Source organism: Bubalus kerabau, chromosome 17 (genome assembly GCF_029407905.1).
Source record: "Bubalus kerabau isolate K-KA32 ecotype Philippines breed swamp buffalo chromosome 17, PCC_UOA_SB_1v2, whole genome shotgun sequence".
Taxonomy (NCBI): Eukaryota; Metazoa; Chordata; class Mammalia; order Artiodactyla; family Bovidae; genus Bubalus; species Bubalus kerabau.
The window spans coordinates 66,787,704-66,854,520 of NC_073640.1; the positions used below are offsets into that span (position 1 = coordinate 66,787,704).

The 66,817-nt window shown below is 59.0% G+C and overlaps 5 protein-coding genes and 1 non-coding gene across 10 annotated transcripts; 2 read left to right on the forward strand and 4 right to left on the reverse strand.

Moving 5' to 3' along the window:
- Window positions 1-4,893: 4,893 nt before the first annotated feature.
- On the reverse strand, window positions 4,894-27,579 carry SSC5D (scavenger receptor cysteine rich family member with 5 domains). 2 transcript variants are annotated; one of them, XM_055552878.1, is made up of 14 exons: window positions 27,419-27,579; window positions 26,926-26,952; window positions 26,351-26,659; window positions 25,677-25,796; window positions 25,377-25,490; window positions 24,727-25,035; window positions 22,756-23,073; window positions 22,331-22,507; window positions 21,796-22,113; window positions 19,217-19,789; window positions 18,823-19,137; window positions 18,497-18,664; window positions 13,277-13,432; window positions 4,894-7,030 (listed from the first exon to the last, which is right to left on the reverse strand). In XM_055552878.1, the coding sequence occupies exons 1-14, from the start codon at window positions 27,441-27,443 to the stop codon at window positions 4,947-4,949; spliced, it is 5,013 nt and encodes a 1,670-aa protein (XP_055408853.1). In that variant the 5' UTR covers window positions 27,444-27,579; the 3' UTR covers window positions 4,894-4,946. The 2 variants fall into 2 exon arrangements, with proteins under 2 accessions (XP_055408853.1, XP_055408852.1); XM_055552877.1 differs by having other exon boundaries at window positions 18,823-19,140.
- LOC129632648 (U6 spliceosomal RNA) lies at window positions 8,699-8,805 on the reverse strand. Its single transcript, XR_008704636.1, has one exon. It is a non-coding gene; the product is annotated as a U6 spliceosomal RNA (small nuclear RNA).
- Window positions 27,580-28,348: 769 nt separating the features above from the next.
- On the reverse strand, window positions 28,349-30,851 carry NAT14 (N-acetyltransferase 14 (putative)). The gene is made up of 3 exons (XM_055552761.1): window positions 30,795-30,851; window positions 30,282-30,397; window positions 28,349-29,499 (listed from the first exon to the last, which is right to left on the reverse strand). The coding sequence occupies exons 2-3, from the start codon at window positions 30,351-30,353 to the stop codon at window positions 28,951-28,953; spliced, it is 621 nt and encodes a 206-aa protein (XP_055408736.1). The 5' UTR covers window positions 30,354-30,397; window positions 30,795-30,851; the 3' UTR covers window positions 28,349-28,950.
- A 91-nt stretch (window positions 30,852-30,942) lies between these two features.
- ZNF628 (zinc finger protein 628) lies at window positions 30,943-38,286 on the reverse strand. The gene is made up of 2 exons (XM_055552760.1): window positions 38,102-38,286; window positions 30,943-34,744 (listed from the first exon to the last, which is right to left on the reverse strand). The coding sequence occupies exon 2, from the start codon at window positions 34,737-34,739 to the stop codon at window positions 31,665-31,667; it is 3,075 nt and encodes a 1,024-aa protein (XP_055408735.1). The 5' UTR covers window positions 34,740-34,744; window positions 38,102-38,286; the 3' UTR covers window positions 30,943-31,664.
- Window positions 38,287-48,949: 10,663 nt separating this feature from the next.
- On the forward strand, window positions 48,950-55,462 carry C17H19orf85 (chromosome 17 C19orf85 homolog). The gene is made up of 2 exons (XM_055551237.1): window positions 48,950-49,122; window positions 55,006-55,462. The coding sequence occupies exons 1-2, from the start codon at window positions 48,950-48,952 to the stop codon at window positions 55,460-55,462; spliced, it is 630 nt and encodes a 209-aa protein (XP_055407212.1).
- Window positions 55,463-57,981: 2,519 nt separating this feature from the next.
- On the forward strand, window positions 57,982-64,371 carry ISOC2 (isochorismatase domain containing 2). Of its 4 annotated transcripts, XM_055551838.1 has the most exons (6): window positions 57,982-58,104; window positions 61,385-61,522; window positions 61,639-61,848; window positions 62,110-62,180; window positions 62,321-62,438; window positions 63,971-64,193. In XM_055551838.1, exons 2-6 carry the CDS (start codon window positions 61,388-61,390, stop codon window positions 64,049-64,051), a joined length of 615 nt encoding a protein of 204 aa, XP_055407813.1. In that variant the 5' UTR covers window positions 57,982-58,104; window positions 61,385-61,387; the 3' UTR covers window positions 64,052-64,193. The 4 variants fall into 4 exon arrangements, with proteins under 4 accessions (XP_055407813.1, XP_055407810.1, XP_055407811.1 ...); XM_055551835.1 differs by lacking the exon at window positions 62,321-62,438 and having other exon boundaries at window positions 63,971-64,371; XM_055551836.1 differs by lacking the exon at window positions 62,321-62,438 and having other exon boundaries at window positions 58,033-58,164; window positions 63,971-64,371.
- The last annotated feature ends 2,446 nt before the right edge of the window (window positions 64,372-66,817 follow it).

The window sequence follows — 66,817 nt, forward strand, 5'->3', positions numbered from 1 at the left end:
CTCAGCACAGCCAAACAAATAAGCAGAGACCTACTGTACAGCCCAGGGAACTGTACACACCATCTTGTGACAACCTGTAATGGAAAAGAATCTTAGAATGCATATATGCATAAGTGAATCATTTCACTGGACACTTGAAACTAACACAACATTGTAAATCAACTATATTTCAATACAAAATTTTAAAGGATTAATTTGGCATGTAAATTTCATCTCAATGAGACTGCTCCAAAAAACAAAAACAAAGGCAATTCCAGGTTCTCACGCTGTGACCTTGATCAGGTTCTCTGAGCCTGAGTTCCCATTAAAAACAAAAGGGAAAGCCCTGCCCTTTTTCTAAAAGTGCCAAATTCAGAACCTATTGTCACACAAGACCTGCTCACATCTCTCTCCTCTTTACAGACGAGACTGTCGAGGCCGTACTTTCCAAAGACCCTAAAGTCAAAAGGTGGCAGAGTCTGATTCCAAAGTCTTTGGTCTTACTCCCCAGTCACCGGCCCAGTGTCTACAGGCCTGTGATCACCAAGGAAGTTCTGGCTACACCCCAGCTGGGGAACCCCAAGCATGCAAGCAGGGCCAGTTACAAAAACTTGTGGGTGTCCAGTATAAAATTAAAATGTGGGATTTCTCGTTTTAAAAAAAAGTTTTTTTCTGGGACTTCCCTTGTGGTTTAGGGTTTCCCTGGTGGCTCAAATGGTAAAGAATCTGCCTGCAATGCAGGAAACCTAGGTTTGATCCCTGGGTAGAGAAGATCCCCTGGAGGAGGGCATGGCAACCCACTCCAGTAGTCTTGCCTGGAGAACCCCATGGACAGAGGAGCATGGTGGGCTATAGTCCATGGGGTCGCAAAGAGTCAGACACGACTGAGTGACTAACTCAGTGGTGATCCAGTGGTTAAGAATCTGTGCTTCCACTACAGGGGCCATGGGTTCAATCCCTGGTCAGGGAACTAAGATTCTGCATGCTGCATGGTACAGCCAAGGAATAGACAAATAAAAGAATTTTTTTTAAGAAAAGCTTTCCCCCTCCCTCCCCATCCTCCATTTGCAACTGAATGTCACGCTCCCTGGGCACCAGGATAATCACTGGCAGACCCTCAAGAGGGTAGGGGGTTGTGGAGCCTGCCTGAGGGCGGACAGCCAGGAATTGGTCACCAGAACCCATCAGGGAAGTGAGACGTTGCACGAGCACGCAGAGCCTGCTTCCTTGTCCCATCAGCTTCAAAACGCAGGATCACCGGTCACAAAACAGAGGATCAAAGTCCACGACCTGCGTCAGGCGGGTCAAGGGCTGCAGAGCATTAAACCAGTGGGGTTTGCACCCAACTCACTCCCTTCTCTGCCTGGGCCGGCTGTGCGAGGCCTCAGAGACACTGCCCGTGGCCCGCAGTTTGTGTTTAGTTCAGACATGCAAATGGCTGGGCTGCACCCACACATCACCACCACCCCCGCCCCGCCCTGCCCGCACCCCGACCCCGACCTGGTTAAAACGCAGATGCTTATCCAGGGGGGTCTGGATGGCGCCTGGAATTCTGCTTTTCTAACCAGCTCCTGGAGGCAAGGCCGACGCTTCTGACCCATGGGTCACACACACTTGGAGGTGCAGGGAATGGTGAGAACACGATTTTAGAGTACTGACCCCTCATCCCAGCTGAACCGTCATTAATGCTAAACGTTCGCCTGCTCGATTCCGGGCGGTTTTCAATGTGGCCGGTCACATCGTCTGTGGGGAAATGACAGAGCTGTGGCTCCCTTTCCACCCTTTATCTGAGTAAGGGGGCTCCCCTTGCTCCTACTCTGCAAACAGTGTGTGCGTGTGTGTGCGTACGCGCACGTTTGTAAACCATGAATGGGTGTTAATTTTGTCAAATGTTTTCTCTGCGTCAAGCTTGCTAGGCCTCTGCGGCTACTGTTTTGGGCTTATTGCAAGCTGGCAGGCAGAGGAGAGGGCTCAGATGTCCTGGGGGAGGTGTCCAGGGTCAGGGCCAGCAGTAGGTGGGGGCTGGCCGCCCATCCTGGCCGTAGGCCCCGGGGCCAGATGTTTGGGCTTAGCTGCCTGGCCAAGCCGGGATAAAGTGACCGGATAATTAAGCACCCGCTTCTTCGGGGCTGGCAGAAGGTGGCAGAGGGTGGAGGGACCTTGGGCCCGGGTGCCTGGGAGACCCCGCCACCCTGGCTTGCAGACGATGGAGCCAGGATTCTGAACCCCCGGGGGGACCCTCTCAGCGGGGGCCTGGAGCAAGGGAGCACCTGCTCCCATCTGGGGATGAAAGAGGGCGCCTCTGGCTTCCGAGTTGGGGTGCTACCCTTGGAGCCCCGACGAGCCGGGACAGCAAGGGGAATGCAGGCAGACGCCCTCCTCAGGGTACCAGTCAGCAGTTATTTAAGTCGTAGGGCTTAATGGGACCCGGGGGGAACAGAGGATTCTTGGCGTGCTCCTTGGTCTGTTGGCAGGGGCAGACAGCTCATCTACCAAGACCCCCAGACAATATCCCTCCCCACCCCCAGCAAGTAACTGGACCCCGCTGGCCTTTGCCTGACCGCGGGGGCGCCAGCTCCATGACCTTCCAGGACCTCAGAGCCAGGCTCTGGTCTGGGGAGAGGGGGGAGGAGGGGAGCTGAGGGACACCGTGTTATTCTGAGGCAGCTCTGCAGCTCTGCTGTGTGGCCCTGGGCAAGGAACTTGCCCTCTCTGAGCCTCCAAGCCCTTTCCGAAACAGGGGTCAAATTGCTCCCTCTGAGGGCTGTAGGGAGGGCGGGAGGTAGTGTATTGAGAGTCCACAATGGGTTTCCCTGGTGGCTCAGTGGTAAAGAATCCACCTGTCAACGCAGGAGATGCCAGTTCGATCCCTGGTCTGGGAAGATCCCACATGCCCTGGGGCAAGTAAACCGGGGAGCCCCAACTACTGAGCCTGTGCTCCAGAGCCCAGGAGTTGCAGCCACTGAGCCCACGTGCCTCAGCTATGGAGCCCACACACCCTCAAGCCCGAGCTCTGCAACGAGAGAGGTCACCACAGTGAGAAGCCCTGCACCACAGCCAGAGAGGAGACCCCACCCTCTGGAACTAGAGAAGGCCCACACAGCAGTGAAGACCCAGCACAGCCAAAAACACATTAAAAAAAAAGAGAGAGAGCGAGGCCCCACTGTGTGGGGCACCGACAAGCACCATGAGGAGTGGTCGCGACCACTCTTGTTAACTCGTACCAAGCTCTGCTGTCACCTGCAGTAACTCCTCTAATCCTCACGACCACCTCAGGAAGCAGGAGGCACAACCACTACTCCCCCCTTGTACAGATGGGAAAACTGAGACTCAAGAAAGGAAATTAACTTCCGGAGTCCCCACAGCCAGCATATGGCCTCGAAGCCAGAGTGATCTGACTGGGGGCATGTAATACCTTATGAGCAAAGGCCCTGGGTCAGACAGGCCTGGGTTCCAGTCAGCCTACTGCATACTCCCTGAGTGACCTGGGGCACAGGACCAAATGTCTCTGTGCCTCAGTGCCCTGACCTATAAAGTGGGGATAATACAGTGATAACTACCACATAGAGAGCAGGTATCAAGAGCCAGGCCCTGTGCTAAGCACCCTCATATGGGCATTAATCTATGTTAATCAGCACAGCAGCCCACAGGGTGTATATTATTACTGTCTCCCTTTAAGAGATGGGGAAACTCAGACCAAGCGGTAACTGACTCAGGGTCAGGCCCACAAGGGCTCAAACTCAGGCATTTAGGCTCCAAAGCTCACCCACTCCCTGCCGAGCTGTAGAAACAGTACCCTCCTCAGCGGCTGTTCATGAAGATACAATGACATCATGCGTGCAAAGCCCTCTACACAGAGCCTTACCCGTAGGAACTGCCCGGAGAACATTAGTCATTATTGCTATGACGACGCGCTCAGTCATTCAGAAGGTATTAATGAAGGGGGCGTGTTGTGTCAGCCTCCATTCTAAGAGCTGGACATACGTCTGTGAACAAAGATTTCTGCCCTCGTGGGCCTTCATCATCGCCATCGTCACTGCCATTGTGATGACCACCATCCCCTCCACTATCCTCACCATCACGACCATCGTCACTTCCATCATTGGTCACCATAATAGTCATCACTGTGACCTTCGAGACCGTCACCGCCATCATGATCACCTTTAGCACCCTCATTATCACCGTAATAACCACCACCACCGTCACCACCAGGATCGTTTTCAGCCTCACCAGCATCATCACCATGGCCACTTCCATCGTCATCACAACACCATCACAAGAGCTATCGCCGTGATCCTCGTGACCGTCACTGCCACCATAAATATCACCATGATGATCATTACCGTCAGGATAGCTGTCACCACCACCTTCATGCCCATCACCACCATCACGGTCACCTTCATCATCCCCACCACCACCACCACCATCATGGCATGATCATCAGCAGGATCATCTCCATGCTCGCCATCACTATCACTTCTCTCATCTTCGCCATCATGACCATCATCACCATCACAGTCACCTTCATCGCCTCGTGTGGTGCCTCTGGCAGTCACAAACAGATCGGTCTTGTGATTCCTCCTCCCCTGCTGCTGCTGCTGCTGCTAAGTCACTTCAGTCGTGTCCGACTCTGTGCAACCCCACAGACAGCAGCCCACCAGGCTCCCCCGTCCCTGAGATTCTCCAGGCAAGAACACTGGAGTGGGTTGCCATTTCCTTCTCCAATGCATGAAAGTGAAAAGTGAAAGTGAAGTTGATCAGTCGTTTCTGACTCATAGCGACCCCATGGGCCACAGCCTACCAGGCTCCTCCGTCCATGGGATTTTCCAGGCAAGAGTACTGGAGTGGGGTGCCATTCCTCCTCCCCTAGTCCCCCAGAAACATCATTCACACTTTGTTTTTAAGTAGATACTTTGGTTTTCCTTTGTTATTGTTGTTGGGGAGTGGCTTAAGTCCCTGCGATAAGGTCACACATCTCCCCGCAGAGGCCTCTCTTCCCACTCAGGGGTGGTAGTGGTTGGTACAGGTGTGGTGGGGGGCCAGGCCACCTCTGCCAGTCTCTTCACAACCTCACCCAGCTGCCCCAGACCCTGGGCAGCCTCCACCAGCTGGGTCAAGCCCAGTCCCAGGGCTCGGCGCTCCTGTTGATCTCGCTCCAGGGCCTGGGTCAGCCTCTGCAGTTGGCTTCCTACATCCCTCACAGCGGCCACCAGCTCTACCAGGGCAGGCGGCTCACAAGCCATGACCCTCACAGGCGGCACTGGGGCCTCACATGGGCCCAGAGGGCCTGAGCTCGGACTGAGAGCTGGCCCGAAGGAGAGGTGGTCAGGGGGTGGTTGATCCAAGGGGTGGGCCATAGGAGCCAGATGGTCCCCAGATGACCCCACAGGGGTCACAGTGGAGTCAGGGGCTGAGTGTGGAGTCTGGGTAGGTGGAGAGGTTACTTGGGGGCTCTGGCTTGTGGCTGCTTTGAAGTTCTCAGTGGACGGTATGTCCGTGCTTGGGGCAGGAGACAGGCTGGACTCTGAGGCTGGAGATGTGGAGGGGCGAGGGGCCCCCGTGAAGGTCAACTGGGGGTGCAGGCTGGGCTTCACTGGAGAGGGAGAGGGAGGTTCTGTTCCCAAGGGAGTTAGAACAGACTTGGCAGTGACCATAGAGGCTGACGTGAGGTCAGGAGTCATGGTGTGGTAAATAGTGGTAGTGAGGTGAGGGGTCGTGGTGGGGTGAGGAGCTGTAGTGGGGTAAGGGGTGGTGATGGGGTGAGGAGTTGTGGTAGGGTAAGAGGTCGTGGCTGGGTGAGGGGTAGTGATGGACTGAGGGGTCGTGGCAGGGTAAGGGGTGGTGATGGGGTGAGGGGTCGTGGTGGGGTGAGGGGTCGTAGTGGGGTGAGGGGCTGTGGTGGACTGAGCAGTAGTGATGGGAGGGGGGGTCGTGGTGGGGTGAGGGGTTGAGGTAGAGTGAGGGGTGGTGGTGGGATAAGGGGTCGTGGTGGTGTGAGGGGTCGAGGTGGGGTAAAGGGCAGTAGTGGGGTGAGAGGTCACTGTAGGGTGAGAGGTCGTGGTGGGATAAGGGGTAGTGGTGGGATAAGGGGTCGTGGTGGCGTAAGGGGTCGAGGTGGGGTAAAGGGTAGTAGTGGGGTGAGAGGTTGCTGTGGCGTGAGAGGTCATGGTGGAGTACGGGGCCGTGGTGGGGTGAGAGGTCGATGTGGGGTGAGAGATCATGGTGGAGTACGGGGCCGTGGTGGGGTGAGAGGTCGGTGCGGGGTGAGAGGTCATGGTGGAGTACGGGGCCGTGGTGGGATGAGAGGTCGGTGCGGGGTGAGAGGTCATGGTCGAGTACGTGGCCGTGGTGGGGTGAGAGGTCGGTGCGGGGTGAGAGGTCATGGTCGAGTACGTGGCCGTGGTGGGGTGAGAAGTCATGGTGGAGTACGGGGCCGTGGTGGGGTGAGAGGTCGCTGCGGGGTGAGAGGTCATGGAGGAGTACGGGGCCGTGGTGGGGTGAGAGGTCGGTGCAGGGTGAGAGGTCATGGTGGAGTACGGGGCCGTGGTGGGGTGAGGCCCTGTGGAGCGGTCTGGGGAACTGGAAGGTTCTGGAACTGCGCTAGGCTGTGGAGACGTGCCCCGGCCTGGGGCTCTGTCCGGCTCCGGGGTCAGCCCTGAGGTAGGGGAGAGGCGGGTCGCCGCCGCCGGCGCAGAGGGGTCTGAGGTGACCTCCTTGGGCGCGGTGGGCGGTGGGGTGGGCGAAAGCCCAGAGGTCGGCGCGGGGGCCGCGGCGGCATCAGGGGAGGGCCCGGTAAGGCCGGGGCTCGTCGAGGTGCGGTGGGCGCTCTCCGGAGAGGCCGCGGCCGGGCTGGGCGGCACCGCGGAGGTCGCGTCAGGGGTCGCCTCCGGCGTTGAGGCCGCCGTGCGGATGAGCGGCGGTGCGGAGGCGGAGGTCAGTGGAGGGTCGGCTGGCCCGGGCGCGGCGGAGGTGGGTGGGGAAGGGGCGGCGGACGTGGTCCTGGCCGTCGTGGGCCGCAGTCGGCGTTCGGGCCACCGTCTCCTCGGGAAGCCTGGCGGAGGAAAGACAGATGGACGAGGTCAGGCCGCTCCGCCCACCCCGCGGCGCGCCCCGCCCTCCAGACGGTGCGACCAATGGGGAGGCACGGGGCCTCGCGTCGTCACGGGTCGCCGGCAGACTTCACCCGGCCCTAGTGCCCCACCTCCTCGCATGCTCCGATGTCTCCAAGCGCCACCTGGCGTCCTCCCCTCTGGAGGATGCGGGGATGGGTGCGCGGGGAGAGGCGGACGCGGAGGGGTACCCCGGGATGCAGGATGGTGGAGGGGGAAGGTGTGTGCAGGTGGTGTGGGAGGATGCGGAGGGAGCCAGGGGAATGCGGGACGGGGATTTGTGATGCAAGAGGGGGCGGAAGGGCAGAGATGGGGTGAAGAGATAAAGAGGCGGAGGGCGTGGAAGCTGCTCGGATAGGAGGGGTCGGAATCAAGTAATCATGACCAGTATCTTCTTGCCCTATTTTTAAACAATCAAAATTAATGCGAAAGATCCACAATGAACAAAAAGTCAAAATTTTAATTCAAGTCAGGATCTGGCCTACCTCACTGGAATCCCCTCTAAAATTGGCTGCCAGATCCTGGTGAGGTAGGTCGAATCCGACTTAAGTTAAAATTTTATTTACTTCATCGTGGATTGTTTTTGCATTCGTTTCTATTTTTTTAACCTATGGTATTAAGATTTTATCTTCATTACAAAATGCTTGTAATGCCCCCAAATTTTAGGCCTGAATAAGGCAGAAACCGTCCCCTCTTCCAGGCTCTGCTGCTGCTGCTGCTAAGTCGCTTCAGTCGTGTCCGACTCTGTGCGACCCCATAGACGGCAGACCACCAGGCTCCCCCATCCCTGGGATTCTCCAGGCAAGAACACTGGAGTGGGTTGCCATTTCCTTCTCCAATGCATGAAAGTGAAAAGTGAAAGTGAAGTCGCTCAGTCGTGTCCGACTCCCAGCGACCCCATGGACTGCAGCATACCAGGCTCCTCCGTCCATGGGATTTTCCAGGCAAGAGTACTGGAGTGGGTTGCCATTGCCTTCTCCACTTCCAGGCCCTGCTTCCAGATAAATATGATTTTTAACCTCTTTTGACAGGTGAGGGAAATCAGGCCAAGAGGGCAAGTAATTTGCCCGAGGTCACACACTGACACAGTTTGAAGGTTACAAGGACAAGGTCTGAGCCCAAGTCCTTTGCATCCAGAGTCTGGGCCAGTAAGTATCACTTTCTCAGCGGTGGGAATGTTCTGTGCTGGCCAGTATGGTAGCTGTTGGTCACCTGTGGCTTCTGAGCACTTGAAATGTGGTTCAACTAAGGAACCAAATGTTTCCTTTTTCAATTTTTAACATTTTTATTTTGGCTGCGCTGGGTGTTCGTTGCTTTGTGCGGGCTTCTCTTGTTGGGGAGCACAGGCTCCAGGGCACTGGGGCTTCAGTACATGTGGCTCTCGGGATCTAGAGTGCTGACTTCCATAGTTGTTGAGCACAGGCTTACTTGCTCTGCGACGTGTGGAATCTTTCCAGACCAGGGATCAAACCCATATCCCCTGCATTGGCAGGTGAATTCTCATCCACTACGTCATCAGGGAAGTTCTCTACTTGTTTTTTTTTTGTTTGTTTGTTTGTTTGTTTTTTACTTTGAATGGATTTCTTTTTGTAAATTTTTTTAAAGAACAAAAAAGTATGGAATATTTCACAAATTTGCATGTCATCCTTGCACAAGGGCCATGCTAATCTTCTCTGTATGGTTCCAACTTTAGTGTATGTGCTGCGGAAGCAAGCACTGTAAGTTTTTTTATTAAAGTATAGTTGATTCACAATGTTGCATTAGTTTCGGGTGTACAGCAAAGTGATTCAGTCATTCATAAATATATATATATATTCTTTTTTGGATTATTTTCTTGTATAGTGTTTGTCGCTCAGTCATGTCCAACTCTGCGACCTCATGGACTATACCCTGCAAGCCTCCTCTGTCCATAGAATTCTCCAGGCAAGAATATTGGAGTGGGGAGCCATTCACTTCTCCAGGGGATCTTCCCGACCCAGGGATCAAACCTGGGTCTCCTGCATTGCAGGCAAATTCTTTACAGACTGAGCCACCAGGGAAGCCCTGATTTTCTTGTGTAGATTATTACAAAATAGTGAGTATAGTTTCATGTGCTAAACAGTAAGTCCTTCCTTTTTCAAGTTTTTGATTAACTTAAATTTAAACAGCCGCCTGTGTTGGTAGCTACCATATTGAACAGCACAGCTTGACTGAATTCCACTTTTCTGCAGGGTCCCTGAGGTGCATCATGTCCCCCTGCAGGGTCAGAGGAACTGTTAAGTAAAAGGCTTGGCCTCCAGCCAGGCCACCTGGATTTAAACCCCAGATCCTCTGCTTCCTGCTGCTGCTGCGTCGCTTCAGTCATGTCCGACTCTGTGCAACCCCATAGATGGCAGACCACCAGGCTCCCACGTCCCTGGGATTCTCCAGGCAAGAACACTGGAGTGGGTTGCCATTTCCTTCTCCAGTGCATGAAAGTGAAAAGTGAAAGTGAAGTTGCTCATTCGTGTCCAACTCTTAGTGACCCCATGGACTGTAGCCCACCAGGCTCCTCCATCCATGGGATTTTCCAGGCAAGAGTACTGGAGTAGGGTGCCATTGCCTTCTCCGCCTCTGCTTCCTAGCTGGGTTCAATTCAGTTCAGTTCAGTTCAGTTGCTCAATCGTGTCTGACTCTTTGCGACCCCATGAATCGCAGCACGCCAGGCCTCCCTGTCCATAACCAACTCCTGGAGTTTACCCAAACTCATGTCCATCGAGTCGCTGATGCCATCCAGCCATTTCATCCTCTGTCGTCCCCTTCTCCTCCTGCCCCCAATCCCTTCCAGCATCAGAGTCTTTTCCAAGGAGTCAACTCTTCACACGAGGTGGCCAAAGTACTGGAGTTTCAGCTTCAACATCAGTCCTTCCAATGAACACCCAGGAATAATCTCCTTTAGGATGGACTGGTTGGATCTCCTTGCAGTCCAAGGGACTCTCAAGAGTCTTCTCCAACACCACAGTTCAAAAGCAGCAATTCTTCGGCGCTCAGCTTTCTTCACAGCCCAACTTTCACATCCATACCTGACCACTGGAAAAACCATAGCCTTGACTAGACGGACCTTTGTTGGCAAAGTACTGTCTCTGCTTTTGAATATGCTATCTAGGTTGGTCATAACTTTCCTTCCAAGGAGTAAGCATCTTTTAATTTCATGGCTGCAATCACCATCTACAGTGATTTTGGAGCCCCCCCAAAAAAAGTCTGTCACTTTCCACTGTTTCCCCATCTATTTCCCATGAAGTGATGGGACCAGATGCCACGATCTTAGTTTTCTGAATGTTGACCTTTAGGCCAACTTTTTCATTCTCCTCTTTCACTTTCATCAAGAGGCTCTTTAGTTCTTCTTCACTTTCTGCCATAAGGGTGGTGTCATCTGCATATCTGAGGTTATTGATATTTCTCCCAGCAATCTTGATTCCAGCTTGTGCTTCTTCCAGCCCAGCGTTTCTCATGATGTACTCTGCATATAAGTTAAATAAGCAGGGTGACAATATACAGCCTTGACGTACTCCTTTTCCTATTTGGAACCAGTCTGTTGTTCCGTGTCCAGTTCTAACTGTTGCTTCCTGACCTGCATACAGGTTTCTCAAGAGGCAGGTCAGGTGGTCTGGTGTTCCCATCTCTTTCAGAATTTTCCACAGTTTATTGTGATCCACACAGTCAAAGGCTTTGGCATAGTCAATAAAGCAGAAATAGATGTTTTTCTGGAACTCTCTTGCTTTTTCAATGATCCAGCGGATGTTGGCAATTTGATCTCTGGTTCCTCTGCCTTTTCTAAAACCAGCTTGAACATCTGGAAGTTCATGGTTCACGTATTGCTGAAGCCTGGCTTGGAGAATTTTGAGCATTACTTTACTAGCGTGTGAGATGAGTGCAATTGTGTGGTACTGGGTAACCATGGGCAAATGACTTAACTGCCTCGAATCTCAGTTTCTTCCCCTTCTGTAAACCACGGATGATCCATGTATCTCCCCTATAATCATGAGGGTTCAGAGAGACTGTGCATACACAGAGGACTTACACAATGCCAAGCAGGTAATAAGCATTCTCATAATTACTTATATTGCCACAGGCATTAATATCTGTGCCTCAGTTTCTCTCATCTGTGAAACGGGCACAATTACAGCACCTACATCACTCATTAGGCCTCGTGTGGCTGCTACAAGGATTAACATATATAAATGTTAAAGACTAACACACATAACGTGCACAGAATAGTGCCTGACACATGGTATATTGCTCCATAAATGGTGACTGTTCCTAGTTATCATTTCAAGAATCTCAGCTTGGTTTGTGTGCACAGGGGCTCAGATACCTAGAGTGGTACTGGCTTTTAATTTTTTAGACCCAAGCAACAGAGAGTTAAGCTAATCATACTGCCCTGTACATTGTCATCAATAGTTCCTGCAGTGTCTCCTCTTGTTTTACTCTTTCTCCTCTTTAACCCCCATCTACATTCCCCTCATCCTCTTCCATAGGCATCTCCAGTCTACTGTGTTTCATGTGTGCTCTGAAACAATACAGAGTGCACAGATGTTTCATGTTAATACAAAAGTCTATGTATATTTGGGGGTTTGTGCTTTTAATTCCTGCAAATAACATTCTGCTGGAAATCTCATTCTGTTTCTGAACTTCTCAGTGTTATGTTGTTAGTACCTATGCATGTTGCTGTGTATACAGCCTGCCATTGCTTTAGCTACTGCATAGAATTCTATCAGGTGTAACCCTTTCTCTTCTTCCTTACCTTTCTCCTGGACACTTAACTTGCCTCCCATTCCCTAATACATCCTCACATATATTCCTTTGTAAGCCTGTGAAAGAGTTTCTCTGGATGCGAAGAGCTGACCCATTGGAAAAGACCCTGATGCTAGGAAAGATTGAAGGCAAGAGGAGAAGGGGGTGACAGAGAATGAGACAGTTGGATGGCATCACTGACTCAATGAACATCAGTTTGAGCAAATTCTGGGAGATAGTGAAAGACAGGGAGGCCTGGCATGCTGCAGTCCCTGGGGTCACAAAGAGTCAGAAACGACTTAGTGACCGAACAACAACAAACAGATCTAGGAGCAGGGTTGCTAGGTGGTAATGTATAATCATATTTAATTTCACTAAACATCACTGCTGCTGCTGCTGCTAAGTCGCTTCAGTCGTGTCCGACTCTGTGTGACCCCATAGACGGCAGCCCGCCAGGCTCCCCCATCCCTGGGATTCTCCAGGCAAGAACACTGGAGTGGGTTGCCGTTTCCTTCTCCAATGCATGAAAGTGAAAAGTGAAAGTGAAGTCGCTCAGTCGTGTCCGACTCTTAACGACCTCATGGACTGCAGCCTACCAGGCTCCTCCATCCATGGGATTTTCCAGGCAAGAGTACTGGAGTGGGGTGCCATTGCCTTCTCCGTAAACATCACTAGGTCGCTTTTATTTAATTGCTCTATCCAGTGGGGAAGCCTGTCTCCCCATGCCCACACCTACAATGGGTATTATCGACCTTTCCACGTTTTTTCCACGCTTGTCACTGTTTTCATTTGAATTTTCTGACTCATTATAAGTGTGAGCATTTCCAGACATACTCGTTGGGCATTGGGGCTTCCTAGTCCACAAATCTCCTGTTTGCACCTTTCCCCCCATTCTCTTACAGGATTTCCTCTCATGCTTTTGTTGACGTGTCAGAGTGACTAACACAGTACAGGTCAGGGTTTCTCCACCTCAGCACTGTCGACATAAGGGGCTGGCTGGTTCTTTGTGGTGGGGGCCCTTGTGCACTGGAGGGTGTGTAACAGCAGCCTGGGCTTGACCCACCAGGGACCACTAGCCTCCCCCCTCCCAGCTATGACAACCTGAAATGTCTTCACGTGTTGCCAGTTATCCCAGTTGAAGACCACTGGTCAATAACAACCCTTTGTTTCAGGATATATTTCTGCCTGGTCTTTCTGGGGCGAGACCTGGGTCACCACTGGGAAATCTGCAGTCCACCTCTCCATTCTGTTGTTGTTGTCTAGCTGCTGAGTCGTGTCCGACTCTTTTTGACCCTGTGGACTCCCCACCAGGCTCCTCTGTCCATGGGATTTCCCAGGCAAGAATACTGGAGTGGGTTGCCATTTCCTTCTCCACCACCTCTCAACCCCACCCACAAACACCTTGGACCCCGCCCCCGCCCAGCCACATGCCTCACCTGTGTCCCCACGGAGCCTGGGAGCTAGAGACGGGTGGCCTGAGCTCCTGGTGGTGCCAGGGGGGCCAGGCGTGGCTGCAGTGGGGGTCTCCTTGGCCGGGACTCCTCCTGAAGGTGTGTCCCCTGTCCGGGAAGGCTCACGACAATCCTTGTCACCTTGAGAGATAATAGAGAGAACCGAGTAATCCTGTCTCTGTGTTCTGAGGCTTTCTTCCTAGGATGCCAGGTTTTAGGAGGACTCTATCAAGAAGAACACAAATAGGAACTGCTTTTCCTGTTAAAATGTCAGCCCACCAAGGGCAGGCATGCTCTCTGGGCCTGTGTGTTCTCGAAATGTGTTCTAAGAAATGGCCACATGCTTGTTCATGGTTCATTAGTGTGTGCTCGATTTGATTTTTTTCATTAAAACATACACCGAGAAAAGGGGACCTGCAGGGCTTCCCTGGTAAGAGTCAGCCCTGCAGCACAGAGGACACGGCGGCACAGGCAGCACTGGCTGGCAGATTCTTCACCACTGAGCCTCCAGAGGAGCACCCATCTCTCTAGGCATTGTCCAGCTGCCCTCACAAGTGGGTGCAGATCCTCAGGCCCACCTTTATCCCAAATCCTTGCTGCTGAAAGACACATTAATTTTTGGCAAGCTCATGGGGAGCTGGTGGGCAAAGAAGCTGCAGGTTTGCTACGGATGACCAACCTAAAGCCCAAAGAGGGCAAGGAATTTTCCTAAGGTCACACAGCTAAGGAGCAACACTGGGCTTCAGATCCAGCAGGCCTACCTGGTTCTGAGTGGAGACCTCTTTCCCTGTGGAAGCAGATAGACATAAAGCCCGAGGCTGGTCTCACCCCCGGTCACTCCCCCTGCCTGGCTCACTCCACTCCAGCCAGGCTGTGGGCTCTTCTCTCAAGACCCCACCACAGGGCCTTTACACATGCTGACCCCTCTGCCCAGAAAGCGCCTTTAGCTCCTCTCCAGGCTCCGCATCACAGCTGACATCTTTACAATGGACCACAGCCTTCAGCCCCTGCCGCCACCCCCACCAAGCACTCCACTCCCACCCCACCAGCCTCACTGCTGTGTCTCGAACCAGCTGAGCACACTCCCACCTCATGGCCTTTGCAGGTGCATGTGACTGCACTTACGGAACACTCTCCAACCAGGTATTTGCATGGCTTTCCCCTTCTTTTTTTCCTTTTCATTTTATTTAGAGTGCCCTGCATGGCAGGTGGGATTTAAGTTGCCTAACCAGGGACTGAACCCTCACCCCCTGCATTGGCAGGGCAGAGTCTTAACCGCTGGACCAGCAGGGGAGTGCCCCTGACCTCTTGAGGCTGTCACTTAACTGGCATTTCCTTAGTAAGTCATCTCTTGACCATCCCATTTTAAATGACAATTCTTTGCTCCCCTCCTTTCCCCTCCCTTTCTCTGTCCATCATGTTCCCAGGGTTGGGACTCATGCCTGCCACTCAGCAAACACCTGAGGCATGAACTAATGACTCTGTCTTCAAACTCCATCATCCAGGAAGCCTCAAGAAATGTTGCTTCAAATAAAATGGAAAGACAATTCAACCTTCATAAGCTTCCATCTTCATCTCCTGTGCACTCTCTCTAGACCTACATGGCGATCTCACAATTGTTTGTTCATTCATTCATTCAACACAGATCCCGTGGAATACAGATTAACACTCCCCAAAAATGTCCAAGCTCTAACCCTCAGAACCTGTGAATATGTTACCTTTCATGGCAAAGACTTTGCAAACTGACTAAGGGCCCAGTCCGTGAAATGACAGGTTTATCCCATATTAACCCAAGGGAACCTGATCTAATCACATAAATCCTTATTCTTAGAGAATCTATCCCAGCCATGGGCTTCCCTGGTGGCTCAGTGGTAAAGAATCTGCCTGCCAGTGCAGGAGACGTGGGTTCAGTCTCTAGGTCGGGAAGATCCCCTGGAGAAGGGAATGGCAACCCACTCCAGTATTCTTGCCTGGAGAATTCCAGGCAGGAGGAGCTTAGTGGGCTATAGTCCATGAGGTCACAAAGAGTTGGACACGACTGAGTAACTAACACACACACAAATCCTCACTGTAGTGACAAAGATGTTAAGATAAAAAAGACCACAGAGATGCAACATTGCTGACTTTGAAGATGGAAGAGGGGGCCGTGCACCAAAGAATATAGGAGCCTCTAGAAGCTAGAAAAGGCACAGGAACAATCTTTCCCTTCAGCCCCAGAAGGAATACAGCCCTGCCATCTTTGATTTCAACTAGTGAGAGACCTCAGCGGGGCTTCTGACCTCTAGAACTGCAAAATAATAAGCTTGTGTTGTCTTAAGCCCCAGATGCGTGGTGGTCTTATGGCAACAATAGAAACTGACCTAGCTAAACCTGAGACACTAAAACTCTAGCAGAGATGATGTGTCATCCATGGGCAATGCAATTTTCTCAACTCGTCTTCGCTGCTTAGAGAAGCCCCTTCCTTGTGGGGTCTCCTGGTGGAAATGATGCCATCTCCTCTGCGAGCTTTTCTCCACTGCTCTACTAGTAATAACCACTGTGTCCCTGGGATTCTACAGCTGTTGTTCATTTATGGTAAATAACTCTAACAAGCAGTGCATTGCGGTTTTAAGTGATTTCACACACATTTTGTTCATTGAATTGGGACCTGAGGTCACCCAGCCCCTTGTTCTAATTCCAGTGGAGTCACAGCTGGAACCCTGGCAGCCAGACTCCAGAATTCACACTTGCAATGACTTCAGTAATTCCCCAGTCCAACGAGCAAACTGTGTGCGAAATAGTTTAAAATGGATCTCAGCCACAGCTCCTGAGTTCAACTTCCCCGAGCCTCATTCCCCTCCCTCCCACCTGAAACTCAGGGGCAACACCAGGACCTATGAAAGTGTGAAAGTGTTAGTCGCTCAGTTGCGTTCGACTCTTTGTGACCCATGGACTGTCGCCCGCCAGGCTTCTCTACCCATGGGATTCAGGATTTATGTCATGCAGTTAATGGCATGTGTTCCTGGCACTGTCCTTGGCTCTTTCCAGGGAACCTGGAGCTGCGGCCTTTTTACTTGCTTTTTTCGAAGTAAGGAATTGCAGCTCAATGAAGCCGAGTCATTTTTTTCAAGGCCACCTTGCTAATAAGGACAGAATTTCTGTCGTTTCCATCTCTCCCCACCCAACCCTGCCCCTCTTCCCAGTACTAAGGTTGCGCAGTGCCCAGTTCCGTACTTATCTGTGCTCACGCACCCCCTCTCCCCGACCAGGAACAGGTGGGGTCTCAGAGGCCCGGACACTGCCGCCCTCAGAGCTGCGGACGCGCAGCATCCGACCGCCTCCGCCGCGAGGGGGCGCGACGAGAAAGGGAGGCGGCGCCCGGCTGCAGAGACCGAAAGCTCTGGCCACACGGCACAGCACCTCTGGAAACTGAGCCCTAAGTCACGACTCGGGTGCCCCCCCCCCAAATCTCGGCGGCTCCAAGGCCTGCTACGTGCCCCCGCCCCGTCCCTCCGGCGGAAGAACGACACCCAAGCAGAAGACAGACCCGGGGTGGGGGTGGGGTGGGGAACTACAGCGCGCTTCACGCTTTTATAGCTGCGGGCATGGGCCAGCTGGCCAATTAGGAGGCGTACCGCGCCTGTGTCGTCACACTGCGCTGGGCCATAGACGTCCCCCCGCCCGCCCTTCCAGCCGAGGCTTCTGTGTCTCTCTCTCCCCCCTCTCTCTCTCCTCTCTCTCTCCAAGGCCTGCGGGCTGCGCATGCTTGCTGAGCGCGCGGAAAAGGCGGGATCCCGAGCGGAGCGAGCAAAGCACGACACCTGGGGGAGCAGAGGGGCCGGGAGAGCCGGGCGAGGCAGCCGGCCCGTGGGAAGCGGAGGGACGGAGGGTCGGCGAGAAGGACGAGGACACAGGGGAGGGAAGAGGGGAGAAGCGGCCCCGGACCGCGGGGTCGGATGGGAAACAGCGAGGAGTCTGGGCGTGGAGTGAAAGAGAAAGGAAGGCGGGGGTGGGGGGGAGAGAGAGAAACTGGGAGAAACAGGAGTGATGGAGCGTGGCCTTGACAAAGTGAGAAAAACGGTGAGAGGCCGATGAGCGATAGAGACAGGAAGGGGAGTCAGGGGAGAGGAGGAAGACAGACACGGAGCTGAGAAGATAAAACTGACCGCAGAAAGCAGGATAAGGAACAGAGAAGCTGAGCGTGAGACGCTGAAAATGACAGGAAGAGGGGGAGGACACAGGACACGTGAGGAGAGACAGAGACGGGAGGGTAGGCAGTGAGAAATGGAAGGAAAGAGCCAGACGCCGGGGCGGGGATGAAAAGAAGTTGACCGAGGTGGGGGAGGGTGGAGAGAAACAGTAATGGTGGGACATGAACTTGATAAGGAAAGAAAATGAGGAAGGTGACGAGAAAGAGACATGGTCGGTGAAAAAGAAAAAAGAGTGATCGAGATGCGGAGGGTGAGAAGTTGAAAAGAGAAGGTGAGAAAGAGGAGCAGAGAAGGATCAAGAGAGACTGAGCAGGATGGAACAGAGATCTCACACACATACACACAGCAATGGGAACCATCTGAGCGGGTCAAGGCCCGAGTGTACACACACACACACACAAACACACAGAAATGGGAACCATCTGAGCGGGTCAAGGCCCGAGTGTGACCAGGCCTCAGGGAGACAGAGGCCATGGGGCAGCGGGGCTGGAGCTGTGGGGCTGGAGGCTGCCCCCACTGGCCAGAGGAAGGGGTCAGGCTGGGGACAGCGTTTCATGTGAAGGCCCCCAGCCCGCCTCGGAGCCTCAGCCCCACCCAGACGAGAGCATGGGCTGGGAGAATAGGCTTGAGGGGCTAGAGTGGGGCAGCGGTGTGGTGACGGCATGTGCCTCCGTGTGGGGACTGGGGAACTTCGGCGGAGGCTCTGGCTCCAGGGACACGGGCTTTGACATCAAGGCTGATTCCCGGAGGCCCCAGAAGATCTGCAGGACTGGGGGCCAGGCTCTGCTGAGCCTGGCTTGATTCTGAGACTCAGGGCGGGGAGGAGGAAGGGATCTCCTCTTCTAGGCTCTTGTAGGACAGTTACAGACGAGCCCATGGAGGGGAAGTTCTTAGCGTCTTTGGAGCCGAGGAAAACCTGCCTGCGGTCTCGGAGACCCGGGCCAGCTCATTCAGGAGGGTCTTTCAGGAAGCCCGGCAGGGAGATGCTCCTCCCCACCCCACGCCTGCCCCTCACCTGTGCTCGGAAGGCGCCTCGTTGCTGGGGCGGGGGCCCCTGGGCTCCCCGTGGTTTCCCGGGAAAGGGTGTGTCCGGGCACCCCTGCAGCGGTGGTCCCCTTGGCCAGGTCCTCCCCCGAGGTGGGGTCCCAGGTCCAGGGTGGATAGTCCTCCTCGTCTGCATAGCCTGGGGAGGAAAAGGGGGAGGGGAGAGCCCCGACCCGTCTCAGGAGTCCTTGCCACTGCTGCTCCGGAGGCCCCTGCCAGGATCTCCAGGTGCGAGTCGGGGCCCCGCGCCGCTCCGCCCCGTGTCCCGTCCCCCGCTCCGCACCCCACCCCCTGTACCGGTGCAGGTGAGCCCCACGTCCTCCTCGTGGTCGCAGTTGTGCTGTCCCCACGCCCGGGCAGGGCAGTCGCTCAGCGAGGATTCGCTGCCCTTGCAGCCCACGTCATCCAGCCAGATGGGCCCGGTGCCGGGGCCATAGTGGGTTTTGCCCACTCGAGGCCGGACCCTCCCGCAGCCCAGCTCCCAGCAGGTCACCATGCCGTCCCGCAGGTCCCAGCCGTCGTCGCAGACCGTCCCCCATTGTCCGGCGTGCCACACCTCCAGCCGCCCGGCACACCGGTTGGGCCCGTCCGCCAGACGAACCCGGAACGGGCCTGCTGGTGGGAGGCACGGATCAGGAGGGGTCAGCGGGGTCCAGAGGGGCCAGCCTCAGCCTTCCTGTTCTCTGCTCACCTGCTGCGCTGGTGGGGGAGGGGGCCAGGTCCGTGGATGACTCTGGAGAACCTTGTCCTGGGAGCTCAACGGATGGCTCCACGGTGGCCTCGGAGGTCACTAATCGGGGGCCCTGGGTGGCGAGCATCGTCACAGTCTTATAGGTCTGTTCCCTGGGGGCTCGACTAGTCCGAGTTACAGTGGTGTGCGAGGTCAGCCTGCGGGGGGCCTGTGTGGTCAGCCTGGTGGTAAACTCGGAGGTGGGTCTTCGGGAGGCCCCTGTGGCCAGGGTGCTGGTGGTCCGTGAGGTCAGTTCGGGGGGACTCTGGGTGCCCGAGACCCTGGAGTGCTTAGTGGTTGGCATTGCTGGGGGCTGAGTGGTCGGTCTCTTTGCGTTCTTGGTCACCCACTTCTTGGTGCTTTTGGGCATCTTCCCTGGGGCCTTGGTGGTGGTTTTCTCGGGGATGCTGGGGGTCCGCCTCACAGAGGGCTTGGTGGCCAGCTCCCCCGGGAGCCAGGCGTCAGGGTCTCTGCCCAGGCCGGGGATCCAGCTCCAACTGAAGGGGTCTGAGATGGAGTCCAGGCCGGGGGTTCCTGGAGACGGGGGTGGGGGGGCGGCAGGGAAGATGGCAGACACCGTGAGGTCCCCAGCCAGGCCCCGCCTTCTCCTGTCTCCCGCTGCAGACAGCCACCGAGTTCCCGAGCACTCAGCCTCATCACAGGTGGCATCTGAGCATCTCCTATGAGCCAGGCCCTGTGCCAGGCCCAGGGCACTCGGTGGCCACCCCGGCCCCATCCTGCCTCAGCATTTGCAGTCCTGAGCTGCCTGCCTCCTTTTGCCCCCTCACTCTGACCTGTCCTGTCTGCCCAGCCGGTGCCCTTCCCCCTGTACCCACTGACTGGTCACTGCCCCACCAGGGTGGCACCAGGCCACTGCCCAGCTCAGAACCCTGCTGTGGCTCCCAGGGCCTTAGGGAGGAGAGGGAAAGAGGGAACGCGCCCCAGCTTTGGGCTCCCAGCCTCCACGGCTCACCCGACATCTTTCTGGGCAGCACAGGGAAGGTGGCGGACACTGCGGGTGATGCTGAGGGTGAGTGGTGCAGAACGAGGATCAATCTGGCTCACAGAGGGGTCTGGCCCTTCGTCCCTGGCTGCTGGAGGCAGGGGGACCCTCCCAGCCCTGGCAGCGTCCTGCCTGGTTGGAGCGTGTTGCTTGCCTGGGGGCCTGGGACCAGCCAGGTCATCTCTGCTAACAGCATGGCTCGCAAGCGCCAGCCCCATGGGGGGACCCAGCTCCTGAAAACGCTCTGCCGCTGGCTAGGAAAGCGTCACGTGCGTGGGGGTGGGGTAGCGGATTAAGTGCTGTCTGCACCCCTCCCCTTGGAGAGGAGGGTTCACAAGGGTCTCTCCTGACCCTGCCCCAGCTGCCTCCTCCCTCGCAATGTGAATCTGGGCCCTTCTGCTGCGGGAAACCCTGCTCCTGAGTCTGAGAGCTTCTCTGACCATTGTGAGTCTTTCTAGAAAACTGTGGAACCTGAGGGTGGTCTTGGGGAAGCTCCCAAGTGACGTGTCAGACAGGCTCGCATCTCTGTCCCTCAGTGAGCCCTGGGCTTCTCGGAGGCCAGAGCCCTCATGTTCTGAGCCTCCTGTATCAAGCACCGAGTCTGCCGCTGGATGAAACAATGGCGCGGGAGAGAACACAGGCCAAGGCTGACCTCGCTTTGGCAGGCCCTCCGTCACACTGGCTTCTCACCATCTCTCGGTGCCCCTGTGCCTGCTTCCTTTCATCTCAGGGAGGACAGAGCTCCCCTCCAGGAGGGAGACCCCGTGATTCTTGGTAGGAAGAAAAGGAGGAAGGACCCCAGCTGTGCCGCTTAGTTGCTGTGTGACCTTGGGCAAGTTATTCAGCCTCTCTGTGCTGCAGTATTATCACCAGGCTTCCCTGCTGATGGTGGAGAGTCTGCCTGCAGTACGGGAGACCTGGGTTCCATCCCTGGGTCGGGAAGATCCCCTGGAGGAGGGCATGGCAACCCGCTCCAGTTTCTTGCATGGAGAATCCCATGGACAGAGGAGCCTGGTGGGCTACAGTCCATGGGGTCGCAAAGACTTGACACAATCAAGCAACTAACACTAACATCTCTATCAGTAAAACTGGTGTGTGTGCGTGCATGCATGCATGTATGTGTCTGTGTGTGTGCGTGCACACACCCAGTCATTCAGCTGTCTGAATGTTTGCAGCCCCATGGACTGCAGCCTGCCAGGCTCCTCTGTCCATGCGATTTCCCTGGCAAGTATACTGGATTGGGTTGCCAATTCCTTCTCCAGGGGATCTTCCCGACCTAGGGATGGAACGGCAGGCATCTCCTGCATTGGTAGGCGGATTCTTTACCACCGCACCACCTGGGAAGCCCTTCACATGGGCATAATGTCCATCAGTTTGGACTTATCCTGAGGTGTGAATGGAGTCACATGTGTGAAAACAGCCCTCCTGGGGCAGCGGTTAGGAGGCAGGTGCTCAGTCAACGTTAGTGCCAATGTCAGTTCCCATTCCCTCCTCCAGGAAGCCCTCCGGAAGCCAGCAGATGGCGAGGCCTCCTCACCCGCGCAGGTGACTCCAACGTCCTCATTGTGGGCACAGTTGTGCTTCCCCCAGGGAGCGGCGGGGCAGTCAGCCAGGGCAGCCTCGGTCCCCATGCACCTCACATCGTCCAGCCAGATGGGGCCGGCGCCCCAGCCAAAGCGGCCGGCGGTGGGGTCAGACTGCCGCGGCCCCCCGCAGCCCAGCTCCCGGCAGACCACGGCTGCGTCCCGCAGGTCCCAGCCATCGTCACACACAGTCCCCCAGCGTCCCGCATGCCACACCTCCAGCCGGCCCGAGCACCTGCTGGGCCCCGCCACCAGGCGCAGCTGGGGGGATCCTGGAGGGGGGAGACACAGAGAATTCGAGGCAGGCCCTCCACCATCTTCCCTCTGTGCATTCACCCAGGAGGAGACCCCAGCTGGCCCAGATGCTCTGTGCTCTCTTCCCCTCTGTCCTCTGAGTGGGTGGGGCGCCCAGGGGGCTGTGGGAGGGGCAGGGCAGGAAACCTATGCTCAGCCCCACACTTGTGGTTCAGGGGAGGACAGGGGGCTCACCGGCATCCGGCCCAGGCTCCTGAAGGAAGGTCGGAGGGGCAGGCGGAGCTGAGACACCGGGCGTCCGCGGGGCCTGGCTCACTGTGGGGGGCAGGGGCCTGGATGTGGCCCCCCTGGGCCCCGAGCTGTTGCTGCCTGCCGCGGGGGCCGTGGGAGGGACATACCCGAGAGGCATACCTGGGGCGTGGGAGGGGAGAGGTGACCACCTGCCCCTGCTGTGTGGCGGGTGGCTCCCCGACCACCAGCCCAGGACCACCATGGTGGGGATTCACAGGTGAGCATGAACGGGGTGGCAGGCCACCTGGATGGAAGGAGTGGGGACACCGGGGGGAACCCTCGGAAAACACACAGCACCCCAGCTCTCACCCCTCCGGGCGAAGCCCCCCAGGCCTCCCTCCCTGGCCTCTCCCCAGGGCCACCCTCACCATCACACACGGCCCCGGCGTCCTCCCGGTGGTGACAGTCGTGCTGGCCCCAGGGCCGCGCCGGACAGAACCGCAAGGCCGTCTCGTTCCCCCGACAGCGGAGGTCGTCCAGAAGGATGGGCCCCGCGCCCTCCCCAAAGAAGGCGCCCCCGGGGGCGGCCAGCGCGCCCCCGCAGCCCAGCTCCCGGCAGGCCACGGCGGCGTCCCTCAGGTCCCAGCCGTCGTCGCACACGGTGCCCCAGCGCCCGCCGTGCCACACCTCCAGGCGGCCAGCACACCCGTGGGGGCCGTCGGCCAGACGCAGCCGGGGGGCCGGGCCTGGACGTGGAGGCAGGGGAGGAGAGCAGAGAGGAGGGAGACTGCAGTGGACAGGCAGGAACTGTGGCGGCAAGGATGGGGGAGCAGGCCTAGGCCGTGTGTGGGTCCTGCTTCACACCCAGGACGGGGCTGCAGAGAGGACCCTCCATCCTCACAAGTGAGGAAGAGGCTTTGACACAGACCATCTGGATGGACGGAGTATGGGCACTTGGGGGGGTACCCCAGGAAAATACACAAAGCCCCCAGTTCTCATCCCCCCACTCCAGGCCCAAGTCACGCTGCAAGAGTCCAGCTCTGCTCTGTCCACCGACCCCTGCACGTCCCTGCTTCCCCAGGGAGAGCCCAGGGCACACCCGCCGACGCCCACCCCCACCTCCCCAAGCAGGTCCCCACGCCCCAGCTGCCTTCCCCAGGCCTGCACAGCAGGGCTGCTCAGCCTCAGCTCCCCTGACACGGGCGCTGTCCTGAGCACCATACGCTGTCCAGCTGCATCTCCCGGCTCCACACCAGATGACCCCCCAAAGGCCTGTAGACCCCGTGCCTGTCACCCTAGCAGTGGTGCTGAGAGCTGGGCTAGAGGTTTGGGGGCATTTCTGTTAGGTGTTTGTGCGTGAGAGCGGGGCCAGCTCTGGGCAGTGTGGAATCCATCTCCAACCCCCAGTCGGTGTGTAAAGGGGACAGGCCAGAGAGGGTGCCACACCCCTGGCCTGCATGACCCAGCTGCATGTGCCAAGCTCCTGCAAGGCCCACCCCGAGGAGCAGAGATGGAGGTAAGACACCAAGCTCCCGGCCCCTCGATGGGGTTCGCAACTTCTCCCCGGAGCTTAACCGCCCTGGGGAGCCTGGGCTGACCTTCCAGGCTTCAGAGGCCACAGCTCAGCCCCCACGGTATGGCCCTCAGAGGGGACAACCTCACGGCTCCAGGTCCCCCGACCTGTGTCGCCCTGAGCTCCACCCCCACCACACCCCACACTCCAGACCCCCACATCATCCCTCTGTGCGGCCGGCCGGCGGAAGTCATGCTCTGGGGGAGCCTTGGCTCCATCTGTGGGTGGGGGTGCGGCTCGGAGCTGCTTTCAGCTCCCTCTCCCAGTTCCCACCCACTCTCTGAAGCGTTTACTGGCCCCTGCCCGGGTGGGTGGGCGGATGTCTGCCTCCAGTGTGTCCTTGAACTTGCCCACCCGACACCTGTGCGCGGCCCCGCCCTTTGCCGGCTGCATCCTTGTCCTGCAGCGCGAAGACACCCAGGTCAGGAAAGAGAGGTCTGTCTGGGTCAGTACCGCGTGCATGAGGCTGAATGAGTGTGGGTGTTGGGAGGAGGGAGGGGGAGAGGGCCAGGGGGAAAGACGGGGAGAGAGGGGAGGAAGGGGGAGAGGAAGGGAGCGAAGAAGGAAGAAGAGAGGGAAGAAGGAAGACAAGAAGGAGGGAAGGGGACTGGAGAAATCTTTTTGAAAGTCGTAACATCGTTAGGTTAGTGGTATGGGGGCGTGGCCCGCGGGAGGGGCGTGGCCCGCGGGAGGGGCGTGGCCCGCGGGAGGGGCGTGGCCCGCGGGAGGGGCGTGGCCCGCGGGAGGGGCGTGGCCCGCGGGAGGGGCGTGGCCCGCGGGAGGGCGTGGCCCGCGGGAGGGCGTGGCCCGCGGGAGGGGCACGTACCTGTGCAGACCAGTCCTGCGTCCTCGCTGTGGTCGCAGTTGCTCCGGCCCCAGGGGCTTCGGGGACAGTCTCTCAGGGCCTGCTCTCCGCCTCCGCAGCCCACGTCGTCCATCCACACGGGCCCCGCTCCCGGGCCGAACCGGGCTCCCCCAGGAGCGGCCAGGGCGCCCCCGCAGCCCAGCTCCCGACAGGCCACGGCAGCGTCCCTCAGGTCCCAGCCGTCGTCGCACACGGTGCCCCAGCGCCCGCCATGCCACACCTCCAGGCGCCCGGCGCACCCGTGGGGGCCGGAGACCAGGCGCAGCCGCTCTGCGGGGCGGGCGGGAGGGGGCGCTGTGAGGGGCCTCGTGGAGGCGGCTGCTAACACTCTCGTTTTCCGTCTGGGAAAACGGAGGTCCCGCGGGGTCAGGGGTCTGAGATCAGCCTGTCAGCCAGCCAGTGGCAGAAAGTCAGGGTCTGGACAGGGCAGGGGGCCTGGGGGCCTGCCGCGAGTGGACACCCGGGTCTACTGACCAGGCGGGGAGCCTGGGCCTGGCTGAATCCCCGGGGACGTGGTGCCCCCCTACCCTGGGTCCCCAGTTTGGTCTGGGGGGCCTAGGGCCTGACCCCTTCTGGAGTTGTTGCAGACGGAAGGTCTGCCTCGGACTTACCCTGGCGGGGGGCTCCGGCAGTCAGCACTGGGGCCCTGGTGGACTTGGCCGGCTTGGGCAGCCGGGGACCCTTCTTCCGGGAGCCACTCTGGGGGGTCCCGGCTGGGCGGGGGGCTGGTCGAGGAGGGGGACAGTGGGGAGTGAGGTTGGCAGCTGAATCTGGGGCTTTAAGTCAGTCCTGAGAGTCCCCAAGGGTCTGAAGGGGGTGTCACGGGGGCCCCGGGGAGGGTGGAGGAGTTGGGCCTCTGTCCCTTCTCCCTCACTGCTAAAGCAGGAGCCAGAGCATGGGTGGGGGCTCACCAGGCGTCACCGGGGCCTCCTCAGAGCCGGGGCTCAGCTCCCCTGCCAGCCCTGGCCAGGGGTCCCCATCCAGGACTGAAGGTGGGTCGTCATGGTCCCTGGGGTCTGTCCCACGCTGGCCTTGGGGACAGCAGCATGTTGCTGGAGGGCACACTCCCTCCTGTGGGCCCGTCTCAGGCCCGGGCCACCCCCACCCCACCCGGCGTGGCTGAGTTTCACCCAAGCCAAGTAGGCTCCCTATCAGTTTTTACCCTTGCCTTCCTCTCTCTGAAAACAGATGCTTTTTGCTGACACAGTTGATAAGTGGCCCATGAGGAATAATAGTCATGAGGCCCCCTGAGGGGAGGGACAATCCCCAGTTCCAATCTGTGCAGACCAGCTCTGGGTCCTTTAAGTCTTCCTGCACCTCTTTAGGTGGGGGGAAGCACAGGTGCAAATAAATAACTCTGGCTCGCCATCTGCACGATTGATAAAGCTGCCAGCTTTATCAATTTAAAAGTTCTTTCCAAAAAGTTTGGAGGATGTTCTTCCAACACCCACCATCTAACACCCCAGTGCTATGGAGAGGGCAGGCTCTCAGTGAGGCAGGGGTAGGGTGTCTGGACTTCTGGACGCTCAGAGTTAGTTACTGGGCTGAGGGTCCCTGGGCGTTGAGGAGGCTGAGGACCCCTTACCTGCACAGACGACCCCCGCATCCTCCTCATGTGAGCAGATGTGGGCCTTCCAGCCCCGGTGGGGGCAGAGGCCCAGCTGCCGCTCCCCGCCCCGGCAGGCCAGTTCGCTCAGCCACACGGGCCCTGTGCCCTCCCCAAAGAAGGCGCCCCCGGGGGCGGCCAGCGCGCCCCCGCAGCCCAGCTCCCGGCAGGCCACGGCGGCGTCCCTCAGGTCCCAGCCGTCGTCGCACACGGTGCCCCAGCGCCCACCGTGCCACACCTCCAGGCGGCCCGCACACCCATGGGGCCCATCGGCCAGACGCAGCCGCTCTGCAGGGACGGAGGAGAGGCTGTGACATCCTGGAGACCCCGGGGCTGGTGGGCAGGGCAGGGGCTGGGGGCTGTCCTACAGGGGCGTGACTGGAAGCCCCTTAGGAAGCAGGAAGCTGGGTGACTGCGTGGTCCTGCAGAAGTGGTGTGGGGGTCGTGGGCACATGGGGGTGGCCAGGGTCCAAGGGAGGGTGAGCCCGGGCCAGGCATGGGGAGGGCTTGGAGCTGAGCGCACCCATATGGGAGCAGTGTTTGGGGCCACTTACCAACAGCCTGGGTCCCCATCAGAGCCACTGGAAGGGAAGTTGGAGGGGTGAGGCAGTGAGGTCCTCGCTCCTCTGAACCAGAAACCCCGCCGCCGGGAAGGAGGACTCGGGCCCAGCGCCTGGCCGAGGCCCAGGTCCTTGGGATGGGCGGAGCCCAGAGGCCTCAGGTCTGGGCAGGGGGCCAGGCCCTTGGCTCTCCCCCTTGGGGGCCTGGCTAAAGGTGAATGATGGGTGAACCCCCCTTGCAAGGTCAGGGCTCATGGAGGGGAGAGGAAGTCCTGGGATCTCCTGAGAGGGTGGGACTCGGGGTGCCCGAGGCCAGGTCCCTGGAGGATCAGAGGCAGCCAGATGTCCTGTGCCCCCCACCCACCCCCCCACCACCAAGCAACAGGGATGGGGCCCTGGAACTTGGAGGCTCTGCAGTGGGTCAGCTCAGGGGTCAGAGGGCCGGGCCCGGGCCCCTGAGTCCCGGAGGAGGGAAAGGGTCACTCACCGAGGAGGCAGGCCAGGACCCTCATGTTTGCAGAGTCGGGGTGGGGACAGGGTGGAAGCAGACGGGAGCAGGAGCGGGGAGGAGGGGACCGCCGACGCAGGAGGGAGGCCTGCCAGAGGCGCCCTGGACCCGGGGAGGAGCAGGCGGGGGCTGGACGCTCTGCAGGAGGAAGAGAGGCTGCCGAGGAGGCAGCAGGGGACAGGAGCGGGGCGGGGAGGGGGCTGGCCGGCGGCTGAGGCCTGGGGAGGAGGGCGGTGGCAGGCGGGAGGGAGGGTGTCCAACTGCAGACACCCACACAGGAGACAGCCGGCTGGCCAGGAGTGCTGCGCTCAGGCTCGGGGGGCGGCAGGCTTCAGGGGAGGATCCTGACAGGGGTGCTTGGGCAGAGCGCCCACCCATCTGCTGCTTCTCCTGTCCCGCCAGGGTGGTGTGCCGGAAGCAGAGGGATTGAGGATGGGCTCACATCAGCTGCCGGGGTTGGGGACCTGGTGCAGCAAGAGGGCTTGCGGGCAGACACCAGGAAGGACTTCCTGGACTGGGAAAGGAGGGAGACTCCCTTCTCCATTCCCCCCGGTGGATTTGCGGGCAGAAGTCATCAGCCCCCTGTGTGTCTCCCGAGAAAACTGGGGTCAGGGGTCGAGAGGGCCAAGGGTCAAGACTTGGGTGGGGGAGGACAACTGCGCGCACACACACACACAGGAACGCACTCTTTCTCTCTCTGCACTAAGCAGCTGTGAGGCGGAAAAAATTCGGTAATGGGGAGCGTGAGTCAGAGGGCTGGCAGGGAGCTGGGCTGCCTGAGCTCATCGCCTCCCCTGCCCCCAGTCCAGCACACTCCCCCCTCCCAACAATTACTGTCAACCTCGGGAAGGAGGGGCCAGACAAAAGTGGTGGGTGTGGAGGCAGACTGGAAAAGGCATCAGAGAGAGATGGCGCGCAGCGGTTACAGGCTTTATTAACAAACGGGTGTAAAAAACCAGATGGGTCTGGCCGCCCCTCTGGGCTCCCACCTTCCTGGGGAGGGGCTGGCCGGGCCACCCTGTGCCCACCACTCCCTCCCTGGGGCTCTCTCCAGGCAGACAACCCTCCCCTGCAGAGGCTTCGCTCAGCCCCTCTCTGCCTCTGCAGCCTCACCCCCTCCAAGCATGGGCATCGCCCCCCACCCTACCCTCCGGGGTTGGGGGGGCCCTCATCCCTGTTTGGGGTGCCCCTGCGAAGTCCTAACCCCAGTGGGGAGCATACGTGCTCGGCCTCCTCTCCTGCCACATGTCATAACACAAGCGACACAGGCTTGGCAGACAGACAGATAAGATTTCTCCGTGCAGACAGAATCTGAGGCAGGGGTTGGACGAGTTGACCCCTCTAAGAAGTTCAAACACTACGGATGGGCATCAGGCTGTGGCGGGGTCTCTTGCCCTCTGTGGGCCTCAGCTGCTGGGCCCTGGTGGGGGAGGTGGGAAGGATGGTGTGGAAGTGCCTGCACACAGCAGGTGCTCACTAAGTACTGCTTTTCCTCCCACTAGGGTCTGCAGTCACAGTTCCTTGCTGAACTCCCGCACCAGCGTGTAGCCCATGCAGCCCCAGCTCCCCTCGGCCTGGTAGCCACAGCCCTCCAGCATCCCGGCCACGCCCCAGGCTGCCACGGCCACTGGGACCACCAGGCGTGCTCGGGGCTCCCCCATGCCGCCAGCCCAGGCTCGCGCCCGGGACTCAGCAAAGGCCAGCAGGCGCCTGCCTACACCTCGGCGGCGGTGCCAACGGGACACCGAGAGGCGGGTGACCCGGGCCCCATCCCCGGCACTGGAGCCTGGGGCCAGGGCCAGGACCCCGCACACGTCTCCCGAGCCCCTCACTGCCACCCAGGGCCCCCCGAGGCCGCCGGGCGGGGGCAGCGAGCCCCAGCGGGCCCGCAGGCCCAGCTTCATGGCAGCCACAGCCAGGAACACGGGCAGGAGGAGGGCCAGGGCGAAGGAGGCCAGGACGAAGCGAAGGCCGCTGCTGGCTGCAGCCAGGAGGAGCAGGGCCGGTGGCCGGGTCAGCGCGTGAAGGGCCACGCGGTTCTCTGTGTCCTTCACGCCAGCCTGCGGGTAGGAGGAGCAGTCAGCTTGGGGGCTCCCGCCGCCGGCAGGCAGTGGGGGCCGAGGTAGGCCCTGCCTGGGGTGGGAGCAATCGGAGGGGAGGGGACAGCACTGAGCCGGGGCCTGTGGCAGGCGTGCCGCGGTGTGAACACACTGCTGGCTGGCACACTGGGCTCTGAATGTGGGAGCGGGTGAATTAGGAACGGTGGGCACTCCGGGTTCAGCGGAGTTGCAGGCGTGAGGCACCAGGGGAGACTGGACAGAGGAGCCGCCCCACCAAGAGAGGAAGCTGGAAGGGGCCTGGGAGTCCTCGAGGGCCAGGCTTGGAGTAGTAGGAGGCCGGGGCACAGGGCTGAGGGGACGTGGGAAGATGGAAGGGCTTGTACTGCGGGGGGCACGGCTTGGATCTATGGTGGGGGAGCACTAACATCCCGCGTGCCATGTGGCGTGGCCACACACAGACACAAAACCGTTCTCGATCCCCAGGTTAGGGAGAAGGCACTAGAGAGAGGAGGGTCCAAGGCTGGAAGTATCTTAGGAGCAAAAGGTTGCTCTCCAGGGTCACCGCCGGCTCAGGAGGGTGGCTGAAGCCACTCGGGATGCCCCCCACCCCCTTCTGGGCTCCCTGGTGCCCCTCATTCTGTCCCCGCCCCTCCCAAGCTCATTGGTGTCCCCATTCTTTCCCCGCCCCCTGCTGGGCTTTCTAGGGTCCCGCCCCCCACCCCCAAGTGGTACCCTCCGTCCCACGCCCCCCCGGGCTCAGTGGCGCTTCTAATGTCTCTCACCTTCAGCATTTCCAGCACTAAGGGTTTCTCATCTTCCCTCATCTCCCGCACCGACAGGTGGCTGGGGGCCATGGCAGCCCCCAGACTCCCGCGCCCCCAAAGGAGCAGGCGTGCACCTGGCGAAAACAAGCAGGTCAGTGTCAGGAGGACACCTCTTGTTCCCCAAAGTGTCCCAGAGCTGCGGGCCAGCAGCGGCAGCGTGTCCAGGTCAGGACGCGGGATGCTGGCGGCCACCAGGCGAGGGCCGAGACAGGACAGGCTTCCCGGCCAACCCAGCGACCTTCCGAAGCCTCTCGGGTGAAGCCCGCCCCCGGCGGTATTCGGCGACCCACGCCTAAAAGCCTGGTGCCTGCCACCACCGCGCTGCCTCCAGGCCCCGCGGCTGCCCTGGGGGTGAGTGAACCCCCCCAGCCAGGGAAAGGACCGCGCTCCCCGCCCCCAGCGCCCAGAGCGCCTCTGCCCCCCGGCCGCCCCGGAGCAGCGCCTGTCGCAGGAACGAGGACTTTCAGACACCTCTGTGGGTCGCTCCCGCTTTTGACAAGGTGCGAGAGGCAGGGGGCAGGGTCGGGGAGGGGTCGCCGGCGGAAGTGACGTCAGATACGCGCACTAGGGGCGGGGCAGCGCCTGCTCTCGGGCTTAGTAACCGTTGCCAAGCGTCTGGCCGGATAGGTTAGAGCCGGGAGGAGCGGCGGAGAGAGCGGGAGTGCAGGACGCTGGCGGGGGAGGGGGCCTGATGGAAGGGCCTGGAACTGTAGACCGGGTGGAGGCGGGCAGCGGGGCTTACCCAGCGCACCCCCGGCCGGCTTCCCGACGGCCCCTGGTTGCTAAGCGACCTGAGCGCGGGGGTGAGGCCGCGAAGGCGGCTTGATTCCCAATGGCTCCCCGGCTTCCGCGGGCGGGGCCGCTACAGCATCTCAGACCCACAGGTTCCCCAGCTGCCCACCAGGGCTCTCAGTGATCGTCGGGATAAGCATCCCCGCCATCCACTTATTTTTCTGCGCGAGGAGGGGCGCGGCGACTTACAGAAAACAAGTGGCAGAACCGGTGTTCCAGATTCCAGTGCCTCCCCTATACCGTGACCGTTGCGTCCCTTTCCTTTAAAAATGGATAAACAGGGACCCCACATAGGAGCAGCGGCTGGCCCCAAGACGCAAAGCCACCTGCGAACCAGGAAGCCGGAAACCCCCCAGTTTCCAAGTGGTGGCTATGGTCATGACATTGACCTCCCACCCCACCAATAAGAAAAAACACAAGAGAGGGGATTCTGGTCTTTATTAGCAAGCCCAGCCTGCAGCTCCCTCCGCCCAGCCCAGCCCAGCCCAGCCCAGGCGGAGATGGGTTCGGGCCTCTTCATGGGGCGGGAAGAGATACCGGTGGTCCGACTCAAAACGTGTGCACCAGCTGGACCGCGGGCAGAGTCTGGACAATCTGGATGGAGGGCAGGCCCTGTGGGGCCACGCCCCCGGGTGCCGCTCCTGCGGGGACCACTTGTACCATCTGGGGTCCCGGGGCCGCAGGGACGCCCGCAGGAGCAGAGGCTGGGCCAGGCGGTGGGGGCGCCAGCAGCTGCAGCGCAGCGGCGCCTCCACCAGCGCTGCCGTTCTCCAGCAGCTCTGCAGCTGGGGCGCTGCGGATAATGAGCAGCTTCTGTCCGGGCGGGCCGGAGGCTGGCGGCTCAGCCAGCCCCGACGGTAAGGTCTCTACCTCCTGCACACACAGCTGGGTCTGCTCCCCGTCGGCCCCGCTCAGCACCAGCACGCTCTGCAGCCCTTCCTCCGTCTGCAGCGTCTCAAAGAGCACATCTGGGACCACCCCCGGGCCGGCCTCGCCCTCGCCAGGCTCCCCTGGGCCGGGGTCCGCCAGCAACTCCTCGGCTGCCCCGCTCTGAACCACCAGCAGATTAGGCGCCTCGGTGGTCACGGCTCCCCCGCTGGAACTGGACAGCGGACCCGTCACAGGCTGGAGCTGGACCGTGGTCACCTCCTGGGCCGGCTGGAGCTGGACGGTGGTCAGTTCCGGGGCTGGACGAAGGGGCTGGAGCTGAACCCCACTCATTTCCTGCGGGCCTGTCTCCCCACCCGCCACGTTCTGCAGAACTATAAGGCTCTGCCCTCCCACGTTCCCCCCAGCGTTGCTTCCTCTCTGCACGCCTAACCCCCCAGGGCCTGGCAGCCAAACTACTCCAGCCCCCGGCCCAGCTTTCCCCGCAGCCCGCAGGCCCTGCCTGGCGCAGCCGCCCCCCCCAGCGGAGCCGGAGGAGGGCAGCAGGATGAGCTTGGGGGGCGCAGGCGGGGGCGGGGGCGTGGGCGGCTGGACGCTGCTGGGAATCAGCTGCAGGCCCTGAGCCGTCTGAACCAGGAGAAACGTCTGTGAGTTGGGAGCGGTGGGGCCGGGGGCCGCGGCCGGGGCTGTCCCCCCGGCCACCTCTAGGGAGAGCGTGGCCTGGAGGTGGGGGAGGACGTGCACATCCTGGGTGGCCGACGGAGCAGGGGCGGCGGCCAGCGGGGCCGGGGGCTGGGGGCCGGCTGCGGGGGCATGCGTCCTCAAGTGCCGCTGCAGGTAGGCGGCCATGACGAAGCTGCGGCCGCAGACTGGGCAGGTGAAGGGCCGCTCGGCTGAGTGCGTGCGCTGGTGCAGCAGCAAGTTGGAGGAGTGTGTGAAGGTCTTGGGGCAGAGCGGGCAGCGGAAGGGCCGCTCGCCCGTGTGCACGCGCTGGTGCTGCCGCAGGTTGGAGGTCTGCGCGAAGCTTTTGCCACACACGCCACAGGCGTGGGGCCGCTCGCCCGTGTGCACATGCCGGTGGCGCCGCAGGCACGACGTGTTGCGGAAAGCCTTGCCGCACTCGCCACAGGCGTAGGGCCGCTCGCCCGAGTGCAGCCGCAGGTGGTACTGGTAGTGCGAGGACCACTTGAAGGTGAGGCCGCACTGGCCGCACGTGAAGGCGCGCAGGCCCGTGTGCACGCGCTGGTGGATGGCGAGCAGCGACGAGCGCTTGAAGGCCTTGCCGCACTCGCCGCACTGGTAGGGCCGCTCGCCCGTGTGGTCCCGCAGGTGGTAGCGCAGCCCCGAGGAGCCCTTGAAGGCCTTGCCGCACTCGGCACATTTGTAGGGCCGCTCCGCTGAGGCCGGCGCAGGCGCGGGGGCCGGCGGGCCGGGCACTGGCCCCAGCGGTTCCTGCGGGCAGGTGACCTCGGCGGCCTCGGCCTGGGGGGGCGGGCGCCCGGCCGCGGCCTCCTCCACGTGGCTCTGCTGATGCGCCAGCAGGCTGGCCAGCTGCGGGAAGGCACCGTCACAGCTGCCGCAGCGGAACGCCTGCCCACCCGCCACCCCGTGGCTGTGCTGGTGGCGGGAAAGGCCGGCCACCGTCCGGAAGGACTTCCCGCAGGGGAGGCAAGCAAAGCCAGGGGCAGCGGCGGTGGCAGGAGCAGGCTGGGGCAGCGGGGACCGCGGCGGCGGTGGGTGGGCCTTGGGCGCCTCGGAGGGCGCGGCAGCCGGCGGGGGCGGCGCCTCGGGCCCTGGGCACGGCTGGTGCTCCAGGAGCAGCTCCTCGCTGCCGAAGCCCAGCTCGCAGCCTTCGCAGCGGTACACCAGCTCCACCGTGGTCTCGGCTGCGGCCAGGAAGAGCTCGGGCACCACGGGCGGGGGCGCGGGCGGGGGCGGGGCGGGCGGGCTGGGCGGCGGCAAGGGCCGCTGCAGGTAGGCGTCGGAGACCAGGACCTTGCCACCGGCGGCGGGCTCGCGCGGCGGAGGCCCGGGGCCAGCGCCCGGGGCAGGGGCAGTGGCGGCGCCGCCGTGTGTGCGCTGGTGCAGCAGCAGGTTGGAGGAGTGCGTGAAGGTCTTGGGGCAGAGCGGGCAGCGGAAGGGCCGCTCGCCCGTGTGCACGCGCTGGTGCTGCCGCAGGTTGGTGCTCTGCGTGAAGCTCTTGCCGCACACGCCGCAGGTGTAGGGCCGCTCGCCCGTGTGCACGTGCCGGTGGCGCCGCAGGCTGGACGAGTTCTTGAAGGCCTTGGGGCAGTCCGGGCAAGGGTAGGGCCGCTCGCCCGTGTGCTGCCGCAGGTGGTACTGGTAGTGCGAGGACCACTTGAAGGCCAGGCCGCACTGGCCGCAGGTGAAGGCGCGCAGGCCCGTGTGCACGCTGCGGTGGATCTGCAGCAGTGACGAGCGCTTGAAGGCCTTGGGGCAGTCGGGGCACTGGTATGGCCGCTCGCCCGTGTGGCCCCGCTGGTGGTAGAGCAGCGCCGATGAGCCCTTGAAGGCCTTGGGGCAGTCGGGGCACTTATAGGGCCGCTCGCCTGTGTGCGTGCGCTGGTGGTGCAGCAGGCGGGATGACCAGCGGAAGGACTTTCCGCACTCCCCACACTCATACTGCGCCGGCGGGGCGGGGGCCACAGGCCCGGGCTTCTCACTGGCCCCCTCGGCGGTCGAGGCCGGTGCCATGTCCACGTGGGAGCCGACCATCACACCTGGGGAGGGACGCGGGGTCAAGGCAGGCCGGGGGCTCCCCGCACCTCCACTCACACACCGGACCATCGCAGCCCCACACCCACAGGCTGGCCCTTTCAGAGGCAGGGAGCACCTCCCTTCGGACAAGGAGGCTGCTGCCCGCGATGGAGGCTGCCCGCGAGAGGCCTTGGGTGCTCAAGGGGAAACTTCGGGCATAGTGGGAGGAGCTGGTCACTCCCTGATACGGGGCATCCCCTCCAAGAGGCTGGAGGGCTCTCTGCCCCGTCCCCCTAAAGACAGGCGTGTCCTTAAAGGACGCCGGGTCTCTAGCGCCCTGGCTCCAGATCCTTCGGTCAGCTCCCTCTAAAGACCTCCTCCTCCATCCTGCCTTAGTACCTGCTCCCACTGCCGAAGCCCTTTCCCTCTAAACCAAGCCTCTCCGACACCTACTCTCCATCGCTACGCATTCTGCTCCAGCGCCCCCTTCTGACGGCTGAACCCCAAACCAACCACGGACCCTGCAGCCCGCACCCTAGCCCCCATCCAGACCCTCGCCACCCCTTACCCAGTATACGGTGCTGCTGGTGACCTGAAGCCACCTGGCCTCGTCTCCCTGCGCATCCAATCCCAAGGATCTCAAAGCTCCCTCCCCATCGCCCTGCACTGCCCACCAGGTGACACCTGGCGCGTCTTCTCTCCTCTCCTCTCTCCTGTCCCCTCTTGCTCTTAGCCGGTGGAGCCTGCCACTGACCCTGTGGCTGAGAAAATAAAAGCAACCAGAACAGAATGCTCCCACAATGCAGCAATTACACCCGTGGTTCTCAACGAGGCCATGCGATCTGCACGCCCCCCACTATGCCCCCACCCCAGGGGACATCTGGCCATGCTTGCAGACTGGGTTGGCTGTGTCGACTGGAGGGGCAGGGGCCAATGTCATCTAGTGGGCAGCGGTCAGAGACTCTGCTCCACGTCCTAAATGCACGGGACAGAACCACTCACCCCTAAACAGCAAAGAGCCATCAGTTCAAAATGCCAGGGGTGCTGAGGCTGAGAAACCCTGAACTGCCCCCCACCCCTGCCATCTGCCTCCTGCCTCTGGGCCAAAGACTCAGACTTTCCTCACCTCCTGGACCGTCCCCGTCACTGCATCCAAGGGCTAAGTCTCCCATCTTTAAAAAGAACAAAGACCCTTCACCCCACTTCCTCCTCCAGCTGTGGCCTCCTTTCTGTCTCCGTGCAAAGCCACCCCCAACATGCCATCAGTACACCCTTCCTCCCATCTCAAACCCTGCCAACCAGACCCTCCCCCACTCTCATGGCCTCCACGGTGCTAAAGCCAGTGGTCTCTGCTCAGTGGTCAGCAGACACCGTGGTTCTCTCTCCTTGAACCACTGCCCTGGCTTCTGGGCTCCCCGCTCTCCTCACCTGCCAGCCCTTCTCTGTTTCGGGTGGCAGTCCTATTGTGAATACTGGAGAGTCCAGGGCTCTGCCAGCCTTCCTCTTCTGCACCCACCCTCTCCCTTGGGGCCCCCACCACTCCTGGGACTCCACAATCTACAAACGGGACCATTCCGAAACTCCTCTCCACTTGACACCTGACCTTGGACACCTACACCCCTGCTGGGCGCCTAAGAGACACCTCACACTTAGGCCCCACACCCAGCTCCAGCTTCAATTTCTGTTCCTGCTGTCTCCCCTGTGTCCCGGCCCGCTGCAAATCTCTCTCTCACCCCCAGTCTTCTCCATCTCGGAAAACAGCTTTGTTTTTCCTCAGGCCAAAAGTCCCCGGGCACCCTCGACTCCTCTCTCTCTCACTCTCTCTGACCAGTCCATTAGCTGACTCCCCTATTCTGGCAGGAGCATCGCTGGAATCTGACAATTCTCCTAGTTCCCATCCTTACTCTTCTCACCCCCAGCCTGTTCCCAACACAGAGGCTGAATGGAAACTGCTGACACAGACCATCTCATTGCTCTGTGCTAAAGGCTTCCACAGCTCCCATCTGACAGCAGAAGACAGATCCCTCCCCAAAACCTACAGACTTCCCACGGCCTGTGGCCTCCTCCCCTCCCTGACTCTCTGCCTGCTGGCCTCTCCAACCCTCACAGCTCCCTGCTCAAGGGGCCGCGGCAGGCATGCCAGCTCCCACCTGGGACCCTCACACAGGCCCCGGCCTAGAAGCCCCTTTCCTCCCTCACCTCCAAGGCTTTGTGGAAACGTCATCTCCGGGAGGTATTCCCTGATCACTCTACTAAACTCTGCAGTCCCTGCCAACACGCTGCAATCTCTTTCTCTGCCTTGTTATACCCCCCGCCATGGGGCTTATCACTTTCTGTCCGACTCTTTGCGACCCCATGGACTGTAGCCTACCAGGCTCCTCCGTCCATAGGATTCTCCAGGCAAGAGTACTGGAGTGGGTTGCCGTTTCCTTCTCCAGGAGATCTTCCCAACCCAGGGATCGAACCCGGGTCTCCCGCATTGCAGGCAGACGCTTTACCATCTGAGCCACCAGGGAGACCGCTACCACTTTCTAACCTACTTCATAATCACAGTTTCCTAGCATCAGAGCTGTTGAGATCTGGGGCTGGTCGGGGGTCCAGGGGTCTGTTCCCTGCACTGCAAGTTGGTCAGCCCCTGGCCTCTGCCCACTGGATGCTAATGGCATCTTGTTCACTGTTGCTTCCCGGCGCCTAGAGTCTGGAATGCATCTGCCACAGAATGAGTGCTCGGTGAACACATCTTGAGTGAAACAAAGCGGGGCATCCTCTCTGCACAGGCCATAAAGATCCCCTTTGAGAAAACATGAGCGACCCCTTTGAAATGGAAGCACCTCCTTTTAAGAGACTACCCCAGGAAGCTGCACGTGTCTTTCAGAAGGCAGCATGCCTTAAGAAGACAGCCGTGCTCTGGAAGGGACCGGACCCTGCTGATCCGGTCAACAGCAACCCGTCAAGAGGCCAGGCCACACCCTTCCATCAGGCCCGACTTCCCCTTTAAGAGGGTTCTGCGCCCGCGTACCCACCTATCTTGCTGAGCTAAACTAGGGACTTGCTTTGAAGCCACTAGGATTCAGAAGCTTTTTCCTTCAGCGTGTGGGACACTGTCAGCGGCCTTTAAGAGGCGAATTCTTTCTGGGGGTGCGGGGTGGGGCAGAGGGGCGATGGGAGAGGGGAGAGCTAAAGAACTGCACTACCTGCCCCGACCCTTTAAAGAGCGATCCCTTGCCCTTTAAGAGGGCGGGGCCAGCCCGGCGGACAAAAGTCGGAGGTGAGGCAGCGCCCTTCCCTTTAAGGCACCCCTTCCGGTTTCACGTTCGCCGTTTCCCCCAACGTCTCCGCCCTCCGGTCCCTCCCCCACCCCCGCCCCTCCGGTCTCTCACCTGCGGCCCCGACCGGGGAACGAGCGGAGGCGGCCCAGGGCCCTCCCGCAGGGGTCGACGGGAAGGCAGGGCCCCGGCGGCGGCGGGGCGGGAGCGGGGGCCGGGGAGGGGGCGGGGGCGCGCTCCCTCCCAACGGCCCCCGGCGCGAGGCACCCAACCTTTATCGGCGGCCTCTCGCGCACACAAACCCCGACGTCGCCGCCGGTGCGTCAGGACGCCACGTGCGCCGAGGCCCCGCCCCTCCACCCCATTGGCCGCCGGCGGCCGCGGCGATCTCGGGCGCTTACGGCGCGTAGCATCCTGGGAGTGGTAGTTCTCCCGGAAGCCCGACCACCGATCGGATCCATGAAGCGGTCGCTGGGATAGGACCAAGGCCCGGCAAAGTCGGGTCGGGGCGCGGGGTCGGACGTGTCTCTTTACTAGCATCGACTCCCTCTTGTCTGTGATAGATTCCCGAGCAGGTGTCGCCCTGTCGCTCCTGGCCCACGCCCAGGCCCTCGGGGTTCCCGTTACTCCCATGAGGGAAACCGAGGCCCGCAGTGCTGGCAGTTGCGGGCGTCTGTCGCCTGCTCGCGAGTGCGGCTGTCGGGCAACCTGGGCCTGGCTTTGCAGGGGGCTCGCCCAGGGCACTAGGGACTCCTGGGGGCCTTGGGACCGCCGGGACCGTTCTGAACCCCGTGTCTGCCCTTACCATGTTCACCAGCCTCCAAGCCACACCGGCTTTTCTGCGGGCCCTCCAGCCCAGGTTCTCAGCCAGGGCACTACTGACATCTGGGCTGACCTCTCCTTGCTGTGGGGGCTGTCTTGTACCTTGCAAGCTGGTTCAGCCTGGCCCCCACCCACCAGAGGCCAATAGGGCTCCCTCTACCACACCTTAAGACGGCCCCCTCCAGACCTGGCCACAGTCCCCTGGTTGAGAACCACTGTTCCAAGGCAACTCCCCTCAGCCCTGATGGACATGCCTCATGCCACCCCGTACCCCATCCCTTCTCAATTCCTACTGGAAAGTCGCTGTGTTAGGGATAGTCATTCAGGTAGCTGCAGATAGGGAAACCTAGGAAACTTTGGGAGGCCACTGTAAGTTGATGATCACTTAAGAAAGTTACTGGACCATGTTCCCTCCCCCGTATTCCTTTACCTGTAAGATTGTAGCTCACCTAATCCTTGGTGGCAGGGAGGGGCGTCCCTGGTGGCTCAGATGGTAAAGAATCCACCCGCAATGCAGGAGACCTGGGTTTGATCCCTGGGTTTGGGAAGATCCCCTGAGAAGGAAATGGCAACCCGCTCCAGTATTCTTACCTGGAGAATGCCATGGACACAGGAGGCTGGTGGGTCTTCACTCCCTGGGGTTACAAAGAGTCCCTCACAACTGAGCAACTTTTTTTTTTAATCCTTGGGGGCAGAGCTCTCTCACCTGCCTGTTTTCACCTCTTACAAGCATCCTATATTAATAACTCTACTTCTTCCTATCACTCTGTCTCTCACTGAATTCTTTCTATGATGAGACCTCAAGATTCTGAGTTTCATTAAGTCGTGAGACCAGCTGTGTGATCTTAGTTGGAGGATTGTGGGTTTGGGCCGGGTTCCAGTCCCAAGCAGAGGTGAACGGTTTCCCCTTTGCTAGGTGGGGGTCCCATTACATGCTCATCTCTGCTCCATGTCAGAGGGGTGGGGTCTGCCTTTGCCACCCAGGTGTCTCCAACAACCAACAAGGGGTCCTGTCAGGAGCAGGCAGCACTCTTGAATAAGTGAAGTTCTACAGCCTCCCAGATGGTTGGACCATAAAGAAGGCTGAGCACCTCAGAATTGATGCTTTGGAATTGTGGTGTTGGAGAAGACCCTTGAGAGTCCCTTGGACTGCTAGGAGATCCAACCAGTCTATCCTAAAGGAAATCAACCCTGAATATCCATTGAAAGGACTGATGCTGAAACTCCAATACCTCGGCTACCTGATTTGAAGAGCCTGATTCTGGAAAAGACTGAGGGCAGGAGGAGAAGGGGGCGACAGAGGATGAGATGGTTGGATGGCATCACCAACTCAATGGACATGAGTTTGAGCAAACTCCGGGAGACGGTGAAGGACAGGGAAGCCTGGCATGCTGCATGCAGTTCTCGGGTCACAAAGAGTCTGACTCGACTTAGTGACTGAACAACAAAAGACAGTTCCCCAAGGCCCTCAGGCAGGCTGGGACTTGGGTTATCTGAGTGGTCAGACCTACCCTGCCCAGCAGGGTCTTTATGAAATCCCCACCTAAACATTGCTCTCCCTTTAGCTTTTCTTTACCTCCCCTGCCAGAAAAGAGGCCCTGGAGGGACACCTGAGCAGAGCACTGAACGGTCCAGGAGGACGAGGGGAAGGCTAGGGAGAAGCGAAAGCTGCAGGCCGCGCCCCCGGGGCTCTGTATCCCCGGCTCTTCCACGCGCCAGGCCCCGCCCCCTGACCTGGGCTTGGGAAAGGAGGGAGGAGCCCCCGGGAGCAACAGGATCCCGTTCTCTGGGGGCCTGGGGCTTCCTTGGGGAAGGGAAAATAAAATCTGCAGATCTGGCAGGCTCATTTTCAAAGCAGCAGTAACAGCCCTGTGGGGCGCCTGACGGAACGCCGGCACCGTGTCTGGCTCCCCGAGGACACGCGCGGGAGGAGCCTTGCCCCCCACCAGCCATGCCTGCGCTGGAGCCCTCACGGAGCCTTGACTGTGGACCCCTCGGCACAACCCTGCGCCAGACGTCACGGGTCCTGACCCAGAGGGGCCAGCTGACACAGACATCACAGGAGGTCATCAGAGGCACCCGGTCCAGGCTCCAGAGCCTCCAGACCCTCAGTCGCGACCCACGACCCTCCCCCGGCTTCGCTCTAAGAACTGGGACATAGTCACACGGGGCGGGGGGCGGGGGCGTGGGGTGCAGCAAAAGTTGGGCCCCAGTGAGTTTACAAAGTGTTAGTCGCTTCAGTGGTGTCAGACTCTTTGTGACCCCATGGACTGTAGCCCCCAGAATCCTCTGTCCATGGGATTCTCCAGGCAAGAGTATTGGAGTGGGTTGCCATTTCCTTCTCCAGGGGATCTTCCCGACCCAGGGGTCTAACCCCAGTCTCCTGCATTGAAACTCTTCACCATCTGAGCCTCTACAGGAGATGAGGGGTGGCAATAAACAGGACATAATAAATAATGCATATCCTATGGCTATGTGCTGCTAAGCATCTCAGGGGAGGAAACAGCAGGAGAGATGGGCAAGGGCATGTGTCCAGGGCTAGGGGCAGGTGGTGAAGGCTCCACGGAGAACCAAGCCAACGTCTGGACATCTGCCTCTCCAGTCCTCAGGTGGGATCTTGGTTCCCAACCAGGGGCTGAACGCCAGGGATGGAACTTGCACCCCCTGCAGTGAAAGCATGGAGTCTTAACCACTGGGCCAGCAGGGAAGTCCCCCAAGGCATCCTTCTTTCTGGCCAAGGACACCCTGCCCTAGTGCTTTACAGGGGGAGGGACCCCCCCCAAGGAGATCAGGGGTCCTGTCCAGCCCCAGTGCCTCGAGCCCCCCGCCTGGCCAGTCGGGTGGACGGTTCTTCCCAGGGGGACAGGGCTGAGGGAGGCCCGCAGTCTTTGAAGGTGGCCAGGACCTGGGGAGCACAGGGATCACTCCTGCCCCAAAGGCCCTGCGTGCGGCGGGGGTGTCCCTCACTCCTGTGACCCATTCTCAGCATGTGCAATCAGGGGTCCTCATCAGCTGACTTTGAGTTAATCTATAGGAAACGTGAGAGTTCATTTCATGTGTAACCTTGATAGGACCACAGGCTGCCCAGCAGTTAAACATGATTTCTGGATGTGTCTGTGAGGGTGTTTCTGGCAAAGTTTGCATTTGGATCAGTAGACTGAGCGGAGCTGGGGGCCCACCCGCATGTGGGTGGATGCCATCTGATCCACTGAGGGCCTGAACAGAACCAAAAGGTGGAAGGAGGTGGACTTCACTCTCTGCCTGACGGTCTGAGCTGGGACACTGCTCTCTGCCTGCACTTGCCACTCCTGGTTCTCGTGTCTTCAGACCCAGGCTGGAGCCTGCAACATCAGCTCTCTGGTTCTCAGGCCTTTGGACAATACCACGGCTTTCCTGATATGCCGATGACACCATCCTAATGGCAGAAAGTGAAGAGAAACTAAAGAGCCTCTTGATGAAGGTGAAAGAGGAGAGTGGAAAAAGCTGGCTTAAAATTCAACATTCAAAAAACTAAGATCATGGCATCCAGTCCCATCACTTCATGGCAAATAGATGGGGAAACAATGGAAACAGTGACAGACTTTATTTTCTTGGGCTCCAAAATCACTGCAGATGGTCACTGCAGCAATTAAATGAAAAGATGCTCTTTGGAAGAAAAGACCAACCTAGACAGCATATGAAAAAGCGGAGAGACATCACTTTGCTGACAAACATCCATCTAGTCGAAGCTATGGTTTTTCCAGTAGTCCTATGAGAGTTGGACCATAAAGAAGGCTGAGTGCCAAAGAATTGGTGCTTTCAAACTGGTGTTGGAGAAGACTCTTGAGAGTCCCTTGGACTGCAAGGAGATCAAACCAGTCAATTCTAAAGGAAATCAATCTTCACTATTCATTGGAAGGACTGATGCTGAAGCTGAAGCTCCAATACTTTGGCCACCTGATGTAAAGAACTGACTCACCTGAAAAGACCCTGATGCTGGGGAAGATCCAGGGCAGGAGGAGAAGGGGACGACAGAGGACGAGATGGTTGGATGGCATCACCGACTCAATGGACATGAGTTTGCACAAACTCTGGGAGATAATGAAGGACAGGGAGGCCTGGAGTGCTGCAGTCCCTGGGGTTGCAAGGAGCCAGACATGACTTAGCGCCTGAACAACAGCAATAGGGACACTGCTCATATTGGGGCTTCCCTCACAGCTCAGTTGGTAAATCATCTGCCTGCAATGCAGGAGACCCGGGTTTGATTCCTGGGTCAGGAAGATCCCCTGGAGAAGGAAATGGCAACCCACTCCAGTATTCTTGCCTGGAGAATCCCATGGACAGAGGAGCCTGGTGGGCACAGACCATGGGATCGCAAGAGTTGGACATGACTTAGCAACTAAACCACCACCACCACTCATATTGGACTACAGCCCACTCAACTGACCTCCTTTTCATTTAATTACCACTGTAAAGACCTTATCTGTGAACATAGTCACATTCTGAGGTAGGGTGGCTGGGACTTCAACACACGAGTTCAGGAAGGCATAATTCAACCCATCCCTCTTCTCAGAAGAAGAGATATGAAACAAACGTGACAGCGTGGGCGCCTCTGGGTTATGGGTTGAGGACACCAGGAGCCTCTCATCTGTAAATGTTTACAATAAATGCTACGGGGAACAGGGACTTCCCCAGTGGTCCAGTGGCTGAGACTCCACGCTCCCAATGCTGGGGGCTGGGGTTCAACCCCTAGTCAGGGAAGTAGATCCCACATGCCGTAAGAGCTTGCATGCCACAACTAAGACCTGGCACAGATAAAGAAAGAAAGAAATATTTTAAAAAGAAAATATTATGGGGACAAAGTCCCCCTTGGACTGGGTTGAGGGAGGCAGCATATGACGGGGTGGAGGCAGGGAGGGAGAAGCCTTGTCTGGGCTCCCAACGGGGTCCTGACACCCCTTCCACACACCAGAGAGGGATGTAGGGGCAGGGTCAGCAAGGCCAGCAAAGGAGGTTTGGGGCAGGGCCCTGAGCCCCGGAAACTACCTCTGTCCCAAACCTTCCATGGCTCCCATCACTCTTGCACTCATAACACAACTCCTGCCTAGCCTACAAAGCCTCACGTGTCTGGCCCCTGACCACTTCTCTGACTTCATCTCCTCACATCGCTCTCTCTCTCTCTCTCTCTCACTCCTTCCCTTCAAGCTTACTCCTGCCTCAGGGCCTTTGCACACACTGTGCCCTCTACCTGGGAAGCTCCTGGTTGCCACCCCTTGCATTAGGGTTGCCAGACAATTATCACCTTCTCAGAGAGGGTTTCTCTACCTGAAGCATCACCCCTGCCTGCAACTTCCTGTCCAGCCTCTGCATCTTCATGGCACCTCTGGAACCGTAATTTCTAGTTTACAGATGGCTCCCTCCCAGACTCCTGCAGGGACAGACTGTGCTTGTCTTGTTCACCACTGCATCCTGAGTCCCTGCACACAGCAGGTGCTGCATAAATGCTTGCTGACTGACTCCATGCACCCTCTACCACCAGTTCCGAGAGCTGGGATAGGAGAAAGGAGTCTGTGAATACTTTCTCATACCTGAAAGGGCAGGTCCTCAGATGAAGCCAACCCCCAGCTGCGGGGGACTTTCATTAAGGAAGGAGACAGGGGGGCTTCCCCGGTGGTTCAGTTAAAGGATCCACCTGACAATGCAAGAGATTCGGGTTTGATCCCTCATCCGGGAAGATTCCCACATCCCACGGGGCAACTAAGCTCATGCACCACAGCTGTTGAGCCCGTGCTCTAGAGTTGGGGAGCCACAACTATTGAAACCCTCATGCTGCAAAGCCCCACCTCTGCAACAAGACAAGCTGGCCCAACGAGAGGCCAGAGCACTGCATCTAGAGAAGGCCCACGCAGCAATGAAGACCCAGCACGGCCAAAAATAAATGCATTAAAAAAATTATTTTTAGGAAAGGAAGGACGCGGGGGACTTCCCTTGGTGGTCCAGTGGCTAAGACTGCTCCCAATGCAGGGGCCTGGGTCCCAGTCAGGGAACTAGACCCCACATGTCGCAGCTGGAAGATCCCGCATGTGCAACTAAATAAATAAATTTATTTAGTGCGCCCAAATAAATAAATATTTTTAAAGACTTTTTTTGCCTTTTTTTTTTTTTTTTTAAAAAGGGACGGAGACAAGAGGAAAAGGAAAGAGGCTCAAAAGTGCAAGCCACACACACCCTGGAGCGTCCCTCCCTCAGGACATCCCAAGGCCGGCCTCGGACGTTGGCGCCCCCTAGTGGGCCATCCAGGCGACACCCTGCCGGCGGGCCGCCCTCCCACGGGGACCGAGTGGTCAGCAGTTGTTGCCTGTGACCCTTGATGGCTTGGATGTGAGTCCGCTCCTGGAGCTGGGCTGGCAAAGATCATGCCAGCCATGCAGGGGCAGCCCTTTGCCTGTCCTGGGGCCTGAGCTCTGACCTCTAACCCTGCAGAGACCTGGGGGGGTCCACTCCCCCCAGCACCCTGCTGCCCAGGCATTCTGGACTTTCCCCTCTGGGCCTGAGAGCAACAGGTCAGGAAACCTTCCAGGCCTACCTAGCTAGGACACCACATGCCTGTCCAGGACACGTGTGCGCGCACACACACACACACACACACACACACACACAGTCGGCCCAGATCAAGACGGAGACACATTCAAAGTCTGAGCGATGCTCTGGAGATGGTGACAGGTGGTGACAGAGACAGCAAGACAAGCCAGAAGCACAGAGTGGGGGGCGTCATCAGAGACACTGCAAAGGAGAGAGGTGCAGACCCGGGGCGGCAGGAGAGCTGGGCGCAGAGGAGGAGAGAGCATCGGTGACACAGAGCCAGCCCTGGGGTCAGGGAGACTCACAGACGGACAGTGAGAGGGCCGGGGCGGGTGCAGGAGGCCCAAGATGCCGCCAGGCGGACCCGACGCCCAGGCCCGCGTGCTGCGTCCAGGCTGCCCTGTCCCTGACCGTGGCGTGGCACACAGGTGGCACTGGGGGTGGGAGGGACAGCACTCAACACACTGGAGCTGTGGCTGGTGTGGGTGATACGGGGCATCTGGCCCAACCTCTGCTACTGGCCGCACTGGCTGCAGCTCTCAACACACTGCCAGGGGGACTGGACCTCCAGCAATGTTGCTGGCTGCCTGCTGCTGGCACGGGTCGCCTGCCCCATGCAGGCCGCCACACTCAGTGCCCGCTGCTACCGTGCTGCGGCTGGCCTGGTGCCCCCTCTGAGCCCGTTCCCCGGCTGGGCTTCGGCCACTGCCCACTGGGCTGCCACCTGGGGCATGGCTGGATGATGAACGGGCCCGGGAAGCAAAGGCCTGGATTCGGGCATTGTTTAGTCGCTAAGTCGTGTCCAACTCTTTGTGACCGTGTGTACTGTAGCCCCCCAGGCTCCTCTGTCCAGTCCATGGGGTTTCCAAATTCAAGTTCAAACCCCATCTTTGCCACTGAGTCACTGTGGGAGTTTGGGGGATTTCTCCCTGGGCCACCTTCTCATCCCCATCTTACCAGAATGTGACAGTTGGACCCTAAAGAAGGCTGAGTGCCAAAGAGTTGTTGCTTTCCAGCTGTGGTGCTGGGGAAGACTCTTGAGAGTCCCTTGGACTGCAGGGAGATCCAACCAGTCCACCCTAAGGGAAATCAACCCTGAATATTCCTTGGAAGGACTGATGCTGAAGCTGAAGCTCCAATACTTTATGCTATATCCCATCTCGTAGCTCTCATTTCAAAAGGACGGCTTGCTAAGCATTCCCAAGAGGCTCCATTCTCTCACTACCAGGACCTGGGTTCAATCCCTGGTCTAGGAACTAAGATCCCTCAAGCATCTCTGCCAAAAAAAAAAGGGGGGGGGGGGACCTCCTATAATATATATTCTCTTCTTGAGCCGTTTTATAGTTGTTTATAATTTGTTACTGATAATATTACCTGGGAATCGTTCAGGGGGGAATTTATAATGGATGGACTTAGAAATAACATATTTTAGTATTTAACGACTGAGAGCTTTTTTTTTTTAAGATTAATTTATTTATGTTTGGCTGTGCCGGTATTGGTTGCTTCCTCCGGTGGCGGTGAGCAGGGGCTGCTCTCCAGTTGCGGTGCGCTGGCTTCTCACTGCAGAGGCTTCTCTTAGGGCAGGGCCCGGCACTCGGTGTGCGGCCTCCGTAGTTGCTGCACGTGGGCTCAGTCCTTGCGTTTGCCGGGCTCCAGAGCGCAGGCTCAGTAGTTGCGGTGCGCTGGCCCAGTTGCTCGGCGGCCTGTGGGATCTTCCCGGACCAGGGATCAAACCTGCATCCCCTGCGTTGGCAGGCAGCCTCCTCACCGCTGAGTCATAAGGGAAGCCCTATGAGAGCTTTCAGAAAGTTCTTCGTTTCCCTCCTGAGAGCTTTTTCCCGACATGCGTTAAATCCCAGCTCAGTTGCCGTGACTTTGGGTGCACGTATGCCCTGACCGCAGTTTCTCCTTCAGGAAACAGGGACACTCATGCCTTCCTGTGCGTGCCCGGGGGCAGGGGGCCTCGCCAAGGGGCAGCGTGTCAGGCACTGGGGACCCTGGGGTCTCCTCACCGTGCTGTGTCCGTCTGTCTCCCTGCCTGGATGCCGGCTAACCCCGCCTCCGCCCCGGGCAGCCCCGGGCTCGGCCTCAGAGGCTGCAACCACTGACCCAGTTGCCGTGGCCTCCAGGGAGAGCCCGGGAGGAGCCATCACTGGGGCCAAGCCTCGCCCTCTGTGGCCTAAAGCTGCCAACGTCCTAACCCGCGGCACCTGCAACCACGTGACTTACGTGGCGAGCAGGACTTGGCGGACGTGGCGGAGTTAAGGATGCGAAGAGGATGCGAAGAGTGGGAGGTTATCCGGGGTAACCTGGTGAGTCCCTATGACGGGGGACAGGAGGGGCGGGGTCAGAAGGAGACGTCGGAGGAGGACTCACTTAGGAGACGTAGGCAGGAGCCACAAGCCAAGGACTCTGGGCGACCTCAAGACGCCGGGAAAGGCAGGAGCAGACCCTCCAGAAGCAACGCCCTGACCTCAGCTCAGGGGACCCAGCGTGATCCTGACCTAGAACTGCAGGGGAAGCCATGTGCATGGTGTGAAGCCATCAGCTTTGCGGCCACGTGTTGGGGCCTCCACTGGGCTCATGAACCTCCCAACACAAACTCCCACAGGTCTTCTCAAACGCGGAGAGGCCCCTCCCACACCAGCCAAGGCCCCAGGAGCCAGCCCTTCCTCCCTATCTCCTCCAGGGCCAGCCCCCCAGCCCCTCAGTGAAATGCCTGGGGGGAAGCCAGGCCTGGGTCTCTGCTTCCCTCCCGGCCCGTCTGGCTGGCATCCCCTCGCCCACCTGAGCAGCCAGGCCCAGCCTGCAGGCAGTCCCCACCCCTCTCCCCTGCTCACTCAGAAGCTGAGGTGGGAAAGGCCGGGTTTGGGAGTCAGCCCCCCCAGATGCCAGCCCCCCACAGCTGTTAGGCCCTGGGCAGAGCAGGCCTCCCTGAGCACCTGGAGAGGTGGGGGGAAGGCTTGGGGAGGCGGCATGGCGGGGGCTGGGCAGACGTGGGGTGTCCGCCCCACAGCTGGAGGCGCTCAGCACCCTCCCAGGGGCACTGCCCGCTCCCTCTGGGCGCTGGGCACCCAAGCCTCCCTGAGCCCCCTCCCCTGGGCTGCAATTACGGGTCCTCCAGGCTAATCGCTGGGGTTGACTTGCTCCTGGCCCCGCTTCCCTAATGAGGCTTTTGTCCCCTTAATTGGCCATCTCCAGGCGCTTTTCTCTGACCCCCCCACCTACGCTGCCTGTCCCAGATCCCAGGCCCAACTATGTGCTAATTGGGCCTTTGAGGGGGGCACACAGAACGACCCCTCCCCTCCCTGCCCCCTGGCCGGCCTATATCAGACCCCCACCTATGGGCTCCTCACACCTCAGGGCCCGGGTGAGGGCACAGGACGGTTCCGATTCCCTGGGCCCTGCTCCGCCAACTGAGGTCCCCCCTCCCTGTATGGTCCCCCACCCCCCGTCTCTCTTCCTGTGCCCCTCCCTGGCCCTGGGCCCCCAGCCCCAGCTGCTCCTCGCCCCTCGCAGATTTGCGGGGGTGGCTGCTCTCTGATCAGCATTGTGGAGAGCCACTCCGTCACCCCAGCCATGCACCCCGGGGCTCCCACAGGCCCTGGAGTCTCCGAGGCAGGCCCCCGGGAGCTGTGCGCCTTCGTGAGTGGGGCGGCTGCCCACGTGCTGCGCGCCCTGCACCCGCGGCGGGCCAGGCCCCTCAAAAGGAGGCCCAACCACAGGCGGTTCCTACACAACCAGATCTGCAGGTGAGGGGGGCAGGGTGGGAGGGGGCTGGGAGGGGCCGGGGTGGGACCCAGGCCCAGACAGCACAGAGCGGAGGGGACCCCGGGGCCAGATGCACCCAACATGCACCTATGGAGTGCCGACTGTGTGCCCGGCCCCAAAGACCCATCCGTAGGAAGCAAAGTTCTCTGCCTCGGGAGTTCCCTGGCGGTCCAGTGGTTAACCCTCTGTGCTTCCACTCAGGAGGCGTGGGTTCAATCCCTGGTCCGGGAACCAAGACCCTGCATGCCGCGGGCATAGCCAAAAAAACTCTCTGCTTCATGGAGTTTGTGTTCCAGTGGGGAGGCAGCTGATAAGGGACTGTAAAAATAAAGAAGTGGGACCTTCCCCGACGGTCCAGGGGTTTTTACCTTCGCCTTCCAGTGCAAGGGGTGCAGGTTCGGCCCCTGGGCAGGGAGTTAAGAGCCCACATAGTGTGAAAGTGAAAATGTTAGTCGCCCAGTCACGTCCCACTCTGTGTAGCCCTGCAGACTGTAGCCGCCAGGCTCCTCTGTCCATGGGATTCTCCAGGCAAGAATACTGCAGTGGGTAGCCTTTCCCTTCTCCAGGGGGTCTTCCCGACCCAGGGATCAAACCCGGGTCTCCTGCATTGCAGGCGGATTCTTTACTGTCTGAGCCACCAGGGAGGCCCAAGATCCCACATACCTTGCGGCCAGAAAAAAAAAACAAAAACAAAAAACATAAAACAGAAGCAATATTTAACAAACTCAATAAAGACTTAAAAAAAAATAAAGAAGTGAATGACACCATACGAGGCTACAACGTGCCAGGATGGCTAGTGAAAGGATCCAGACGTGGAAGGCCCCCTTCTGTGCGAGTCCATTCCTGTGAAATATCCAGAATGGGCCCAGCCACAGAGCACGAAGCAGGTTGGTGGGTGCCAGGGGCTGGGGGCTGGGCTGGGGAGACATGCCTAACAGGTGCCAGGTCTCCTTCTGGGATGTGATGGAAAGTTCTGGAACTAATTAGAGGGGGTGTTTGCACAACATCAGTAGTGTACTGAAGGCCACTGAATTGCATGCTTTAAAATGGTTCCTTTTAAGTGCTGTGAATTTTACCTCAGTTTTTACAAACAATAGGGCTTGTTTGAAGGTGGTGAGTGCTGCCGAGGGCGTGCTGGGGGCGGGCTGGCATTTTAGGAAAGGTGTCCAGGAGGGCCTCCCTGGGGAGGGGAGAGAGTAGCCCTGCGGAGATGAGGGGGGCAGCCCTGGAAAGGGGCGCACTGCAAAGGCCCAGAGGTGCCAGGAAGCAGGCCTGGGAAGGCTGGAGCAGAGTGAGGGGACGGACTCAGGTTCAAGACAGAGAAGGGACTGATCGGGGGGACCTCGTGGGCCCCGGAGGGACTTGGGCTCTGGGTGGGGATGTGGTGGGGTCTGAAAGGACCCCCAGGTTGTCGATTGGGGATGCAGGCAGCTAGGGATGGTGGCGGCTCAGACAATGGAGGCGGGGTCCGACTCCGGGGCGGTTTGAAGGCAGCGTCTTTCTAACCCACACACCATGCACACTCGGCCTCTCTCCTGCTCAAGTACCCCCTCCCGTGGCTCCCGTGGCCCTCAGCACAGAGGCTCTGCCCTGCCAGCCCCTGTTTCCTGCCAGCCGCAGCTCCCCACCTAGCTCTGCACCAGTCAGCCTCTTGCGGGAGCCACACCTTACCCTGTCTCCGGGCATGTGGATGGAGACCTCTGCTCCTCTGGGTCTCTGCCCAGCCTGTCCACGCCCACACACCCACCCGGGCCTGTGCTCGCCCCTCACCCTGTGACAGTGACCATTTTTTGAGGCCGCTGTGTGCCAGGTACACTGTCCTAAGGCCCTGACATACGCTAGGTCGCTTACCACTCCCACAAACCTGCACTGTGGGCTCTCTGTTTTCCCTGTATTACTGACGGGGAGCTCAGAGAGGTGCAATGACTTGTCCAAGGCTACACAGCTAGAGAGGTGAGACAGTTGTAAGGCAGTCTGAGTCCATGCTGTGGACCACTCTGTAGTCCTGCCTGGGTACAGCATCTCAGGGACTGGGTGGTGAGGGCGATGGTGGCGATGGTGATGAGGATGAAGATGATGATGGTGATAATGATGAAGGTGACGGTAAGGACGATGGTAGTGATGGTGATGGTGGTGATGGTGATGGTGGTGAGGATGGTGATGGTGATGAGGATGAAGATGATGGTGGTGATAATGATGAAGGTGACGGTAAGGACGATGGTAGTGACGGTGATGGTGGTGGTGATGGTGAGGGTGATGATGGCGATGGTGGCGATGGTGATGGTGCTGAGGCTGAGGTGATGGTAAGGATGAGAGTGGTGGCTATGGGAGCTAAAACCTATCGGACACTTCCCACGTGCCTGGCACTGTTCTAAGTGCTTTAGTTTTGGCCCCCGATGCCATTACAGTGAGCATAAGCTCAGGAATCGCTGACAGCAGCCCCAGGAGGCGGGTGCTCTCACAGTCCTCCCTTTTCAGATGAGGAAACAGGCACAGAGCGGTGAAGTGACTTGTCCAAGCCCCTGATTTTCTGCAGGTGGGTGGCTCTGGGGACTCGCCCCAGGAGATCCTGGACCACACGTGAATGAGTGGGAGCCTCCTGCCCTAACCGCTTCTCCCCTGCCGCAAGCGGCCTTCCTCCTGGGAGCCCAGGATGGAAGACCCACCTGCCCCCAAACACGGTCTGGCCCCACGTTCCAGAGCCGGCCTCCTCACCAACTGCTCAAGGACCCCTCCCCACCTTCAGCCTGCCCCCCAGCCTGGACATCACGGCGATGCCGCCGCTTGGCACCCCGCCACCACCCCCCAGCTCCCTGCCTGTCCTCCCTGCCCCCCAGAGCCAGCTTCGGCAGCACAGACCTCCCCCCCTCCCCACAGCTGCTCTGCCCCAGGCTCCGCAGCGGAGGCCCAGGCCGCCCACAGTGAGCACATCCCCCTGGGCATGCAGGCACGGCCCAACAAGATCCAGGGCAGGAGTGAGCTCCTATCGCATCTCCCCACCCACGCCCTCCTCTCTCCGGGTCCCCTCAGGCCCCGCTCCCCCGGGATCCCCCTCCACCCACGCTAGAAATTGTTTAACTCCGTGTGAAAAATTTTCAAACTTGCAGAAAAGTCAAAAGACAGTTGTCTGATGCAGCAGCTCCTTTATTGAAACTTTAATTCTTTATTTGGCAGCTCTGGGTCTCAGTTGCGCCCTGAGGCATGGCGTGCGGGGAATCTAGCTCCCCAACCAGGGATCGAAACTGGGGCCCCGGCTTTGGAAGCACAGTATGTCTTAGCCACTGGACCACCGGGGAAGTCCCATCAGATATATTTTCTAAAATTAATTAACTTTTATTTATCTTCGCGGCTGTGTGGGTTTCTCTCTAGATGAGGCGAGCAGGGGCTCCTCTCTAGGTGCGCGCCTGGGTTTCTCATTGCCGCGGCTTCTCTCCTTGGGGAGTAGGAGCTTCGCGCACAGGCTCAGATTGTGGTGCTCCGGCTTACTTTCTCCAGGGCATGTGGGGTCTTCCCTGATCAGTGACCCAGCATGCTGTCTTAGTCACTGGACCACCAGGGAAGTTCCGACGGATACATTTTTAAATAAACCTTTCCCTGCAGGTTTAACGTAGTACAAAAAAAATGCACACATCATCCGTGCAGAGCTTAATGAATTTTTCCCAAAGGGGACCTGCTGATAAAATCAACATTCAGATCTAGTAACAGGGCATTTCTTGCCTCCAGAGATCCTAGTGGGATCTCCTTCCCATGAGTCGCCATCCTGACGTTTCTCCCTGTTGATCGAGTTAGCCTGGTTTTGAACTTTATTTCTATGGTGTCACGCACTGACTGGGAGAAGGCAATGGCACCCCACTCCAGTACTCTTGCCTGGAAAATCCCATGGACGGAGGAGCCTGGTAGGCTGCAGTCCATGGAGTCGAAAAGAGTCGGACACGACCGAGCGACTTCACTTTCACTTTTCATTTTCATGCACTGGAGAAGGGAACGGCAACCCACTCCAGTGTTCTTGCCTGGAGAATCCCAGGGACAGGGGAGCCTGGTGGGCTGCCGTCTATGGGGTTGCACAGAGTCGGACACGACTGAAGTGACTTAGCGGCGGCAGCAGCATGCACTAAGTCTCACTGCTTTTGTTCAACACAATGTTTTTGTATTCATCTGCTGGAACATCCACGATCAAACATGACAGACTGGGCGGGGCACTGAGGACAACCTCAAGATTCTGGAGCCTCAGGCCCCAGACCAAGGTGCTGGCGGGGAGAGGCCTCCTCCTTGGCTTCTCCTGTGGTCATTCCTCTGTGTGTCATCTCCTCCTCCTGGGTTAGGAACCACCCTGATGATGTAATTTTGACTTAATCACCTCTCTAAAGACTCCATCTCCAAATGCAGTCACGTTTTGAGGCCCTGGGGCTTCCCTGGTGGCTCAGTGGTAAAGAATCTGCCTGCGATGCAGGCAACCTGGGTTCAATCCCTGGGTTGGGAAGATTCCCCTGGAGAGAGAAATGGCAACCCACTCCAGTATTCTTGCCTGGAGAATTCCATGGACAGAGAAGCCTGGTAGGCTACAGTCCATGGGGTTACAAACAGTCAGACATGACTGAGTGACTTTTTACTTTCTGAGGTGCTGGGGGTTAAAACTTCAACATATCAATTTTAGGGGGACACAGTGCAGTGCGAGATCCACCTGCATTGCTCCTGAGGGGGTAGGAATACTGGGGGAGACCTGTGCAGTGGCTACTGCAGTCATCCAGGGCGGCCAGGGACTCCAGCCAGGGGTTGGTGGCGATCCTGAGAGGGTTGGTGGAGATGCAGATTCATAGCCCTTTAGGAAGCAGAATCCACACGGCTTTGATGTTAGAGTGGCGCTGCCAGTCCACAGAGTGCCTTTGTGCAAAAAAAAAAAAAAAAATTGTGAAGGCACCTCTTAAGACATTTTTTACTTCTCCATGTTGGAATATGGTCAGAATAAATCTAAATGCCAAACATACCAGGATTTCCTGGTGGCTCAGTGGTAAAGAATCCTCCTGCTAATGCAGAAGTCATGGGTTCGATCCCTGGTCTAGAAAGATCACACAGGCCTCGGGGCAACTAAGCCCACGCACCACAACTGTTGAGCCTGTGTCCAGAGCCAGGGAGCCAGGACGACTGAGCCTCACGCTGCAACTACTGAAGCCCGTGCACCCTAGAGCCTGTGCTCTGCAACCAGAGAAGCCACCGCAATGAGAAGCCCGCACACCCTGACTAGAGAGGAGCCCCCGTGCGCCTCAAGGAAGGAAAGCCCTCACAGCAACGAAGACCCAGCATGGACAAAAATAAATAAATAAATATTTTTAAGTGTGCACAGTGTTGGACGGGACCTGCCTCCTTGTGCAACGCACAAGCCCCACAACTGTTCATAGCTTCCCAATGGATGGGGTGGAAAGTGAAACAAAGGGTTAGTTGATCAGTTCTGTCTGACTCTGCGACCCCATGGACAGTAGCCCGTCAAGCTCCTCTATCCATGGGATTTCCCAGGCAAGAATACTGGAGTGGGTTGCCATTTCCTTCTCCAGGGAAATCTTCCCCACCCAGGGATCGAACCTGTGTCTCCTACATTGCAGGCAGATTCTTGCATGCTAAGCCTGTTTTCAACCACTGAGCCATACCCCCAGGCCTTGCAGGCAGATTCTTTACCATCTGAGCCACCAGGAAAGCCCATGGATGGGGTTAGAGACACTGAACTGTGGGACTCAAGAAAACGGACCCAGGGCAGAGACAGTAGCATAAAGACAAGTGGGGAGGGAGAGCAGAGACACATCACTCCTGGGATGGCAGACGGGAGGGGATTTCTTCATGGTCACCCCTGTAACGCCCGGCTCTTTCCGCAGGCAGTTTGCCAAGATCGAAGCTGCCACCCAGCACCTGGCCATGTCCATTCTGTCCCAGGAGGCGCCTCCCCAGAGACCGCCGCCCCAGAGGCCGCCCCCACCACCTCCCTCCCCCTTCCTGGGCGTGGCCTGTGCCGTGGCGCCCACCGAGGCACTGCATGCTGGCCCCAGCCTGAGTCTCGCTGCCCTGGACGCCTCCACCCTCGACCTCTTTGAGGACATTGCGCTCCCCCCAGCGTGTCCTTCAGCGCCATCTGACCTGTCCCTCTGTGTGCTGGGCCAGCCGGCCCTGAGGCAGGACACACGGCTCTACGATCCCCTGCTCCCTCCACCGCGTTCCCTGGGGGGAGGGGAGGAGCTCTTGGCTTCTGAGGGTCGCTGGGGGGGCAGGTGGGAGGTGTCTTGTGCCTGCCCTTCTCAGGGTACCCCTGCAGGCTGGGGGACCTACTTCCCATGACACCCAATCACAACCCAGCCCAGGCTCCCAGAGGGACCAGAGCCCCTGCCATGACAGCTCAGCTGCCTGCCAGGCAGTCCCCTGTCCCATCCATGCCCCTCCTGGCAACCTCTGGCCACGGGAATCAAGCCCAGACTCCCGCCTCGGCCTCAAGGGTCTTCTCCCAGGTCCAGGGCCCCCAGTTCAGCCTCTGGGATGGAGGAGGGGGTGCTCTCTCCCTTCCTCACCTTCTCCCTTCTTTCTGCTCAGCCCCACCTCCTTGGTGACTGTCCCCCCACCCCCGGCACCCTCTCACCCTGGTTCAGCTCTGTCTAATGTCTGGTCTTGTTTATTCCCAAAGATCTGCGGGCTGCTTACTGCATACCAGGCCCAGATCTGGGTGTGAGGACTCAACAGTGAATAAAACAGACATCTCTGCCCTCACAGAGTTGACATGGCAGGGTGGGGGGGGGGGGGTAAAGTTGGGAGCGCTGAAAATAAATGACTATATCTATACTTTTTTTTTTTAAGGCAAGATAAATTTCCAATTTCAGATTGGTATTAGTGCTGGGAAGAAAATATTGATAGGATGGCAACCCGATTGGGTGACTCCTTAATACAGGGTGGTCAGGGAAGGCCTTCAATGACAAGGAACTGGTACTGTGAAAAAGTCTGGGGTTTCGAGCAGAGGGACCAGCCGGTGCAAAGGCCCTGAGGTGGGACGTTGGGGACCAGCCTGGCTGGAGCAGAGTGAGCTGGAGGACAGTGTAAGACAGACAGGTGGGCGGTTGAGGGGCTGAAAAGGCACACAGCAAATTGGGAGTTCAATTCAGTTCAGTCGTTCAGTCAGTCCGACTCTTTGCGACCCCATGAACTGCAGCATGCCAGGCCTCCCTGTCCATCACCAACTCCCGGAGTTCACCCAGACTCACGTTCATTGTGTCAGTGATGCCATCCAACCATCTCATCCTCTGTCGTCCCCTTCTCCTCCTGCCCTCAATCTTTCCCAGCATCAGGGTTTTTTCAAATGAGTCAGCTCTCCGCATCAGGTGGCCAAAGTATTGGAGTTTCAGTTTCAACATCAGTCCCTCCAATGAACACCCAAGAGTGATCTCCTTTAGGATGGACTTGTTGGATCTCCTTGCAGTCCAAGGGACTCTCAAGAGTCTTCTCCAACACCATAGTTCAAAAGCATCAATTCTTTGGCGGTCAGCTTTCTTTATAGTCCAACTCTCACATCCATACATGACTACTGGAAAAACCATAGCCTTGACTATACAGACCTTTGTTGGCAAAGTAATGTCTCTGCTTTTGAATATGCTGTCTAGGTTGGTCATAACTTTCCTTCCAAGGAGCAAGCGTCTTTTAATTTCATGGCTGCAATCACCATCCACAGTGATTTTGGAGTCCAAAAAAATAAAGTCGGCCACTGTTTCCACTGTTTCCCTGTCTATTTGACATGAAGTGATGGGACCAGATGCCATGATCTTCGTTTTCTGAATGTTGAGCTTTAAGCCAACTTTTTCACTCTCCACTTTCACTGTCATCAAGAGGCTTTTTAGTTCCTCTTCACTTTCTGCCATAAGGGTGGTGTTATCTGCATATCTGAGATTCTTGATATTTCTCCCGGCAATCTTTATTCCAGCTGTGCTTCATCCAGCCCAGCATTTCTCATGATGTACTCTGCATATAAGTTAAATAAGCAGGGTGACAATATACAGCCTTGACGTCCTCCTTTTCCTATTTGGAACCAGTCTGTTGTTCCATGTCCAGTTCTAACTGTTGCTTCCTGACCTGCATACAGGTTTCTCAAGAGGCAGGTCAGGTGGTCTGGTATTCCCATCTCTTTCAGAATTCTCCAGAGTTTATTGTGATCCACACAGTCAAAGGCTTTGGCATAGTCAATAAAGCAGAAATAGATGTTTTTCTGGAACTCTCTTGCTTTTTCGTTTGGCTTTTATTCCAAAAGTGATGGGAAATTCTCTCTCAACCCCTTTCTCGCAACGCCACTTCCAAGCACCGTCTAAACATTAGGACAACACCCGAAGAGGCACGTGCTGTGGGAGGGAAAACTGAGGCTCCAAGAGAACAGACGAAAGAGCGCGGAGAGGGAGGGACTTCTTGGCTTGTCGCGCCTTTATAGCCCTTTCCTGGAAAGTGCGTGGGTCTAAATTTCTGTCTCTGGCTATAAGGGCCAGGTTCGGACCCAAGGTCTGCCCCTGCGCCGCGCACCCCCCGCCCTTCGCCGCTGTCGTTCGAACTTGACAGTCGGTCTGATCACGACCCACCAACCTCTCGGGCTGCAGTCCCGAGTTCTCTGTACCCGGCGCACCGCTCCGCCTTTGGACACGCCACGCGTGCCTTTTGCGACTCCCCATTGGCCTGACGCTCTGCCTTTCTCCAGGGCGAGCCAATCACGCTCTCAAGACGGACAGCCTGGACCACGGCCCCCCTCCCCGAGGAGGGGTGGGAAGAAGCGGCGTTCTCGGATTGGCTGCCAGCGGAGCGGAGCAGAACTAGACGAGTGCCTATTGGGCCGATCGGCTCGGGAGGCGGGACGTGGAGGGCGCGGGGTGGGGCTCCGTGTCCAGAAGGTGAGAAACGTTGACCCGGCCTGCGGACCCTACCGGAGGAGCCGAGCTGCGCGAGTCCGGCGGCAGCGGGTGAGTGACTGCAGGCCTCACCTGCGGAGGGCAGGCTCGGCTTCCTCTGGCGCCTTCCGGGTAAGGCCCCGCTGGCGCTGCGGGGGGACCGACCTCCCCGCCTGCCGCTGGGGAGACCGAGGCTCCGCGGGGCCATCCGGGGCCGAGGGGACGCGGCCGGGGCAGGACTCCTGCCCACGCCGACACTAGTGGCTGGCCAGGGCCGATTCCACCCCCCGGGCCGAGTGCCCGCATCACCCCTGCGCGGAGGGTGTTTCCCCAAGAAGGAAACCGGCTAGACGGAGCGTGAAACTTGAGGGTCACACAGCCAGCGAGGCTGGGTGCGGACGCACGCCGCCCCCGGCCACCCGGGGGATCTCAACAGACCGATTCGCTCCGCAGGTGGCCGCCCATCGCGGGCCGCTCCTCTGCCCGGCCTCGGGCTTCCTCTGCCCCGAGCTGCGTTCTGGATCCTCACCACTCCCCTAGAGCACCCCCAAACTCTGTCTCCAGCCCAGACCCCGCCCCCACGTGTTTCATCTACTCTGCCTCAATCAGGTGGGCTCTCCAGGGAATTAGCCCACCCTCTGACGACTGGAAACCAGGCCCGCCTGCCCCCTCCTCTCCGTCCCGGCTGCCTGGACTGGACCCTGCCCTCCCGGCCTCCACCTCCAGTCCAGCCCCACAGGCTGCCAGCGAGGCCTCCCTGTTTTCTATTTTCAAAACTTTCTTGTGGAAGTTTATTACACGTGTAGGGAAAAGTACAAACCACAGATACACAGCTCACGTAACTTCACAAAGAGTATGGGAACAGCATACAAACGCAGAAACCAAACACCCCCGACCCGAAGTCCCAGCTCCTCCTTCATCACTGCTGCCCAAGGACCACCATTATCATGACTTTAATGCCACCGATGGGTCTGGCTGGGTTCTTGCCTTATGTACACGTTTTACTGTATTGTATTCACTATATTGTATTTACCTGACTGGAGAACCTGTTTACACACTGTCAAAAATTCAAGAGCAACAGAGTCATACACACAGTGGTCAAACATCCTTCACACTCCGCCCCTCAGAGACCTGTCCCTGCAGAAAAAGCCTGTTCTTACGTGCTTGCCAGAGAGCAAATACGGATTGCAGCAGTATGCAGGCTTTTTTTTTTCCTTCTTGCATTTTGGCACAAATGGGAGCACTGTTGACACACTATGTTTGTCCCGTCTGTACCCCGTCACCCCCCTCCTTAACATCTCTCAGACATTTCTCCACATTGTTACTTAAAGATCTTCCTTGTGATTACCAGTGCCCTAACCGTGGATGTTTAGACTTATTTCTGTTCTTTTGCTCAGGGAGGGGTCTCATAGTGAATAACTTTGTCCCATAATGAATAACTTGTGTCATTTCACAGGCATGTCTGCAGGCATGCACTTAGGCTAAACACTTAGCATGAGTTCCCTGGGTCACAGGGTTTGTGAATCTGTAATTTTGAGAACTGTGGGCCCATGGTTCTCCCTAGGGGGTGCTTGCTGCAGTTTACACTCCTACCAGCCCTGCAGGCGCACCCGTCACAGGCTTTTGGACATTCCAGCACCCCACCCACTCCTGACCCTGTCCCTCCAGTTTCTTGGAGAGTTACCAGTTACCAGCCAGAACCGGATTGAGGAGAGCGCTCCAGGTGGAGGCAGCTGCCTTGGCAAAGGCCCTGAAGGGGGATGTGGCAGTCCAGCGCCTTGTGGGAGGAGGGTACCTCTTACTCTTGAAGACAGAGAAAAGCCATGAAGCCTGGGGGAGAGCTAAGATGGGGTAACAAGGTCACCTGTGTGTTTTCAAAAAGATTGCTTTCTCTCTCTTTCTTCCCTTTCTTTGGGAGAACTCTGCCAAGACAGAGTAGCTTCCCCAGAAATCCTCACCCTGGCCATAGCTGTAATTACACAATGAAGTAATGCAGTGTGGTTTCATTTTTGAGGGAGTTTCCCTTCCATTTGTATTTTGAGACAAAATTCCCATAGCATAAAATTCACCATTTTAGCCATCCACTAAGTTTTAAACTTTAGATATGCCACATGTAGGAAACATTTTCAGTGGTAGATGTGCTCAGTTTAAAGAATAACCAAAAACACCTGTGGGACTCCCGACACTGAAACTTGCCCTGAGCAAGGGTCAGCTGGCTTGCCCTCCACTGGATGCACTGGGTCCGCAGGGCCTTTGTTTCCTAAATAAATTAACAAATAAGTGAGTGACATGCAGAGATGGGGGGAGCTGCAGACACAAGCCAGGACTCCCCATTTGTGCAGCAGTTCCAGGAACCAGAGACACAAGTCTCTGGGAACATGGGCTGGGACCATGAGACTCGGGGTGTCCAGGGCCCTGATGGGGAAAGGGGGCAGTCACCCCTCTAGTCCCTGCAGCACCTCCGCCTTCATGGACCCCTCCCCTGGACCTCAGGGTCCTCCCCTTTAAAAGGGCCGCTGCCCAGGTGACTCTACCAGTGCCCCCCTTAATTTTTACATTGCTTGCTTTCTTTTTAATGGTGGGAGGGGCTTCCCCTGGAAGCCCAGGGGGTTAAGACTGTGCTTCCAATGCTGGGGGCACGGGTGTCATTCTTGGTTGGGGAACACTTGCCACACAGTCAAAAATTAAACAAAATAAAAATAATTTAAAAAATAAAATTGTGGCAAAATATACATAACCTAAAACTTACCATCCTGACCATTTTAAAGTATACAATTAAGAGGCATTTTGTATATTCCTAATATTGTGCACCAGCACTATATTCCAAACACTTCCATCTCCCCAGACGGAAACTCCGTGCCCCTCTTCAGTCTCCTCCGCCCCACCCCACCCCACCCGGCCCCAGCCCGCTCCGTCTCGGTGGACGGTCCATGTAAAGGGACTCCTGCGCGGTGCTCTGTGACTCCGCAGCATTCACGGCGAGGTGCGTCCGCGCTCCTTTCCTTTTCGTGGCCGAATACTACACCTCGTGGGTACCCCAGCCTTTCTTTCTAAGACCCCTAGGCGGCGGGGTTCAGCTAGTGAGTCTCAGGCGTGGGTAAACTGCATTCAGGGAGGCAATCAGACCTGAGGGATCGCGGGGCGGGGGTGGGGGGTGCAGCTTTGCCTCAGGACCCCATCCCGACCCCTCAGGGGCTGACCGTACCCTCCGGGGGACTTCAGAGCCTCAGTCTCCGTCCAGGCTGCGGGAGGGTCACAGTGGGAGTCTAGGGGGTGAGTGCATGGACCCCGGACATGCAGAGAAGCCCCCTCCGAGCCTAATCGCACTCCCTGGGCCCTCGGTCCACTCCAGGACATGGCAGCTGGGAGGCCCGCGTTGGGCCGCGTCCTCCCCGGATCTTCCATGCTCTTCCTGTGCGACATGCAGGAGAAGTTCCGCCACGTCGTGTACTTCCGCCAGATCGTCTCTGTGGCTGCGCGCATGCTCAAGGTACAGCCCTGCTCCCTCGGACCCAGGTCCAGACCCCATGCCTCTTCCCTCAGACCAGGAGTCCAGGCCGCAGCCCCTTTTGGGCTCAGACCTGCGCTCCTCCGCCCCCATGCCAGGTGGCCCGGCTGCTGAGTGTGCCGACAGTGCTGACTGAGCAGTACCCACAGGGCCTGGGCCCCACGGTGCCCGAGCTGGGCGCCCAGGGCCTCCAGCCACACTCCAAGACCTGCTTCAGCATGGTGCCGGTGGTGCAGCAGGAGCTGGACGCACGGCCCCAGCTGCGCTCTGTGCTCCTCTGTGGCTTGGAGACACAAGCCTGCATCTTGGTGAGACCCCCACTGACCCTTGGGACCTCCTTTCCACCTGGGACCTCCCCAACCTGAAAACCCAGAACCCTGGACACTGCTTCCTGACCCGTGGCTCCCCTCCTGAACCTGGGACCTTCACCTCCACTCAGGACCCCTGGGCTTTCGTCCTGCCAAGGATACCGCTATAATCCCCACCCCTCCTGCCCTGGACCGCCCTCAGCCCCACCCTGGCCCCCGTCATTCCTGGCTGGGGTGGTCCTGACATCTCTCCGCCCCCAGCAAACGGCCCTGGACCTCCTGGATCGTGGGCTGCAGGTCCACGTGGTGGTGGATGCCTGTACCTCCCGGAGGTGAGCTCTTCTCAGGGGTGAGGTGCGTGTGGGTTGGGTTTGGGGCACCCAGGGAGAACCCGGGGGTGGATCCTTGCTGAGTTCACCGGCTGTCTGGGCGTGGGGTAGGGACCGAGACACCCTCTCCCCCACCCCCTCAGCCAGGTGGACCGGCTGGTGGCGTTGTCGCGGTTGCGCCAGAGCGGCGCCTTCCTCTCTACCAGCGAGGGGCTCATTTTGCAGCTCGTGGGCGACGCCGCCCACCCTCAGTTCAAAGAGGTACTGGACCCCCCCACACCCGACCTCCCCCTTCTCCCACACAAACAGCAAATGCCTTTCCAGCGCCCACGGTACAGCGGCAGAATACATCCGGGAACATAGCAGGCTGCCGCCCCCAGGGGAGACTGCGGGTCAACACCGTACATCCCGGAGGGGAGAAGCCAGCTGACCCTGAGGGCTGTAGAGAGAGAGAAAGCAGGCGAGGGCCGGGTGTGCCAGGACGGGTTGCTGAGGGCAGTCCAGAGGCCTCCCGGAAGAAGGGGACTTTAGAGCGAGGTGGAGATGGAAGGGAGCCACGGGGACCCTGTCCACAGCTCCGCCCGGCCCTTCCCCAGCACCCCTCCTCCTCCTCCTCCTCCTCCAGTCTGTGATACTCAGGTCCAGCCTCCACAGCCACCACCCAAGTGGCCTTCCCAGTACCCAGGTCTGACTGGGTAGCCACGGCTTCACACCTTGGCCCTTAGGGTAACGGAATATGCCAATATCCCAGTCCTCTGAGATCTGCCCCTTCTCCTCCTCTTAGATCAGGTCTGTTGAGCATTTACTGAGCACCTACTGTGTGCCAGCCAGTGTGGCAGGTCCAGGAGCAATCGCAGAAAAAGACAATCTGTATTCAGTTTCACATGGCGGCCAGGAGCTGGGGAGGGAATCTGTGGGGTGTGTGAGATGAGATGGGGGCCGGCAGCACGGAGGCCCCTCCTGGGGGTGGCCTTAAAGCGGAGACCTGAAGTGTGGGCGGTGAGCAACCGGTCATCCGAAAAGCAGTCTTGGCAGAGTGGACAGCTAGGGCAGAAGCCTGGATGTGGGACTAAGCTTGACTTATTCAAGGAACCACAGAAGGGCACGGTGAACTCAGGGTGGAGGAGGGGCGGGAGGCTGGGAGGAGCCAGAGTGGAGTCTTCCCAAAGGTTCTGGTGCGGTTGCACCCGGGATCTGGACACTGTCAGATCTGTGTGTGGCGCTGGGCGGCTAATGGACATGGGGTAGGAAGGAGGGAAACGAGGGTGGAGGCGGCAGAGTTACAGGCCTGGCTCACTTTCATTTTGTAATTTCTGTAGGTTAGCATGAGAGGACTTGCTGGTGGGTGCAGTGCATGAAAAGGCAGCCCAGAGAGGGTGAGCACAGCCGCTCAGGCTGTGCACTGATGGGGGAGGGGGTGGAAGGTCAAATGACCACCAGCATCTAAGAGTCAGTTGCATAAGTGCCTCCAGACTTGAGGCGCAAGGCGTGGGCTGGACCTGAGAGTTGAGAGGGGAGATTACTTAAGAAGTAGGTGTACCCAGGAAGCCCCAGGACAGTCAGTCACCCTCAGTGGTCGAAGCCGGTAAGGTGGGCCCAGGTGACAGATAATCAGGCACTAACCCTGGTAAGCTGTGGTGAAAGGGAGACCACCAGCAAAAGTCTTGAGGGGAGGGGGCGGTTAGTTTGGCCAGTTACTGCCCGGGGGTTGGGGGAGGGAGGAGTGCGGCGAGGGAGATGAAAATGGATCTGTTGTGGAGACGGAAACCCCTGACTCCTGACTCCCCCTACAGATCCAGAAGCTCATCAAGGAGCCCAGCCCCGACAGCGGGCTGCTGGGCCTTTTCCAAGACCAGAACCCCCTCTTCCGCTGACCTCGCCACCCTGCGCTGTGCGGAGACACCCTCTTCTCCTGTCCTCGGGACTCTGGCAGGCGTGCTTTCTCCCCCCGTCGCCGGGTCCCGAGAGTGGTGCAGTCCACCGGGAGAACCGCCCCCTCGGGAGGGCGGTGGGTGCCGCCTCCCCATTGGGCCGCAGCTCCCGGAAATGTAAATGAAGCTCCCGGAGCTGGGCGAGGGTTGGTCGAGCCGGGCTGGAGGCGGGGCTCGGCCCCGGGCCACTCCAAGGGGCGGCGAGGGGGAGGGCGTCACAGTCTGTGTGGGACCCGCTCACGGAGAATAAACACTGATGTGACTGTGGGCCGAACCATTCTTGGGCTGGGGGGTGTCCCGGGGGCGACCAGGGCCCGCGGGCGGCGGGGGAAGAGGGGTCCCCGGCAGGTGGGGAGGGGGTGGTGCCTCCGCTCAACTCCTAGCCGGCGGCTCGAGGCAAAGGCGAGGGCGGCCACTCACATCTGCACCGCAGCCGGCGCGCATCTGCCCGCAAAGGGACTGCCGGCCCGGGTCCCCGACACGCTGCCGGCCGCCCCCCAGGCAGCGCGCGCGCACACGCCCAGCCGGGTTGGCTCGCAGACACGCGCTCGCTCTGCCTCCTCCGGCCGGCCCCCCACGTCGCCGCCACCCCCCCGACTCCCCCAGGGTCCCGCATCCGGAAAGTGAGGTGAGCGCGGCCGCACCCCGGTGCGGAGGGGGAAACTGAGGCAGGAGGGACTTGGGGACGCGGAGGAAGAGACAGGCATGCGGTTGAATGGATGGACGGATGGATGGGAAGGACTGATAGCTTCATCTGAGTGGTCCCTGTTGCCCTAAGACAGGAGCCCGGGGATCCGCATGGGGGCTCCCAGAATTCTACAGCCCCCTTGGAAATCTGGGAGTCGGGACTCAACGAGACCCCCAGTCAGGGCCGCTCAGCCCTTTTAGAGTCTCAGGCTCCCCCACCCCCATCCCGCAACCTTTGGGGGCCCAAGAAGGCAATCTGAGTCCCCCAGGGACCCAAGCGTCAGAGCTCTCAGCCAGACCGCCCCCACTGGGGAATCAGAGCACCCCCCCTCCCCGTTCCTGGATCCCAGACCTCGCTCAGAAGGCCCGGTCACCGGACCCCGCGTCAGAGCGCCCAGGGGCCTCTCTCTACAGGGACCTAGGAGTCCCTGCTTCCCCCTCCTCCAGGAACCCCTGGGACCGGGCGCCAGCGCCCCCGGCCCCCGCCTTCCGAATCCAGGTGTCCCCCCTCCTCACCCCCCAGCCTGAAGCCTCGCGTCTCGGAGGCCGCGCTCGCGTCGCCATGGCAACAGGAGTCTATTTTGCGCTGGGAACACACAGCTCCCGTCGCAGCGCCCCCCCACCCCGCCCCTCTAACCTGAGCCTGAGTGAGAGTGAGGGGCCCGGGAAGGGAGATGGGTGGTCCGGGGTCGGAGGGGGCACAGAGACACTCACAGGGTCAGAGATCTGTAGACAGCAAACCTGGGAAAGACACACACAGAGATGGAGACACGCAGTCAGAGGTAGCGAGAGACGGGGATGTGCAGAGAAGAGACTGACGGGGCAGAGGGGAGGAAGAAATGCTGGCACGCGGAGGAGACGTAGGGCAGAAACGGCAGGATGCAGAGATGCGCTGAGACACGTGGAGAGAGACGGGCTAAGAGAGCCCGTGACCCCGGGCACCTCCCTGCAGAGATGAGACTGGCCGGCGGGCCGAGGGAGGGGCAGTGGGCGCGAGATCCGGGAGGAGGTCAGGACAGGGAGACGCAGAGACTCCCAGAGACAGAGAGCGGACGGGAAGGCCTAGGCACCCGGCGGGCAGCGGGGGGTGCGTGGGGACCTGCCGCGTCTCTTCCTCAAACCCCGCCCCCGGGCGACGAGCTGGAGGCGGGGCCGGGTGCCTCCACCCCGCCGCCCCCTCCGGGAGCTGGGATCCCCGCCCCCTACCCGGACCCCTGCTGCCGGGTCTGCCTCCTCTTGAACCCGGATCGCCCCTCCTACTGCCTTCTCGCCACATCCCTACCCCAAACCCACCCTCAACTCCAGACATTCCTAGGAGGCCCGCGCGCCTTTTGCCTTCGGACCCCCGCACCCTCAGCGCCCACCTGCCCACCCCTCTCCAACGCCCTGCAGCCCGAGATCAGGCTTCTGACTTTCTCTGGGTCTCCTCCCCCTGCGGGTCTCTGTCCTCCTTCTCAGGCTGTCTTTCCTTCTCTCTCGCTCTCCTTTGATCCCCAGTTATCTGGGTCTTTTTTCCCCGTCACTATTCGCCCTCCCAGGTCTCTGCCCTCTTCTCTTTGAATATTCTTTGAATATCTTCAGTTTCTTTGAAAGGAGGAGAATATCCCTTCTCTTCATCTCTGTTCTTCTCTCCCTGGGTCTCTGACCCTCTCCCTGTGTTTCTCTCTCTGGGTCTCTCTCTCTCTCTCTCTGGGTCTCTGTGTCTCTTTCTGGGTCTCCGTCTCTCTCTCTGGATGTCTCTCTCTCTCTCTGGGTCTCCGTCTCTCTCTCTCTGGGTCTCTGTGCCTCTCCCCGAGGCTCTTCCCTGAGTTTCTATGTTTCTCTCTCTCTGGGTCTCCGTCTCTCTCTCTGGATCTCTCTCTCTCTCTCTCTGGATCTCTCTCTCTCTCTCTCTCTCTCTCTCTCTCTCTCTCTGGGTCTCTGTCTCTCTGGGTCTCCGTCTCTCTGGTTCTCCGTCCCTCTCTCTGGGTCTCCATCTCCCTCTCCCTGGGTCTCTGTCGCTCTCCCTGAGGCTCCGTTTCT

Excerpts from the sequence above, each read along its gene's own strand:
- SSC5D (XM_055552877.1), bottom strand. The coding sequence starts at position 27,443 with ATGAGGGTCCTGGCCTGCCTCCTCG. Across the intron at positions 19,790-21,795 it reads CGTTGGAGTCACCTGCGCGG|GAACCCCCGGCCTGGACTCC; the intron begins GTGAGGAGGCCT and ends CCCCGTCTCCAG. Across the intron at positions 18,665-18,822 it reads CGTGGGGCTCACCTGCACCG|GCTATGCAGACGAGGAGGAC; the intron begins GTACAGGGGGTG and ends TTTCCTCCCCAG.
- NAT14 (XM_055552761.1), bottom strand. The coding sequence starts at position 30,353 with ATGGCCCCCAGCCACCTGTCGGTGCGGGAGATGAGGGAAGATGAGAAA. Across the intron at positions 29,500-30,281 it reads TAGTGCTGGAAATGCTGAAG|GCTGGCGTGAAGGACACAGA; the intron begins GTGAGAGACATT and ends TCCTACCCGCAG.
- ZNF628 (XM_055552760.1), bottom strand. The coding sequence starts at position 34,739 with ATGGTCGGCTCCCACGTGGACATGGCACCGGCCTCGACCGCCGAGGGG.
- C17H19orf85 (XM_055551237.1), top strand. The coding sequence starts at position 48,950 with ATGCACCCCGGGGCTCCCACAGGCCCTGGAGTCTCCGAGGCAGGCCCC. Across the intron at positions 49,123-55,005 it reads CTACACAACCAGATCTGCAG|GCAGTTTGCCAAGATCGAAG; the intron begins GTGAGGGGGGCA and ends CTCTTTCCGCAG.
- ISOC2 (XM_055551835.1), top strand. The coding sequence starts at position 61,388 with ATGGCAGCTGGGAGGCCCGCGTTGGGCCGCGTCCTCCCCGGATCTTCC. Across the intron at positions 61,849-62,109 it reads AGACACAAGCCTGCATCTTG|CAAACGGCCCTGGACCTCCT; the intron begins GTGAGACCCCCA and ends CTCCGCCCCCAG. Across the intron at positions 62,181-63,970 it reads GATGCCTGTACCTCCCGGAG|ATCCAGAAGCTCATCAAGGA; the intron begins GTGAGCTCTTCT and ends CTCCCCCTACAG.